The sequence below is a fragment of the Dipodomys merriami genome, unplaced genomic scaffold (genome assembly GCF_024711535.1).
Source record: "Dipodomys merriami isolate MVZ:Mamm:240054 unplaced genomic scaffold, mDipMer1.0.p SCAF_1194, whole genome shotgun sequence".
In the NCBI taxonomy this organism is placed as follows: Eukaryota; Metazoa; Chordata; class Mammalia; order Rodentia; family Heteromyidae; genus Dipodomys; species Dipodomys merriami.
Genome location: NW_027202487.1, coordinates 118,927 through 191,015, shown reverse-complemented (window position 1 = coordinate 191,015; position 72,089 = coordinate 118,927). Strand labels below are relative to the sequence as shown.

Genomic DNA, 72,089 nt, shown 5'->3' with positions numbered 1-72,089 from the left:
TTAAGGGAGTTCACAAAGGTAACACAGCCACACTCAGTTTGCTGAGGCTTATGCTTCTGGGGTTGAGAGATTAAGCAACTTTTGCTCATTTTCCTTGAACTGTTATTCAACAGTTCCCTCAGCTATAGACTGCTGTCCTCTGGACACTGCACATAATTGTGAGCTTAGTGTTCTGTGTTCTTCTAGGAATGTGTACAATGCAGTGACCAAACAATGATGTCTTTACAAGTTATGATGAGGGACTATTTCCCATCATGCTTTCCATCTGGGCTACTCCTTAGTGTTAGGACAAGTCTTAGACCCCAGGAATGCAAGCTCTGCAGTCTTAACCAACGGCCTTTTCTCTGCAAACCTGTTTTATCCAACAATCAGTATCAGTAGGACATCTTAGTTCAAGAGCTTCTGAACAGTAAGGTCACTTCTGCCTTTCATAGTTCAAGCATTCAGGAAATTAAGGAATACTTCAATGGCACTTTGCAAGTGAAACGATTCTTTCCCTTCACACAGAATTCAAGATGCTGACATGGTTACAAGATTGACAATGCAGCACATTACAGAATACATGCTTGATAATGTCCTGAAAATGCAACAGCCAGGCTGCTGCCAGCTAACATGAGCTGAGGTCATTAGACCCTGAAGAGCAGGTTCACCACCTGCATGGAATCAGGAAGCTGAAAAGATACTTCTGTTACCTTTCTTAAAATCCAAACAAAACAGACTGTCAACAGCCGCATCTTTGACTATAGAGAAATAGCAAGTTCTTTATGGAAACTGGATGTCTTCCCCCATGTAAGCATTTCACAGTGGTTATAGGGCCCTCAGAGTGCAGAAGGCACTTGTAATGCAGCTCATCATCATGAGGATTTGCTCACTGTAAGAGCATGAACAACTCTAGGGGACACTTCTCTGAAGAGACTCAGTTCCACCAACACGATACTCTTCATGAACCCAAGAAACCCATAAGCTGTTCACAATACTCCCTTTGTGCAACATCAGACAGAGATGCACAGTTTGTTCATTACAAGCAAAGGAAAAATGTGGTTAATTCTGTCCAGCACATGAATACTAGTCTGACCTTATTGCTAGTGAGAACCTGCTTGACCTTCCCATGGAAATCATCATAGGTAATTCAGCCCAAGTACATGAGGAAATTTCCAGATACTCAGCCTTACTGAAGTAACTGAAAAGGAACAACGACCTTTACAAAGCACCACATCCCAAAGTTCTCCTACCAGTCACTCAAGATCAGAGACATATCACAGAAAAGATTTCCTGTCCAAAACCACAGCATTGGGCAGACCCAAGAGCCAGTACTTGAACTCCCATCGCCACAGAGCCATGGCAATCAGCATGTCCATCTTTCCAATGGACAACTCCTAGACAGGACACAAAGCAGACATAAGCCCTCCTTCCAGCCAGCTTCAGGATGACAGGGACATCCTGTGACACCAAAGAATAGAGGTCAGGCCATGTGTGAGAGCCACTGGGGCTGCACATAGGGATGTCATCATGAGACAAGAGCCTATATGATTATTTCTTAACAGCAAGTGAAGCCCACAGATCTCTTTGGTGCTTGTGTAGACTGAGCTTTGATCATTTTAGGTGTGATAATGCTCCAATAATACCAGCAGTACCCCCAAAACATCCATATTTTTCTAGATCAAATGAGGGTCTAGATACTAAGACAATGTTATAGACATCTAGCCAGGCTGGCCTCTCCTGTTATTCCCAATGGTACTCATTGACCCATTCATAATCAGAACCTAGGATGGACATATAAAACCTGCACATCAGCTCAACATAAGGGGAATACCATATGACAGCTATCAAGAAAACAGATTTTTAAGGACAATGTCTGGAGTCATCTGTATCTACATAGAATCTACTTGATCCAATCTGAGATGAGTCTCGGGGTTCAGTCTCAACTCAAAGCCACTGAGCCTATCATAGAACAAGACATGCCACTTGCTCTAACACAAGGCAGATAGTTCCTGATAACCAGCTGCTATGGGTTTACTAGCTCTTTCAAGGCAAGTCAACACAGATTCATATTCTATGGCTAAAATAGGCAATTTATAGGCATTTTCTATAGAAATAAATGCAATTGACCCGTTATCCAATCACCTGCCTCTTTCTCTATCACATGAAGACAGTCCTTACAACAAATGTCCTGACATCCCTGGTCCTCTGGTAATATCCTAATGAAGAATTCCACCTATGTCTTCTCATACTTCAAGGAAATGATCAAACCATTTGGGCTGAAGAAAAATGTCTTGCTCCGAGTACTAGCTATTCAGGTGTGGCCTTTATAACTCCCACAGCTTCAGTATGCTTCAGGTAGACAACACTACTGAAGCTTAGATTCTGAACCCGCCAGTGCTTAGCCTTTGAGTGAGCTAGTCTGCTAGTTACTGGTGGAAGGACTAGTGAGTACACATTGTCTCTGTATGCAAAAAGTCCCCAGTAAGGACCACTAGCTTAGAGGATGAACCAAACTAAACTAACTCTCCAAGGAAGATCAGCAGCTCTGAGGAGGGAACCATCTTGCATGTGCTATTTGCCTCGAACTCAATCGTCATGAGTAAAAGAATCCAAAGTGCCAGTCATAAAATCCCAAAGGATAATGACTGAGACAAACAGGCCTCTGAAACACCACTCAAGTCCTGCAACTTCTGAAGCTCATTTTGCCATACCAGGGAGGTATAAACTGCTAGTCCTTAGGAAGTTTAGTCAATAGCTGCTGATAAATGCCCTACAGTGTGCACAGAGGACACCTACCATGATAAAGATCCAGCCCCAAAATGTCAGCATTAAAAAGGCTGAAGAATCCTACCAAATTGGTAGTTTGACCTTGTAGTTCAAACACTTTGCAATGTTAGAAGTATGGACACGGTTCAGTGTTGCCAGCTCATCCTCAGTGCCAACTTGGTGGATGATGTGGACTTTCCAAAAATTCTGGAGGTGGGTTCCACTTCCCTGCCCTCACCCCTGGGTGATTGGCACCTGAATTCCTCGAGGCAGATGGGGTGGGGGACTTGGACAATAGGTCCCGGAACCTGCCAGACCTGTGCCATGAACTTGCAAGACTCTGAACTCTCAACCTCCCTGGGAACCTGCCCCCTAACCGTGACCCTAGCTAAGCCTCTCTACCTCTGCTTCAACACTCCATTAGAGTTCATCTGGTCTGTGGAGATTGTTTTCTGCTCTTTCTTTAGTACCTTCATAGCTCAGTACCCTCATATCTCAGTTTCCCAAGAGTATTAAATGTACTGGAGGCTGCAAGTTCTTTGGAGGACACAGGTCCATTTGCATTACTGGCTTTCTAATAAAAACGCACAATTCAACCTCTCAAAACATGGGTTCTGTGTATCTCACAATCAGTTTCCCATATAACAGAAGGATGCATAGGAATACAGCTTAGGATTTCTAAGTTTCTTGATGTGGAAGAATCACAGCCCCCCTCCAAAAAAAGTATCTATGGAGAGAACAGCATACAACTGCAGAAGCAAGTTTCTTTCCCACTATTTGCTCTGAGCACTTTTTTCTTAGAATTATCACAAAGTGTCTCCTTTTTTCCCCAATATCACAGGTGTCTAGGACTACTGGATCTTAGATTCTGAACCCAGAAGTGCTTTGACTTTGGCCAAGATGATCTGCTACATATTGCTAAGAGGAATACAGAAGGGACATATGCACTTGTATCGAAAGCCTCTAGTCAGGATCACAAATATTTAGGAGAGATTCAATGACCCACCACATCTGGTCACTGACAGTGTCATGTCAACAACCTATACCCAGGAAGGTGTTCCTAAAAACGTTGTGACCCAGAATCATTCAACAACTCCTGGTGCCCAAGTGAAACTTCACTGATCAACGTGGGCCACCTAAGCAGAATCAGGTGGTAATGTTCCCTTCGCAATTAAAATTCAGGGATAATGTCTGCTATCAAGCCAAAAGGACAAGAGAGTTCAGAAAGGTCAACAGTTTGACCTAACCACAAAACTTCCTTCTAGACAAACAAGGAACTAGATCAAGACAGCCAGAGAATCTCTGCCCACTTCCTGTCTGCTTTTCCTTTAGATGCAATACAAGGCATTTCCCTGTGCAAATCAGGAAGACAGGTTAAAACAAGGATACAGACACACTCTGAAAATCCTGGAAAGAAGTGTGCTCAGTCCTCAAAGCAGTGGCATGCCTACACTTCTCACCAAATACTGGAAGACACAGCCAGAGAACTATCAAGCTTTCATCCATGGACACTGCACATTGTTTCCTCTGGAAAAAAAGATCCTTCTTTCCTGGTATCTGGATGAGTACTGCGATGATAGGCAGCTCTTCCAAGGATGGCCCATATTCTAATAGACCCCAAGCCAAGATGAGGCACCTTTTCAGTAGAAAATACGTGTAATCTCAATAGAATAAAAAGGCTTTGTCAATGACCTGCAATTCATTTGCTGTTGAAGCTATACCTAGCCCCATAAGGAACTGTGAGTTGTCCTTCAAGGCTACCTTAGTCTTCTGTTCTTATCCATAATGACAAGAAAATCTTTACCCCAATGCATAGTCAAGCACCCACTTGGAATGATATTTCAAGATCACTCAGGCAGTTTGTCTGGTATATTCCCAGAGTCTTGAGTGACAGAGAAACTAAGGATCTATGAAGTAATCCAGAAATCCACAGGAGAAAAGTCGACATCCTAGAATTCAAGACCCCAGCAGCATACCACTATGGAGCAACTAGTCCATATTCTGTTATGAGTGAAGCCCAGGTCAGTTTATTATACAGGTAGGAACCAGAGTCTAAGTCACTGACACAGCAGCTAATGTGCAATCTCCAACTCAATGTACTATACATCTGTTCTTAATAAAGTAGCTTTGGAAAGTACCAGCCCAGAAACCCACAAGGACACAGACAAGCCTAATTCTCTCACCTGTCTTTGTCTGGGGTGATTTTTACCATCTGGAGATGCTAGATGTGGGCAAATTCATGCAGCCATATGAGCAGAGGACTTCATAATGGTGGCTGAGAATTTGGTAGCTGCCCAAATGGTAGATAAGGGACCTGTCATTTCCACCATGTAGCTGCAGCTGACCAAACAAGGTCAGCTACCTTGAGGGGGTCCTCTTACCATTTATGGTTGTGACTGACCAAATGGCATGTCACTCCAAAGTGAGGAGGAGGGACCTGATTATTGGCTGTCTGTATCCGAAGTGCTCTTTGCCAGCTTCTCAGAAAGGAGCACCTCAGGCTGACAGCTCTGGTTTCCTACAGAATGACTTGTGTTATCAAAAACACTCACTTGTTATACAGAAGTCGGGTTGCAGTGTGTTTAATGTTACCAGGATTACTCAGAATTAAAATCTCCATAGCCATAGATACCAGATTCTGCCCCAGCTTAATACCAACCAGACTATTCAGAGAAAAGAAATTCCTCAAGTCTGCAAATGGCAGCATCAATAGCAGGTTATCGGTAGATCCTGCCAATTTGCCTCCCAGGCAATTTCTACAGCCTGCAAAAGATTAAAAATTTCCTGAAGAAAATGGAAGGCAGCTACCATGAAAACAGCATTGTAATCTACCGTTGACCTGGAGCTTCCAATGTCTGAAATTAGGTATAGGACATACCTGAAGAGGCACCAGTGTTCTGACTTGCTGCAGTTTGGTTTAGCCTCATCCCATGTGGCACTTTAGGTAATATCCACTCTGATTCTTGATAACATAGGAGTCAAAACTCCTGTGGAGATTGTGAGAACATCAGTGGAGATTGTGAGAACATCAGTAAAGTTAAAGGACTCAACCAAGTGTGGTACTTCCTGAACAAAACCAATGCTACACACAGGCATTCTTTCAATAGCACAGAAAGGAGTGGGAGGGAGAGATGGAGGAGAGTGATGAAGGGGACTAATTGTCCAAGAAGCATTTTACTCAAACTTACAAGTGGAATTGAAACCCCTTTGTACAACTACTTCAAGATAATTCTGTTCAAGTCTCAGGTAGTTCAAAATAGGCACAGGAAAATTAGAGCAGGGGCAATTTGACCCATGGTGAAGAAAGTTGCCCACCCAGAAGGGCATTCAAGATTCCTTCCTAAGGGGACACAGTTTATCTTCGTCAATTGAGAGATGCCTTTCTCACCTTGAGTCTGCCCTTCACCCAAACTAGTCATGAGCCACGGGATGACTGCAGGAAGTACCCAGTCTGCTTCGGGAAGTTTAAGAAGCTGATGTTAACTATAAGGTCACTCCTTCCATTGTGAGTGTAGGGACTGTAGTTGAAGAATTTCTCTCACATTCACAGTATGTGTCAGCTTGTACAATGCAAAATCCCCTCAGGAACAGGCTTAGTATATTCCATATATTTCAAGCCCAATTTAGTCCAGGAAACGCTTTGCACCAGATGAAATGTAGATCAAGCTTTCATTCTGAGGAGGTACAAGGTAATAAGCACAAGTGCAGTCAAGGGTGTCAGTGGCAATCTATATAAAGATATATAAATATACACACATATTTTCTTGATCCTTTTGCACCTGGGCTGCTTCTATAACTTGGCTATTGCGAGTACTGCAACGAACGTGTGGGCAGGTGCCTTTACTCTATCCTGATTTGCAATGGTTCTGTTCTTAATTTGGGGAATCTCATACTGTCTTCTATAGTGGTCATACTAATTTACATTCCCACTATTACCAAATTCCTCCCTACACACACACCCCAAATCATATTCAATTCTTGTCATTCTGACTGAAGCGAAAGGGAATTTTAATATTGTCTTGACTTGCATTTCCTTTATGGCCATCTAGAACGAGGAAGTTCATTCAAAAGGTGGTTCAAGGTAACTATTGGAAGAGATGCACAAAAAGAAGCTAAGTGCAGAAGGGAAGTCCCCCTTGGCATTTTACCAGGTTTTTTCCAGTTCAGAATTTGGAGTCTCTTGCTGAAAGGCAGATACTAGCCCATATTAAGCTTTCATAGCTGTCATGCCCAAGAAACCTTGAGCACTACCATCCTCCCTGCCTTTTACTACATATCAATAAATATGGACAATACCTTCTCTTATTCCTCAGTGACTGTTACTTTGGTGTTTTTATGGGAAGGCCAATAGGCCTTAGGTGAGGCCTCAGTTTCACCCAGCTCTCTTGTTCCCTGTCCCAACATGGTCAATAGAAAAATCACTGATCATTAGTATACCACAGAACATGTTACTGACACTGCAGCAGTTAGATTTTAGGATGAGGAAGTAGCAAGTGCTCTGAAAAGCACCTAGATGCTACATTATGGGAGATAGAGCTACAAGGAAAGCCTTGGAGCCCTATTATCTTTAGTGATGGTTTTAGATGCCTAAAGTACACAGAAATATCACTTCTGACTTCCACCTAAGTAACAAGGATGCATTTTCTTCCTTTACCACAAAGTCAAAGGACCCTCCAGTTTTGAAGATATTTATAGCACACATGACATTTTGGAATACTGCTCGAAGACATCTTCGAGTGAGCTCAGAAACTAGGGGTCAGTCTGAAGGAGCAAAAGATAACTGGTCTTTTACCTTTACTTTCTGCCCTAACTCTCATGGGGTTTGACAGAGTAAAGGGGACAATACTGGAAGGAGGTCCATGCAGGAATCAGTAGGAAAGGTATACCTGACAAACCATTCTCTCTTTTCCTGACTATTGGGAGCTCCAATGAATACAACTACTATAAGTAGCAAATCTGTCATTTAAATTTCAAGAACAGGCAGCTCAGATTCCCAATGACCCGGATATCAGATCTCAGTCTTCACCTTTGGACTCATGATGATATTTCTATGACAAGGAGGAAGAGTCCTGTTAAATAGATTGGCTCAGTGTAAAATAAAACCAAAAATGAGCTGCTATGATATTGTGGCTTCTTAGAAGGCACCCAAAACAGTTATTCAAAGTCCACCCAATGAGCAAAGATATACTTCATCTTTTGTTAAGAGAAACAGTCTAACATAAGGATAGTCAATCATGTATACTAATAGCCATTGGATTGGCTGGCTTGTCAGAGCCCAGAAGATGAAACACAAGTAAGTCTGAAGAGACAGAGGGAATTACGGGATTATCGTAACTTAAAGTAGGGTCTGCCAAGGCCAGAACCTGGGATGTACTTACTGTCAAGTAGACAGGGTGACTTGCCTAGCACTCAGACAGCTTTGCATTTGGGCACCCAATGAGTCCATACTCAGACTTCCCACTCTGGTTCTGTCAGCAAATGACACAGACTCCAAACTCTCCATAAGGTACCACACTGAGATCATTCAACTGCCTCTCACTGGAATGGCAATTGCATCTGACCTTTAAACCAGGAGAAGTGTTTTACAATGCTGTGGTAGATATTTATTCTTAGTAGACATCTCCTCCCTCATAGCTTATGGTGTACACTGTTTATGTATAATCTAGGCATTTAGAAGACTAAACCACCATACAAGTCACCCATTCCAGGGACAGAGTAGAGTATACCAACCATCCTGAGACACAAGAGATCTTCATTCTTTCAGAGAGATCTACAAGCACTTAAGACACAGATCCCACCCAGGCTATGTCACCCTAGCAGGCACTGGGCCTCCCCAGCCCTACCACTGAAAAGAAATGTATCAAATGGCCCACATTTTAACATCTACATGACCTATCCCTAGAAGCTGACATCACAGCCAGCTTAGGCATGCATCTACCCCCCCCCCCACGCACACACTTCCTCCAGCTACAGTGGTCTATTCTTCAGTCATAGGATAAGAATTTCATCTAGAAGGTATTTTTAGACAGAGAGAAGGTTCTATGATGCCGATAACAGCAAGACCACACCTTAAGTAAAATCAGATATGAGACCATCTATAGACACCACATATGTCTACAGACTGCCTGAATACAGACCGGCCTCTCTGGGCCTACTCCTGTCTTTTGATACCGAAGAGAAGGTCACTAGTCCATTCTTGGATAGTTCAAGTTGTTTCCTCTGCCTACTGGGAGCACAACAAATTGAACAGTATGCCCTAATAATCAGCAACATCAATCAGTACTTATCAAAGCTAGCCTGCAATTACTGCTTCATATTTTGCCAGGAAACTGCAATTCACCTTATAGACCTTCCTAAAAGGATAGGAAATAGATCCAGCAAGCCTCACTCTGTTTCTATCTCAGGAGTGGAACCAGCAGGACACAGAATGGCCATGGGTAAGATTACAAAAATACTTTTCAAGCCAACATTTCCTGGAGACACACAGAAGAATAGGATTCGCCCAGAAAGAAGTCCATGTCACCAAGGCCTAACACAGCTCACTTAGGTTTTGCACTGAGAATGACTAGCAGTATCTCCCAGAGGGAAATGACTAGAGAACTTCCCACTCTGGCAAGAGGTCAGGCACAGGTACAGGAGACCAGCAAGAAACCCCACATTAGTTGAGCAGAATGTTTAAACCCATTGCATTTCACCAGTACTCCAAAAATAATTGCAATGGGAAGGAAAGATTCATCCCTGGGCCAAGCTGGTGCTTGGATCTATCTTCACACATTCCAAGGGCTCACCCCTGGTCAGTCTTCATCTTTGAAGTGATGATTCCAGAACTCTTAATGGTCTGCCTACAGTCAACAGCTAACTTCTGTAGACCAGAGACATGTGCAAGGTACAGAAGACTGACTGAAGTATACAAACCAGATATGATCACTAGGGAGGCACAGAACTTACTTCCTTGGTTCTGAAATTACTCACATGGTAATTACCAAGGCCATATAACATTAACCACCTAAGAGCTAGACAACTACTAATCATATAAAAAAATAAAGATGCCCAACCGTATGCTAGATAAGTTAAATATCTACCACTGAAACTTTACTGTATCATCTATAGGTCTAGATCCATAGATGCCTCTAGAAATGGCATTGGCTATAGCAATACGGGATAATTCACAGGACAACTGGAAATACACTGTACACACACCTAGATACCAGAAGCTAGTTCATTCTGTGCAAGTATTCTGAGATGCTGCTCGAGAGGTCGGAGACCTACTGGGATTTTTAACTTCTGCTCTGGTCACAGTGTCCTGGTAACTAAGTAACTGGAGAGTTCGAAATGCAGCTATACAGAAGAGTCACACCGTAAAACAGATCTGTCTTCTCTTCAGAGACTAGGTTCTCCAGAAAACAGATCACTGTATTTCCATGATGACCAATTTTATTTGTTGGTTGTGGATACAGTTCCCAAACTCTAACCAAACACTGGTCTAAGGTGGATTAGTACCTGGAGAAGTGATCAGTGTCATCAATCAGTTGATTTTTTGGAAAGATCATTTTAGCATTGAGGGGCCCAATTCAATCAGTTGAGGGGCCTGAAAAGCAGAGACAAGTCTTCCTGAAGACCTGCCTGTAATGCTGGTGGAGAGATTCCACATTTACCTCCAAAGAGTCCCAGCCCATGCCTTCCCAAGTACCCCTGAAACCCCATCAAGAAATTTTGAATGAGCTCCCAGCCCAAATCCCCATGAGGATACTAGGGCCTATAATTTGGCCATGTGAGGCCTGTAGCAAGTCAATTTCCTTTGGTCACCCACCAAAGATTCAGACATAGATTCAGACATAGCAAGGTATCATGGGGATACACTTGTCTCACTCAGCATGCACCTGACAATACAAGCAGAATGAGAATTACCTAGATCATTTCCTGTGGGATACCATCTTTCCCCTTGCTGTAAGACATCCAGAATGTGTGACACATACAGTGGAGACATGAGTACATTTTCATCACATCAGCCATGAGCAATATTGGTCTGAAGGGGAACACAAAGTAAACTCCCAGTGCCCAAATTTAGGGGACATTTCCAAAAGTTACAGATCATGGGGGGAAAGTTGCACACGTTTCAAGCACCCATTTATTGAAGGCTCCATGAGATAAAAATACCAAACAGGTATTCCTTGGAAAAACTATAGGTAGTATTATCTGCCTGGCTATAATTTGCAAGCCAGTAAAAATGTAACCACGTGAGAAGAAAATTTCCCTCTTCATGCTGGGGAGGCGGGGGATTCCGACAAACACAGTGCCGTAGTGAAGGGGGACTTTGGAACTTCCCATCATGCCAGGGACATCTGTAACAATGAAGAATCTTCCAGCTCAAAGTCATTCAAGAACTTAAATACTTGTGAGCTAGTTTGCAGTTTTGACACAGATAAGCATGCTCACTTCAAGACTCTGGCATCATACAGGGGCAAAAGTTAGTGCTTGAATATTTCTAACAACTCTGCACAGTAAAGCAATTCACAAGAGAGCCCCTGTAGAAGCCTTCGTCTAGAGAGAAGCACCTGCTATTCACTGTTTCCTCTCTGCCATGGCCTATAACCTGGAGAATCTGGGTACAGACTGAGGTATACTAAACATGTTGTGTTTTCCATTTCCCGCTAGGCATGCTGATGATGGTGACCACAGAGTGGTATCTTATCTATGTCCATCATGCTCTCTTTCCCCCCAAGTTCAGGCCTGCAATGTTTTTATGCTAGATGAGGTCCCCAGGACCTCACTATGGGAACTGAGATACATATCTCCTGCAAGTATCTTCTACTCTGAAGGGCAGTCTCAATGCCTCCTTGGAGTTATATATAACTGATCTTTGTCCTGGGGTTCAGAATCACCTGCGTACACCTCAAGTCTACCCTACACACAAGCCCACCAAGAGCCACATAGCTGTTGGAAATAGAGCTCAAGCTATACTGGCCATGAAGATATAGAAAAGGAACCAGTGTCTGAAGCGCAAAACCAGTCATGATGCACATGTAAAAGCACAGAGGTCTCTCCTGGGGAGTACAGAGTCCAAGTCCATCACCCCTCACATTCAACAGGCCATTGTCTGGTTCACAAGACAAATCCCATCATAAACATGTGATCGCTAACTCACTGCAGAGCTCAGGTAAGGATTATTTGAATCCAGACTGCAGTCAGATGTACTTCAAGTGCATTAATACCCTACCTTCCCAAAGCCCAGGCATACTAACAAGGGGTCTGCCCAAAATATGCACTTACAGACACCACTACCACCTTCTGAAAGCTCCTGTCTTGAAAGCTCATGGTAGAAGTTACCTTTAAATGTCAGAATAAGTAATCCAAGTCCCCCACGGATCAGGGAAGATAAGAAGATCAGGTTTGAAGTCCTGACACCCCACTGCTTGCCCTAAAGCAAGCATTTTGAGCTGAAAATCTCCAGTCACATACCTGCCCCCTCCACTGTCAGAGTAAGCTGATTGCTTTCTATACCAGCTGCTTGGTGATAGGGGCCACTCCCGTGCTCTGCCATCATCACAGAATGATTCCATATCTCTGAATCCTTTGGTTCTAGATCCAGCTAAGTCTCTTAACAGAGGTCAAAACCTATGAGATGTCACCTAGGATTTTTAAAATAAAGTTAGTAGTCCTATATTCATGGAGGGACATGGTGTGAGGGAATAAAGGAAAACGCAGAGAGATGGCTGGATATTTGAATCCCAAGTATTCCACAAGCTGAAAACTATTCTCCATTTGTCAGGGAGTAGACATTGATCAACTGCAACAATCACAGAATTCATGTTTTGATCATGGTTCCTATTAGGTGTGAGAAACAAGTAGGCCCTTATTTTAACTGTGTGGCGGTTATCTACCTGAACATTATGCAATCTAGCACTAGAGTACTCTCAGATGGAGTGGTGACTGGTGACACTTGAGAGACAGAGAGAAAAGGGATGGGAAAGCAGAACATTTGTCACAGTTCCATTTAGAGCATTCTAGGACCACACCTGTGCTATGATCACCAACTTCTTTCCAACAATTTTATCTTATCATGAACTTGCCAACAATCATTCACGTTGCACTGAGCAATGATTCATCGGCTCATGTCAGGTCCAAGTGATCCAAAGGCTGCCACAGTAACATGTAATAAACAATGGCAAGTTGGATTATGAGTCCAGTTCAGGGTCAAGCTTCTCCACTTTGACGACTATCTCTGGGGCTGGAGCATCAGCAGAGGCGTGGTGGGCCTCTGTCTCTGACTCGGACAGCACTTCCTCCTTGATCTTCACAGGCTTACCACTGGCTTCCTTCTCTTCATCTGAGACTCATCCAGCTCCCATTCATCATCGATGTCCATTTCAAATACTCTTACATGATGGAGACTTGAACTTAACTAAAGAAAAGGCACATTAATGTGTGTGTGTGTGTGTGTGTGTGTGTGTGTGTGTGTGTGTGTGTGTGTGTGTGTGTGAAAGCGCACATGCACCTGGAACTGGGACTTGAACATGGGGCCTGAGCATCTTTTGCTCATAGCGTTCTAGTGGAGCCACAGCTCCTGAGCAGCTAGAATTATAGGTATGAGCCACTGGTGTCAGGAGTTACATTAACAATTTTCTAACTAATGGCTTTGCAAACAAATTTTATAAAACGAAGCAGAAATCAGAAGCTTTAAGCAAAGTATAGATTTATAGGAAAGTTATATTTTTAACAATTTACTATAAAATCACCCAATTCCACCTTCATTTTACATAAAAGGATCTCCACACAGCACATGGTGAATTTATGTAACTTAGAAGCCAAACTATTTTTGCCAGTCCTGGGGCTTGAATTCTGGGCCTGGGTGCTATCCTTTTGTTCAAGGTGAGCACTCTACCACTTGAGCCACAGAGCCACTTCTGGCTTTTTCTGTAATTCATTGGAGATAAGAGCCTCTTGAACTTTCCTGCCTGGGCTGGCTTCAAACTAAGATCCTCAGATCTCAACCTCCTCAGTAACTACGATTACAGGCGTGAGCCACCAGCACCTCGCTCTGAAATTGCTCTTAATTACTCAAAGTTTCTCCAAACAAGAAAACAAAATAACTAGCCTGCTGCTTGCTCAGTTAACTGAAACCAAGGGACAGAATGACAAGCAGAGAATGAGCCTTGGAGATGACATGCTTGAGTACTCATAGGATGCTGCATAGAAACAAAGCCATACTCACCACACAGGACACTTTGTGAAAAACATTCCCAGCAACGTACTGAGCTTTCATGCTCTCCAGTAACCGCCAGTGCTTCTCAAAGTGCAGGGTGCATGTGGGAATAACACTGCTTTGTTCATCTAGCCTGGAGGAAAAACCAGCCCAGGAATCAAACAGGACCTCCACCTCCCACATTCACTAGAGGAGGGGTTTGGGGCAACTGGGGTCCTACTCCCACCCACACTCCATTCCCAGGTGACAAGACAGTCTGTAAAAATACTACATTCCACAGAGCCTTGGCTTCATTTTAGTAAGGTCTTGGTGCCCTTTGTTTTTTGGGTGATGGGGAGGGAGGATACAGTACTAGAGATTAAATTCAAGCCTTGCACAACTGAGCTATGCACCCAGTCCTCAATTCCCTTTCAAGGAGAGCAGATGCTCATGTTTTTAAATTAGAGAAGGAATCTCATTACTTTAAATCCTCAAGCAACTAAAACTATCTCCTAGAACTGACTATAGACTCTGCAATGGAACTGGGGTCCCAATTCTGGAAAACACTAAAGGCAAGTTTATAATTATTAGTGACAACAAACTAAAGTTAATGCTATCCTTTAAAACATAACTCAAATGAAGTCCTCTTCTCCATTCCAAATAATTCCTCATCTTATTCTAGCAAAAAATCCTAGTTTAATATTAAAGCAAGGGACAAGACAATGATTAAAGTCGGCACATTTTTTCCCGTTTTTTAATTTTTGAGGTAACATACAATTGTAACATTAGGAAATTTGTAACATTTGGGAAGACTTTGTAGCATGAAGGAAGACTTACCTTCTGATTTTTTTCAGTTGTGGGGTAGATGATCCTCCTAAATTTAATAGCAATTAGTCTCCTCCTCATCTTTCCTAACAGTGTTTGGTGGGTTTCAGTGTGTTGTATGAAGTTCGGATTTTAAAAATACAAAGTAGGAAGCCAGGCAGGCACTGGTGGCTCATTCCTGTAATCCTAGCTACTCAGGAGGATCATGGTTCAAAGCCAGTCCATGCCGGAAAGACTGTGAAACTCTTCTCTCCAATAAACCACCACAAAACCCAAAGTGGCACTGTGGCTCAAGTGGCAGAGTGCTAGGCTTGACCTGAAGAACTGAGGGACAGCACTCAGGCCCAGAGTTCAAACCCCATGATGGACAAAGAAAAAAAAAACAAAGCAGGAGGTTTTCTGCTCAGCTGTCTGTATGGGTAGACCAGTAACTAAAAAAACATTGCCTAGCATATGTAAGAAACTGGAATTCTTGGCATATGGTAAATATAGCTAAATATAAGCTAAGCCTGGTACCATATGACTGACAACTCAACACCTTGGAGACCATGCAAGAACTTCATGAATTTGAGACAAGCCTGGTTATTTCAAGGCGAGGCAACCTGAGATACACAATGGGACACTTCTTTTTTAAATTTTTGGTGGTTCTGGGTTTTGAATTCAGCACCTGGTACTGTACCACTTGAGCCACACTTCAGCTCTTTTTGAGATCCTACCTTTAAAAAACTAAAGCTAACTTTAACCACACAGACCCTATACCACTAAGGTAGTTAGTTACCTTGTGGCATAAGTTCTAGTGAATTGATACTCTGCAGCATCTTCACTGTTATACACAAACGACAATGGCAACTGGACCAAGAGTCTGTCTCTTCCTTCACGTCCCATGGTGTCTTTAAGAATGACTGTTACAGTTTCATCATCATAAAACTGGGCATCTAAACAGCTGTAGTTGCTGGAAGTGAGATGCATTTTGTTATATCAGAAATGATCATAACCACATAACATGCTGACACTAAGCAAAAACAAAATAAAACCATAGGTGATATTCCCTGCAATGACAAAACACCTTATCAGTTTATACTTTTATATCAATTTTCACAAATATAACTAGTTATAACAAAATAAGTAATCATCAGATCAAACAAAATGATCTGTGACATTTTATCACTGTTCTAGAAAACTCTGAACATAAATGGCTAGGCCTTAAGCCTGTGAAAATTTCATGAGTTATACCTTATATATAACTGAGTGAACAGAGCTAACAAGAATCAAAGTAAAAGAAAATCTGCCCCCCTACAAATGACAGAGCCCCTTTATTGACAGCACATCTGACATAGCACTGACTACACATACATCACACATGCTTCTGTCCCAAATCAGGCTTGGGCGTTATTTTCTTCTGACTTTTTCAGTTGTAGCATAGGTGAAGCTCCCAAATTTCACAGCAATTAGTCCATTACTTACAGATCTTGAAGAAAGAAAGGAGAGAGGGGAATGAGACCCTATGGAACAACTACATAGCCAATAAATCTAAATGCCTGAACAAACATGACTGGCAATGTTAGCACACATATCTACTTCCCAAATCCCAGACCAACACTACCACTTCCACTCCAGAATACTATAATTTAAACACTTAGTCAGGCAAACCAGCTTGGTTTAAAATCTTAATCACTAAGCAGCTAAAGGCCATAACTAAGGAAAACTAACATCTTGAATTCAAAAATTCCCTTTAGTGAAGGTTCTCAAAAGGCACATAGAGCTCCCCTATGACCCAGCAATCACCTGCTGGGCATTTACCCTAATGACCACAAACAAGGCCATACTAAAGCTACCAGCACAACTAGGTTTATTGCCGCATTATTCACCATAGCTAACATATGGAACCAACCCACACGCCCTTCAGTAGATCAATAGATCAAGAAAATGTGGTAAAGCTGGGGGCCAGTGGCTCACGCGTGTAACCCAAGCTACTCACGAGGTTGAGATCTGAGGAATGCAGTTCAAAGCCAGTCCAGACAGGAAAGTCTGTGAGACTCTTATCCTCAATAAACCACCAGAAAACTGGAAGTGGCACTGTGGCTCAAGTGGTAGAGCACTTGCCTTGAGCTGAAGAGCTGAGGGACAGTGCCCAGGCACAGAGTTCAAGTCCCATGACCAACAAAAAAGAAAATGTGATACACATATGTATACATACATACACACATATGTATACATACATACACACATGTGTGTGTGTGTGTATATATATATATATATATATATATATATATATATATATATACATATATGGAATTCTATTCTTCCATCAGAAAGAATGACACTGCCCCATTTGTAAGGAAATGGAAAGACTGGGAAAAAATCCTATCAAGTGAAGCCAGACACCCCCCCAAAATAGGTCCCATTGTTTCCCTTATTTTCAATAATTAGTATACTTCTAGGATAATTTTAACAGATGAGAAAAATAGCTCAAGAGCTATGTACATATGACCATATAAGATGATGCTAAGTGAAATGAACTCCAAGACATGGAAACATGAGGTTTTTCTTTGTTATTGTTGTTTTTGTTTTGTTTTGTTTTTTGGTTCCGTTCATGGGGCCTGAACTCTAGGCTTGGGCGCTGTCCCTCACCTCTTCAGCTCAAGGCTAGTGCTCTACCACTTGAGGCACAACGCCACTTCTGGCTTTTTTCTTTTTGCTTATGTGGTGCTGAGGAATCGAACCCAGGGCCTCAGGCATGAAACGCAAGCACTCTACCACTGAGCCACCTTCCCAGCCCTGTTGTTTTTAATGTACTATGTACTTTTTGTTTCTTTGGTGTGTTCTTCCCCCTGCGGTTTATCCCCTATTGTCACTGTATTTGATTTTGGTACCCTGGTATTATACATACATTTATCTGAATTAGGGAAGGGAAAGGAGAACAGAATCGTGAGACAAAGGACAAGGGGGATCCAATACAATAGCCATATTCACAAGTCAATATGTTGGAAATGATCTGTACAATTTGGCAAGTGGGAGGATTAGGGAGGGGAGGGAAAGGACAAAAATGAGGCAGGGGGTAACAAGTTAGACAAGAAATGTACCTATTATCTTACTTATTAACTGTAACCCCTCTTGACAATGAAAAAAGAAATCCCTTTAGCTATGTGCTGGTGGCTCATGTCAGTAATCCCAGCTACTCAGCGCTGAGATCTGAAGATCATCATTTGAAGCTAGCCTGGGCAGGGATCCAGGAGACTCCTATCTTCAATTAACCACCAAAAAGTCAAAAGTGGAATTGTGGTTCAAGTGGGAAAACAATAGCCTTGAGCACAAAAGCTGAGGGACAATGCCCAGAGCCTAAATTCATACCCCAGAGTGGCACACAAAAATAAACTAGTACCTTCATAGTGAGACTTAAAACGATTTAAAATGCTAATGGAACCCTGAATATCATTTGATTTTCAGAATGTTTACTTTGGAATCTCAAAAAGTCTCTGTGGGCAAGAGCTCTTATTTGATGAAAGATAATTAACCTAAAATTTAAAAAAGCCTTTCTATAAAGTACTTACTAACACAGTTTTGAATCACTAAGTGTTCTTAGATATAACACAGGTCTGCTGTCATTTTCCTAAACCTATTTTTAAAAAAAAACTTATATACGAGGCTATATACTAATATAAAAGTTAAAACTCTAGAACAAGAAGGGATCAAATAGCTTCTCAATTCAGCATTACCATCTCCCAGATGTGAGAACTGAGAATACTGAATGCAAACCTAAAGTCATGAGGCAGCTTCGCTGAAACCCGAAATGCTGGAGGGAAGCTGAATGGCTTATTATTATTACAAATATTAAGCTCTCATCTCTTCGGTTCAAACTTCAAAGGAATACTCACTGGGAAATATCAGTATGCCTTAATCTTAAGATACACATTTTATACAGTGAGTCTTCTAAAATAGTAAAAAGAAGGTACTGTAGATTTGAACTTTTATTATTCCACCTAAGGAAAGAAAAGTAATGTATTTAGCTATTTAAGTTTAGAACAAAAACTACTGTTTACACAAGACGAGGAGACACACACAGAAAAGGAAATGTGAACAATCTGCGCGCAGAGTCCTCACTAAAACAAAAGCAAAAAAAAAAAAAAAAGAGAAAAATTCAAACTTGCTGCTAAATTATACTACCTAACAGGTAAAGAAGATAACCTTCTAGCATCTCTATATAATGGAATACAGATGGCTTGATTCATTGATTTTCCAATTTCATCCTACAGAAAAGCAAGATTTGGAAACATCATTAGAGAGAAGGGGAGCAGCTAGTGGTGAGGAGCCTGCTTGGCCTGTGCTAAAAGACCACTCCCTCCCTCTGGTCTCATGACATCAGTCACTGACAAGACACACCAGCTCTGGGACTAAGACTGTATTGAGATTGATCTGGGGGGGCAAATAAAACACTAAAGATACTTTACTAAGACGATAATTTTTAAATTTATGTGAGCAGAAAATGAGGGAGGGGGTTACATTGTTGAAAAAGAAATGTACAGTATTCAGTACCTGACCTATGTAATTGTAACCTCTCTGTACATCACCTTTACAATAATTTTTTTTTTTTTTTTGTCGGTGGAGGGGCTTGAACTCTGGGCCTGGGCACTCTGTCCCTCAGCTCTTCAGCTCAAGACTGGGCACTCTGTCCCTCAACTCTTCAGCTCAAGACTAGTGCTCTACCACTTGAGCCACAGTGCCACTTCTGGTTTTCTAAGTGGTTTATTGGAGATAAGCCTCATGGCCTTTCCTGCCCTAGCTGGCTTTGAACTCGATCCTCAGATCTCAGTCTCCTGAGAAGCTAGGATTACAGGCATGAGCCATAAGTGCCTACCTTATAATAATTTTAAAAATACATAAAGTAAAATAAATTTATATAAGGAATTAACTATGGATATAACCAAGCCATAAGAAACTGCCAATTTTGACAATCAAAACGAGTTGAATATCAGCATTTTTACAATTTATCCTAATATATATGTTCATTTACATAGACGAGACATACTATACTCTTGTTCCCACACGAAGACATGCATTTCTTCCCAACTTACTGCTGTCATTTGCAAACACTGATCAATAATGGTTTCCATTTGCCTTTTCACAAAATGCAATGATTTTCGAGCATAATAAGGAAACAGCAAAGGGCTTTCTGGTTTCAGACAAAAACAGAAACAAAACAAAAACTATAGCAAACCAATGATTAGGAGAAAATAATCCATTGTCAGAGGCAGTCCATACTTTTTCTTTTTTTATTTTTTTTTATTTTTTATTTTTAAATTTAAAATTTTATTTTATTTTATTTGAGAACATACTGTACAGAAGGTTTACAATTACATGGGCAGGATAATGCATACATTTCTTACCAAGCATTGCAGCCTCCTCCTTTGTTTACCCTTCACCTCCCTTCCCAGCCACCCCCTCCCCCCGACCCAATCATACCCCCTCCCCCCCCACACCGACATTGTAAAGCTGGTTTTGACATGACATTTTGTACTTCTCATTGTTGCAACAGGTCCACCTGAATCCTTAAACGACTTGTTTGTCCCCATCTCCTCCACATGTTATACTGACATCAAATATAGTGAAAGCGGGGGTTACACTGTGGGGGAGGAACATACAAAGCAACAAAGAAATAATCTTATAAATGCATTAGAAACACATGCATGAAAGAAACGAAAACATTAAAATACATATTTAAGGGTTCATTTTCCTAACATCATATTATCTGACCTTTTCCGCTTGACTCATACCTATACTAGATATTGCAAATAAGGGAAACCATGGGACCTATGTTTCTTTGGGCCTGGCTTACTTCACTTAATATAATTTTTTCCAAACCTTTCCATTTCCTAACAAATGGGGAAATGTCATTCTTTCTGATGGAGGCATAGAATTCCATTGTGTATATATACCACATTTTCTTGATCCATTCATCTACTGAGGGGCATCTGGGTTGGTTCCATATCTTAGCTATGGTAAATAATGCTGCAATAAACATAGTTGTGCTGGTAGCTTTAGTGTGGTCTTGTTTGTAAACATTTGGGTAAATGCCCAAAAGTGGGATTGCTGGATTATAGGGGAGATCTATGTGAAGTCTTTTGAGGAACCTCCATACTGCTTTCCAAAGTGGTTGAACAAGTTTACATTTCCACCAACAATGAAGTAAGGTTCCTTTCTGTCCCCATCCCCTCCAGCATCTGTTGTTGTTAGAGTTCTTGATTTTTGCTGTTCTAACTGGAGTGAGGTGATATCTCAATGTTGTTTTGATTTGCATTTCTTTTATGGCTAGGGATGTTGAACATTTCTTCATGTGTCTATTGGCCATCCTTCTTTCTTCTTCAGAGAAGCTTCTCTTTAAGTCTTTCGCCCACTTATTTATTGGGCAGTTGTTTCTTTGAGGAATTTGTTGTTGGGTGGTTTAATTTTTTGAGTTCCAAGTATATTTTAGATATGAGACCCTTGTCCGTTGTATGGCTAGTAAAGATCTTCTCCCAATCCGTGGGCTTTCTATTGATCTTGCTAGCTATGTCATTTGCCCTGCAGAAGCTCTGCAACCTTATGCAATCCCATTTGTCCAACCTTTCTTTGATTTGTTGTGCTTCCGGGTCTCTATTCAGAAAATTTCGGCCTGAGCCAAGGAGACCTAGGGTTTCTCCTATTCCATCCTGTAATGTTTTCAGAGTGTCTGCTTTGAGTTCAAGGTCTTTGATCCATTTGGAGTTGATTCTGGTGCAGGGTGATATATAAGGATCTAGCTTTAGTTTTCTGCATGTAGTTAACCAATTTTGCCAGCACCATTTACTGAAGAGGCTGTCTTTCTTCCATTCTATTGTTTTAGCTCCCTTATTGAAGATTAGATGGCTATAGGTCTGTAGGTTCATTTCTGGGTTTTCAATTCTATTCCATTGGTCCTGAGGTCTGTTCTTATGCCAATACCAAGCTGTTTTGATTACTATAGTCCATACTTTTTCATGGTGGAATTCTCATTATACTTTCGACATACCTTGTTAAAATAAATGACCAGAATCTCCCTTCAATCCAGTCCACTTAATACAACTACATTCGCTTGGTCCTTCTCATGCTTAGTCCTACACCAAAGCCCAACAGTAAAATGCTATTGGCTATTAGAAAAATGGAAGGCATTGGAAACCATAAGCTATGTACTGAAACCTGTTCTTTCTTCTCAACTCTGCCACAATGTGATAGCAGCAGCAGTCCAGGATACTCTGCCACTGCTAGCTTTGTTTCTTTTTTGCTGTTGTATTCAGTATGCTTTTTATTTTAAAATGGCTTTTTTATACAGTATTACAATATCCATAAGAACTCATCTTATTCTCCAACTTAAAAGGAAAAAAAACAAAGAGGCCTACTGGGCCTCTGGAACTGCCTGGGATGAAAAGAGCTGTGAATCAAGCTGTGACTCAGGCCCACCAGCTCAAATGGCTCTGAGACTGTCTCTCCCACACTCAGCACTTCCCTTACCAGCTGTGTTAGGTAAAAAAAAATAATCATTTCAGCACTTTAAGGTTCAAGAGGTGACATACTAGGTAATTACAGAAAAACATGTTGCCTTTGTCGCCAGTTCCCAAAACTCAGCTCCTGAAACCCAGATATCCTGAGTAGTAAATGTGATGGCCAATTTTAATTTTTTTGGGGGGGGTCCGGTTGTGGGGCCTGAACTCTGGGCCTGAGCGCTGTCCCTCAGCTCTTCAGCTCAAGGCTAGAGCTCTACCACTTGAGTCACAGCTCCACTTCCGGCTTTTTTCATTTTGCTTATGTGGTACTGAGGAATCGAACCCAGGGCCTCAGGCATGCAAGGCAAGCGCTCTACCACTGAGCCATCTTCCCAGCCCATGATGGCCAATTTTAATGTGGCCACTCTGGCAGGTTCCTGCAAAGCCTCAGGGTTGGGTGGCGTGGAAAGTCTATGCCTTAACCAGAAGCTTATAAGTTTCAGCTCCATCTGCCAGACTGCAGGAAAGGAATCGGGGCTTGGGGTTGAATTCTACCCCAGTGACTAAATCATTATAATGAAGCCTCCATCAAAAACCCAAGACAAACTGGGAGAGAGCAAGGGAAAGGGTGACATTGTCAAAAAAATAAATGTAATCTTTACCTGCCTTACGTAACCATAACTTTTCTTTTCTTTTTCTTTTTCTTTTTTTCTGGTCCTGGGGCCTGAACTCTGTGCCTAGGAGCTGTCCCTCAGCTCTTCAGCTCAAGGCTAGCACCCTACCACTTGAGCCACAGAGCCACTTCCAGCTTTTTCTGCTTATGTGGTCCTGAGGAATGAAACCCAGGACTTGATGCATGCAAGGCAAGCCCTCTACCACTGAGCCAACTTCCCAGCCCACCATAACCCTTCTTTACTAACCTTCTTAATAATTAAAAAAAAAGACACTGGGGAGGTTTGGATGGCTCCCTGGTTGATGAACATGTTGAGTGCTGGGAGGATCTAAAAGCTGTGGCCTCTTCCTCCATATCAAACCCTGAATGATGTTTTCCACTGGGCTATGCCCAAGTTAAATTTTTATTACAAACAGTCTGGAAAGGAAAGCTGAATGTGTTCCTGAGCATTGTACACCAGTCTGGAAGCTATGCCAACTTAAGGGAGAAAGTTGGGACATATGTCCCATAGTCAAGTCCCACAGAGGTGTGGGTAAGGGAACCTAGCTCTTGGGACTGATGTGATGTGAGGAGTCTAGCAGACTGAGCCTTCCTCCCTCTGGAGGCTAATGATCATTGTGGGTGCTCAGTGTCATAATTGCAATGAATTGCATTGCAGGACCTTCAGCTGGTATCATAACTGGCTGGTGTCAGGAGGGAAAAAATAATTTTAGTGTCAGCATAGTTAATGTACCACAGCACAGTTAATTTCAGGGTGTTTTCTATCTATCATGGTGACATCATACTCTACTTGTTAAAATGCTGTTCTCTAATCAAATAAAATGGACATGCCAAGTAAGCCTGAAGAAATTAGACAAATTTTGAGGTTACTCTTTAATCTCAAATATGTATAAACATGGCCAACATCTGCTTGGTTCATAAAGTACCTTTAAGATGGCTGCTGTTTTGGAGGAAGTCATACCACTGGTTTCCTTCCGTGTTAGGGGGTGACACAAGGCCATCATCTTCATCTTTCAAATACTAAAAATAGTTTAAATTTTTTTCAGTTAAGCAATGATTCAGGCTCTAATCTGTATTTAACATTATTCTAGTTACTAAGTTATCTTGTTGTACTGCCAGGTTCTCTGAAGGTACATTATTTTTCTAAGTGAGGTGACAAATTCTAGACAACATGAAAATGACTTAAATGGTCAGAGTATAGTAAATGTAGAAACCAGAGTTTACATTTTGTGGTTCATTTTCAAGATATATTTTAACCTTACCTATCAGGGCTATATTTTAGTTTTACAAGTACCAACTGACAGTATGCTCCACAAGGGCAGTTCTCACAGTGTAGCCCCATCCCTGAGAGTGCTCAGCATGCTTCCATTGACTACAAGGTTAATGCCAGCTTTAGTGCCAAGGTGTCACTTGCCCTTTCACGGTGTCAACATTTGCACTGAAGGTGTGGAAGAAAGAACAGCCAGTACCTGCACCCCTCACCTAGTAGACCAAATTCTTGTGTTCTTTGTCACATATTCAGTTTCATTTATCCTGATAGAACTATTAAATTGTTAATTCTCAAGTCTTGATGGCAGATCTTTTAACGTTTTTTGAGTCAGAGTTAGGAGGCACACGGGTGATTTTACAACACATCAAAGCATGCAAAGTTGTCTTGAAGAAAAACTGAAACTGTCTTGTTTCAGTTGTAAAGGCAGACATTTTATAAAAAATGACATTCCAAGGGGGAGGATGGGAAGGGATGGGAAGGGGAAACTAAGGAGGAGGCTACAATGCTTGATAAGAAACGTACTCATTATCTTGCCCATGTAATTGTAACCCCTCTGTACAGTATTTTCACAATAATAAATAAATAAATATTTTAAAAATGACATTCCATTTTTACTTAGAAACAAAAGACTAGGGGACAAACTGGTTCTTCATACTTAGATGTTTGTGAGGTATTTTTTAATTTTAAAATTTTTATTTATTTTATTAAATAGATGTACAAGGAGTTGCCATGGTTCAGCTTATGGACAAATATGTCTTGGTCAATGTTACCCCTTTGAACATGCATACTCATCCATCCCTCTACCCCCTCAAACTCTTACTTTTGGCAGGTATTTTTTTGAAAATAAAGTGACTTTGAACAAAACAACCTAAAATATTTATTGCAAATAACATTTCAGCTAAACTTGGTTCTAAAGGCCTGTAATTCCAGCACTTAGAAGAGGATGAGGCAGGAATATCACAAGTTTAAGGCCTATAGAGCAAGACCCTGTCTCAAAAAAAAAAAGCAACTTTTAAGCAAAACTCAAAATGTTGGCACCTGCATCTGTTACTGAGTGCCTGACAGCTTCACAGTAACTAAAGACTGATTAGAGTAGACTGAAGTCACATATTTATAATGTATAATGGAAGGCGTCAGTACTTAAAAAGATCTGTAAAAGCCACAGAACCAATATTTCTAAAAAGACCAAGTTATGATGCTATGAAAACAAGCATGAGTAAAAGTGCCTTTCAAAGTGCAAGGAAGATGGAGAGATTTTTAATGAAACTGAGTATGAAGTGTCTACTAAACACAATTTTAGATTCCACATTAAAAACTTCCAAGAGACCAACACTTGGAAGGATTTTGTATAATATTAAAGAATATCCTCAGTTAAAGGACAAAACTAGTTCAGTACTTTCTCCTTTCCAAGGACACACACCTGCTTGAAGTTAGATTTTCCTTATATACATTAAGCAAATTAGCATATTAAAACAGAATAAACACATAGGTAGACATTAAAATTAGCTGTCTTCTATTAAGCTGTACATCAAAGACAGCTGAGAAAATAAACAACAATGCCAGTTATACTGGCATTGTATTATTTTCCATAAAATTTAGATAATATGAATTAACAGTACAAAGTCTTAAAATTCGTTCTTAAAAATCAAACCAAGTTCAATAGAAAGCCCATACCTGACCAACTTTTTCAACATTAAAGTATTTTCTTTTTCGATTAGAAAAGTCTGGAGCCTAGAAAGAACAAACATAGTTTATTTCTAAAAGCTCAAAATATTAAGAAAATAATCTTAAAATTAACAAACTCAATATGTATTTTATAAAACAGCTATCCATTGCATTTAGTTTTTTGCAGATTGTAAGATACATACAGACAGAAGTCTACTTATAGACTTTATGTTTAGTCTTTTTAAAATTAGTCTTTTTATAAAAGTAATTGCTCATTACTTTTTAACCATGAACCATCTTTGCTGTGATTATTTTCAAAGTGACTTAATTGTAAAAATAGCTATTTCTTTCCTCATTGAAATGTTCAGTAAGAAATTCAGTAACAAATGTGATATCTTTCTGAGTTATCTATTAACAAAAAGGGGCAAAAAGAAAACAAATCACGGTAAAAAGAAAGCTTCCCAATAATTTGCCTGAATCCACAGTTTGGGCCTGGGTGCAGGTGAGTGGGCTGTGGAGAGCAAGGAGGAGGCTGGCTGTTCTCTAAGCTCGCTTTCAGGGAATGCTTCTTTCCACATCCTCACAGAAAGAAACTGCTCATTTCCAGGCTTCAACTTAGGTACAACATTTAAGTACTTATATTTCAAGGAAAATAAAAATGCATTTAAGACTTAAGGCATAAGATATAGAACCAACCCAAATGCCCCTTAGTAGATGGAGTGGATCAAGAAAATGTGGTATATATACACAATGGAATTCTATGCCTCCATCAGAAAGAATGACATTTCCCCATTTGTTAGGAAATGGAAAGGTTTGGAAAAAATTATATTAAGTGAAGGAAGCCAGGCCCAAAGAAACATAGGTCCCATGGTTTCCCTTGTTTTCAATACTTAGTATATGTCTGAGTCAAGCCAAAAAGGTCAGATAAGTTGATGTTAGGGAAATGAACCCTAAGATATGTATTCAAATGTTTTTTTTTTCTTTCATGCGATTGTTCCTATCACATTTATAAGATTATTTCTTTGTTCATTTGTATGTCCCCCCCCCCCACGGAATAACCCCTGCTATCACTGTATTTGATGTTGTTATAATTTGTGGAGGGGAAGGGAAAAAAACAAATCATTTAAGTAGGGATACAGGTGGACCCATTGCTACAATGAGATGTACAAGGGCTGGGAAAGTGGCTCAGTGGTAGAGCGCTTGCCTTGCATGCATGAGGCCCTGGGTTCGATTCCTCAGCACCACATAAGCAAAAAAAAAAGCTGGAAGTGGCGCTGTGGCTCAAGTGGTAGAGCGCTAGCCGTGAGCTGAAGAGCTGAGTGACAGCGCCCAGGCCCAGAGTTCAGGCCCCACGACTGGACTAAAAAAAATGAGATGTACAAGTCATATGTCGAAAACGAACTTTACAACTTTGGTGGGGGGGGGAGGAGGGTTAAGTGGGGGAGCGGGGATGGGAAGGGGAAACAAAGGAGGAGGCTACAATGCTTGATAAGAAGTGTACTCATTATCTTGCCCATGTAATTGTAACCCCCTCTGTACAATATTTTCACAATAATAAAAAGACTTAAGGCAGTTAAAGAGTATAAGGATGCTATGTTGTAAGAATTATACAACCTCATTCAAACATGAAAATTGTAAATTCAAATATCCGTAACAGTATTCCGCGAGATGAAAATATTATGCAACCACTCAAATTTATTTAGATAACAAGACCAACGTCCTGTTATCTAACTCTGTAAGAGTACCAAAACCATGAGCAAGGCTGAGCTCAATCAGGACAATAGGTAAGGAAATTACACAGGTGTCCCCTGTTATCTGAGAGATTGGTTCTAAGACCCCCACAGATAACACAATCCTCAGGTGCTCAAGATCTTTATATAAGAAAACACATCCTCCTGTACACTTTAAATCCCATTTAGAGTGCTTGTAACACCTAATACGATGTAAATAACTATTGTTGTATTGTGTAAGGAATAGTAAAGAGAAAAACAAGTACATATGTTTGGAACAGATGCATTATTTTCAGAATATTTTTCATTGGTGGTTGGTTGAATCTACTGAGATGGAACCTGCTGACACACAGGGCTGGCCATAAGTACTTCTGTGCATACCTTATTCAGCTCAGGAAGCACATGGTCTTCGGTCATTCTCAACATGGCTGGAAATACAAAGTTAAAAATTATCTTGAAATGTAATTTTTATTACAGATATACCTCAAAGACCAAATGAGGTTTACTGAACTAAATTTTCCATTTGAACAGTTTCTTTTTACTACAAAAAACTTTCTCTTTGAACAATTTAGTATGAACTAAAATCTGACTTAATCAGGATCTAAAATATATTCAGGATTGTTGGTCCTCACCCCAAACAAAACCTTATTGATTATGCTGCTGGGGACAGAGCAGTAAAAATGCCTTCATGGAAATTACATTTTACAAAAAAAAAGACAACAAAGTTATAACCTTGTGTCAGTGACAAAGCCAGGGTGACAACAGTGTCACATTCTGGAGATAAGAACTGAGCCGTTACTCACTGCTCTTCTACTGCTGATGCTTAGTTAGAGCACGCAATAATTATAAGTAAAACTAAACCACTAATCCCATCAGAGAAAGGATTTCTAAAGTCCTACTTTTAATATTGCAATTTATTCTAATTAAAACTCAGATCTGCAACAAGCTAGCCTGAAAAAACTCCAGTTCCCTATTCCAACTATCAATCATATAGTTTAAAAAAAGGAAACAAACAAAAATATCCAACCAAGAATTCAAGTAACTTAAGATCACATTCAGGTTTTAAACAAAAGTAACTATAGTAGAGTGATAAGCATAAAGTCTGCTTTTGTAATATTAGAACTGAACATTTGGACACTTTGCAGTATTAGCATATCAAAAGGAATTTATCTTGTATTTCACTCTAAATTTTAACAAATATGAGACATAAAACTAAATGTTGCATATGTTGGAGAGAAATGTTTGTTTCATTATTTAAAGAATATACTTCACAAAAATAGCAGTATAAATGGGCCTAAAAAAATGCAAGTACCTCAGAGTGGTGATCAAACCATCTCATGTGAAGTCAACAGGTATTTGTTAATTAAACTGCCTACCCAATGGCAAAGACGTAGTGGCATTACAAAGAAAGTCCTAAAGAAGTCTGTGTACCACTTAGCAAGGGCACCACTGCCCATGAAAATGTAATAGCAAGATCCCAGTTCTGTGCTGTCAGTGATCATCTGTGAGTCCTAGGAACTTCAAAGAGGCTAGCCTGACTACATAACTAAATGTGTAATTTTAGATGATTTCCATCAATTCAACAGCCACAGGCTAGTTAGTGGTTACCACCATGGACCACACAGCTCTAGAGACTGAAGAACAGAGTGTAAAATGTAACACAAGCTACTGAAGGGCTTTTTGAAAATCTTATACCCGTGCCCAATATATAGCAAGGGCTCAAACATTAAATTTTAACCTAAGGAAATGCAGTTGTCCCTCGCTGTATTGTAGCTTCATTGCATCCCAGGGTTAAAAAACAAAACGAAACAAACCAGAAATAGTGATCCCTCACCTATCAGGTAGTTACTTTCCAGAGCAATAAATGAACCACAATAGAGCATGGGATTTTCACTTATCACGGGGTTGTCTGGAACTTAACTCCCAAGATAGGTAAGGGATCACTGTACTAGTGAGTGTAAGGGGCACAGGTGTTACAAATTAGCTTTAATACTTCTATGGGGGAATCATGGAGTAGGTGAAATAGGACTGCCATAGATGGACAACAGTTGAAGCTGGGTGAAAGAAGGAAACAAGGAGGCTCATTATACTATTTTATAAGTATTTGAAATTTTAACAGACTAATTCAAATCTAAGATGTATTTCCACAGTTTTCAAAAGTGTTAAAACAACAATGTTAAAGTTAACTTACCCACAGAAAGCCACTGGAAAAATGCCTTGAAATTCTTTATACTAATGTCTATAACTCTGAAAAGATAAACAAATCAGAAAAAAAAAGTCATGTGCAGTTCATGTAGTACTGTTCAACTGTCACAGAGTAAAATAAACCTTACTGTTCTTCTTTGTCTTGTCAGGATTTAAGCCCTTAGAAGAGCAGATTTTACAAGCCAAACATTATTACATTCCTAAAATTAAGGCAATCAAAAACAAAACACATCTCGATTCTTTCAAAAATTAAGCAAATAAATGATACTATCTGGTTGTAACTGTGTTTCCAAAAAACTGAATCTTTCCCAGCATTCTGTGACATATGAATTCTTTTCCTAACTCTGCAAGTAAGTGAGGAAAAAATTTTCCCACATTTTTTGTTAAAAAATTACTAATCAGTAAAAAAAAAAAAAAAAAACTGACTCCAAGAGGAAGTTACTACTATAAACTTATGTTATGTCACAATGTCTGATACCACTGGACATCATTTTATGAAACTAATCTTTTAGTCCAACAAATAAATGAGGTCTCAAAAATTGAACTCTCTTGGATTTGACACAAATGAAAAAACGTTAAGTATTATAAATCAAACTCATTTTCATTTTGGTGAACTTTCTGAATACAGAGATGAGTTCAATTTTTATAAACTCTTTAAGTTTACTTCTATGTGATAATTACAGTAAGCAAATAATACCTGTACTGATTTTCCTTGAGGTCCTAAGACCTGAACCGGGAGCCTGTGCATACTAGACAACAGTGTGCCAGTGAGCTACATTCCCAACAGTACAAGTATTTTTTTTTATGTTTCATAATATCACTGAGAGGTGGATCAGTATCAATCACCCTACTAGGAAATCAAAGATTGCAGCACTCCTATGTTATCAAGTAAGGTAACTAACATTCTCTTGCAGCACCAGTGAAAAACAAAGTTTTCTGTGTTCTACCTAACTAATACCTTCACCCCTACCTAACACAACCAGACCACACTAAAGCCCTCCCCCACTGCTCTGTTCCTCCATCTGTAACCCTTCGTAGTGACATTTTTTCTACTTAAGAGGATCAAGAAGTTAAATACTTTCTATTCATCGTGAGAGGTAATCCTAGAAAACTTAGTATATCATATTTGCTCTCAGCAAATGTAAATTCCAAAAATATTCCAAAACACAGGAAAAGCAATGTCATTTCTCCTCTCACTTTGTCTTCTGAGCAAGTGCTGGGGTTTTCACTTTCTAGAGCCCAATCATAATGACAGTGAACAGGAGGAAGCATATGTATTATAAACTTAGAAAAATAAAGAGTAAAGAACAACTTAAAACTAGTTTCAGAAGTACTGAATACTGGTGAGTGACAAAGTTCTCCAGGAGAAGCCAAGTGCAGAAAGCTCAAAGAGCCAACAGCCAGGAATGACAAGAGAGTCTGAGAAGCTTGGTGCTGTGGCGGTTCACGCCTCATCCTAGACACTCAGGTGGCTGAGATCTGAGGCCTGCAGTTCAAAGACAGCCCACACAGGAAAATCCAGGAGATTCATAAACTCCAACTAATCACCAAAAGCCAGAAATGGAGCAAATGGTAGAATGCTAGCCTTGAGAAAAAAAGCTCAGGGACAGCACTCAGGAATTGAGTTTAAGTTCTGAGACTGGCACCAAAAAAAAAAAGAAAGAAAGAAAAGAAAAGAAAAACAGCTCAACAGAAAGAGAAAGTAAAATGTATTCCTAAACTGTATCTTACTGTACTGGACATACTAGCCAAATATAAATAGATTAAAAACTGAATCAAAGTTAAATTTCATAGACTTGAAACTCTTTGTATGATTAAATAAACTTACAATCCTTTTGCCTTAGCATACAAAGCACTGGGATTACAGGTATGTGTGTAAGGTTCTTATTAATTTCAAATGTAAATATTCACAATCAATAGCATCTAAAAGGAAATAAAAAATATAAAGAAATAGTCCTTGTTAAATAAGTAAACTATACCTAATATATTCTGTTGAGAAATTAAATCACTACCTTCAATTCCCATAGCATCCAGTCCAAGGGGTTTGTATTTTTGCTTCCATGAAGCCATTCCTTTCAGTTCACTCAAATAATACAATAAAGACTCTGAGCCACTAGCACAACAGGAGACATAGTATCATTACTTAGTCACAGGAGACATAGTATCATTACTTAGTCAGGGTGGTAGGCAGTGGTAGACAGTTCCAATTTTTCAGAAATAAAAATTTAAGGTAACTATTTAATTTTCTTGCCATTAAAAAAATTGTATCTCTAGTTCTATAAACATAAGCACAATCATCTGGCTATCATCTACTGAAATGAATATACATGACAATACGATTAAATTTTATATGAACAAATTGTGTTTCACAGTCCTGGCACTATCTGAGGGGAGGCGCAATGCTAGGGATGAAGCTAGGGCCTTGCATAAGCTAGCAAGTGCTCAACCACTAAGCTACCCCTTAGCCCCAATCTTGGCACTTTAAAGAGAGCCAGTAGGCAATCTTGTTCACCCATATCTATCCGATACTAAACAAATAGTTTTTGAGATCCAACTTTGTGTCAGACATTGTGCTAGATGCTAGGGACAGAAAGCTGACAAGAATCAGGTCCTTGTGACCACAGAAATTACAGCATAACAGGGGAGACAGGTCTCAACCACACAATCATACAGTGTAATCTTCCCAATGGCCATAAATACCTTGAGGGGAATGCATAGGACAAGGGTATAAGTGTAATATGAGTTAATATGGGGACTGGTGAAAAAATATGGGGACTGATCAAAAAGAAGGGAACAGGAGCATCTGTGAGAGGTATTCTATTGGATTTACTGAGGAATACACATTCTACAGGGATGAGGATATAGCTCACTAGTAGAATCCTTGCCCAGCATATACAAGACCCTGGTTTTGACCCAGAGCATTGCAAGAAAAGGAAAAAGAAGAGTAAAAAGACCAGACATTTGTGGAACAAAGTATAGAAAGACCAGTGCAGAAGGCATTACATAACGGGCTGTATACAAATTTAAACTGAACATTCAGCATCCGCTTGTAAAACTGTCACTCAAGCAGCTACGGATAGGAACAACACGAGACCTGGAACACTAAAAGGAATTGTGGCTCTGCCATGTACTATCTTTGGGCCATCCATATAACTAATTCAGTTTCATCCTGGTAAAATGAGACTCAGAACAAAATTCTAGGGTGTTGAATGAAAAATACACAATATGTTTTACAAGATAAAATATACAACATACTCAATTTTCTCTGTGGAACAAAAAAAGGAATATATGCCCTATTTCAAAATATACCTTATAGTATAGTGGGGGGATCCAGATGGGAGACTTGCTTGGTGAAAAGATAGTGAAAAATTATTTCATGAAGCAGAAATAATCTTTACCCTTGAGTGTGCCAAGATTCCCCTTCAAATGCCAATGCAAAAATTTCAGCTAGGCACTATTCACAATCAATAGCCAAGATATAGAAACAACCCAGATGCAGAGAAATGGATGGAACTAAAATGAATCAGTGTGAGTGAGGTAAGACAAGAGCAGAAAGACAAATAGCACATGTTCTTCCTGATATGAGGATGTTAAAATCCAAAACGCAAGGAAATACGACAAAGTAAACAGGACTCAAGAAACAAAGGACATCTACTTAATCTGCCATATAATTTCTAAATGACTCCATGTTCTTGACCTCATATGGGGTATATATGTGCACACATCTAAGGGAAGCTAGGAGGAGGGCATGGAATCAGAGGGAAACAGGTGAAAAAATACAACAGAGGAACCCATCAGCTACACTGGGCATTGATGAAAATGAACTAAAGAACTCAAGGGAGGGAGGGATGAGAGGGAAAGAGGGAACAGCTAACACTAAGCAAAAGGAAAGAAATATATTTATCACCCAAAGCAGAAGAAATATTGTCAAAGCTCATAGAATTCACAAACTTTATAGACCAAGATAATGACAATTTGCCTTGCAAAGGTTAAAATGTGTTTGTGATTTTAACAAAATATCACTATCCTACAGTACTATGAAATTTGTGACATTTATATAATCACTTAATCTCACTAAAAATTATTATTAAAAAATTTTCAGGGTAGTGGCACTGTAGCTCAAGTGGTAGAAAACTCTCCTTGAGCTGAAGAGCTGAGGGACAGTGCCCAGGCCCAAAGTTCAAGCCCCATGACTGACAAAAAAAAAAAAAATTCAGCTAGGAAAGATTCCAGAAGAAAATGCCAGACAATAAAGGTAAATTTTCAGAAAGACCAAAGCAATGTCCATCATCTTTATACCTCTGCAAATGACTTATAACCAACTTCTGAATACTGGAATATGATGACTTTAACAGCACCTTTACAGTTAGCTGGTTCACCAAAAGGGGCTGAAGTTCAGCACTACAATGTAAAAGGATGTTTTAGTCATTTCTCCATCTAAAATCTGTACACATTGCTTAAAATCATAGATTTCAAAGAAAAAAACAAGATTTTGGAACAAAGTAAAACTACTCCCAACAAAAATAAAACTTTCTTAAAAAAATACAACTTTCTTTTGTATACAAAAAGAAACAAAAAAATAACCCTAACACACTTAAGTACACATGAGGATACACTGCATATTAAAAAGGACTTGGCTTAGTAAGGCAAAGGGCAATGCTCACTAAGCCATATTGTACCAATGTAAGCATTTAGGAAAAGGATGGCAGAGGTTTCCACAAAGCACCATGGAAATCACATCTGAAACACGGGAGGGAATAAATGAAAACCATAAAAAATAATTCCAGAAGTAAATACAGATTAACCTTTTCATGCGCTTAAGATGGGGAAAGTTCTAAGATACCAAAAAGAAAAAGTTTAGTTTGGCAACATAAAAACTAAAATTTCTGTACAAAATGATCACATTAACCCAAAAGGGTGTATCAAAAAACCTGGAGATCTATACTCCTAATACTCTTTTTATACCAGAATTTTCTATTTCATTTGGACAAATGAATTATTCATTTTTATTTACTTTTAAAATCAATTGATTTAAAAAGGGGAGAGAGAGGTGAAACAGGGCATCAGTGGCTCATGCCTATAATCCTAGCTACTCAGGAGGTTGATATCTAAGGATTGTGATTCAAAGACAGCCCAGACAGGGCTGGGCTCAGTGGTAGAGTGCTTGCCTTGCATGCATGAGGCCCTGGGTTGGATTCCTCAGCATTACATAAGCAGAAAAGGCCTGAAGTGTCGCTGTGGCTCAAGTGGTAGAGTGCTAGCCTTGAGCTGAAGAGCTCAGGGACAGAGCCTAGGCCCAGAGTTCAGGCTCCAGTACAGAAAAAAAAAGACAGCCCAAACAGAGAAGTCTCTGTGAGAGTCTTATTTCCAGTTAACCACTCAAAAAACTGGAAGCAGGGATGTGGCTCAAAGTGGTAGAGCGAAAAGATCTTAAGGACAGCACATAGGCCCTGAGTTCAAGCCCTACAACCAATCGGGGGAGAAGGGAGGAAAAGGAAGAGTTTATTACCTTGCCTTCCCCCACAACAGCAAGTGCATAAATTCATCCTGTACTGATGTGGTTATGTTCTTTTCCTAGATAAAATAAAAAGAAATATGTGGTACATGTTTTGCAGCTTATAAAGTACATCTACTCACTGTTCTTTCCTCTGTCTTCTCTCAAGCCCTTATATACAGGAAATATCTGAGGTTCAGTGACTGGAGACAACCAGTCAGCTGTTTCAATAGCTTCCTCATTCCCAAAGCACACCCACTGCATTAAGTTGTTCCAATGGTGGAAGAGTCAGCTATGGATCTGATATGGTTTGTCCCCCAACGGTTCATGTATTATGATGCTGCTGAGGTAGTGGAATCTTTAAGAGGTAAGGCATACTGGGAGGTGGTTAGGTCACTGAGGGTGCTGCTATGTGAAGAAAATGTAGTTCTCATAGGAACCTGGTTAGATCCTGCAGAGTGAGTTATTCTAAAAGAGCAAGACCACCCTTCTCCACTTTCTGGTTCCTGCGTCACAAAGTGATCCCTCTGCCAAGATGCCATCTCCCAGAGGAAGAAAATAACAGAGCCACACAATCTGGGACTTCTAGTCTACAAAACTGGAAGATACATAAACCTCTTTTCTGTATACATTACCCAAGTTCAGGTACTTTGTTATAGTAACAAAACCTAATATAGACTCCTTTTTGCAAATATTTTCTGTGAAAATAGTCATTAGGCCAAGCTGTCTGAAGAAATTATGGTCTTAATATTTCATAAATTAAACTGACCTTTCTCATATAGCATATAAAGCAAATAGACTTTTAAACTCTTTCCACAGGAAATATCAGTTACATTACCTGCACAAACTTAGTGAGACGAGAATCCATCTGCATCAGTATTTCTTCCCATACTTCACACATACATGTCAGTGACAAATTTATATACTATTAGCAAAAAGAAAAAAATATTTTAAACCCACATTCTACCTAATATGTGCTATTTAAGGTCACAAAAAATCCAGAACTTACTTTCAACCACCCTAATTAACTTAGTTAAGCCAAAGGAAAAGAGAAGACCATAGCTAACCTTTGGTAACTTCTTTTTTTTTTTTTTCCAATTGTGGGGCTTGAACTTGTGGTCTGGGGACTGTCCCTGAGCTCTTTTGCTCAAGGCTAGCTCCTTACCACCTTGAACCACAGTGCTACCTCCTATTTTCTGGTGGTTAAATGGAGCTAAAAGTCTCATAGACTTTACTGCCTGGGCTGGCCTTGAACCATGATCCTAAGATCTGAGCCTCTTAAGTAGCTAGGATTACAGGTGTAAGCCACCAGGGTCTAACTGTTTGGTAACAACTATTTTTACCAAAGAATCAATGATTCTTAGAACTTTAGAAAGGAACTTTTTTTATACTTAAATTTTATTGTAAAGGTAATATACAGAGGGGTTACAGTTACATAAGAAAGGTAATGAGTACATTTCTTTTTTGCACAGTGTTACCCCTTCCTTCATTTCAAAAGAACATTTCTATACCTAGTAAAACAAACATCTTTTACATTTTATTATTTAAGCTGTGTTTTATTACACTGTCAAAATGTTAATTTGTTCAACTATTAAACTGTCAGAGGACCCTTAAAAGATTTCGACACCTAGTTACATTTGCCATCAAGTAAATTAATGGCTGTGGTAGAACAATAATGAAAAAAATGGCCTGAATTCTTTACAGTTCTTCTATCCTGACTTATTCTCCTCACCTTGCACCTGGCTGCCCTATAACTTGCTCTAACTGAACATAGCAGAAAAAACACTGCTGAGGCCAGGGCTTTCAAGTTGTTTATACATCTTGACTTGCACTTTTTTTTGAGGGGACGGAGAGGGAGACAGGATCTTGTTATATAGCCCAAGCTTGCTATATAACTCAAGTTGATATTATAATACTCTTGCCTGAGCCTCCCAATTGCTGGATTATAGAAGTGTCCCACCAACCACAGTTCAACTTACACTCTTATTTATTTAATTTTTTGCTAGTCCTGAGCTTGAACTTGGCCTGGGCAACTGTCCCTGAGCTTCTTTTGTTCAAGACTATCACTCTGCCACTTAAGCCACTGCTCCAGTTCTAGCCTTTTTTGTGTACATGGTACTGAGGAATCGAACCCAGGGTTTCATGCATGTGAGGCAAGCATTCTACCACTGAGACACATTCCCATCCCTCAATGTGTACTCTTGAAACCTTTGCTGCCACTACCCTAGAAACAGCACAGGACTAGCTGGCTAGAAGATGAGGGATGCAGGGCAGAGGCAAAGCCACTTCAGCCAGGGACACATATCAGCTTGCATGATCAAGCTGGGTGATATGAGCCATACCAGGTACAGATCACCACAACTTTCTGGCTGAGTTTAGTCCAAACTGCTAACCTACAAAATTATCTACTAATTTGGGGTATCTTTGTTATGATCAAAACCTAAAATCATAAAAAGACTATTTTATTTGCAATAAAGTATAAGTAACATTAACAGGAACATTTAAAAGATTGACTATTTTTTCCCTTTCATTTGGAGGTGATAGGATTGGATGAGTAGATTAATTAAATTACTTTTTCTGGCTTTAATAAATATTGTAAGATTAGCAGAATAGACATCCAACTGACGTCAGTTTTAAAAAATAAAATTACAAATGTTACAGTAGATACTACTAGAAAGCAAGTGATGAATAAATACCTGCAACAGAGCTGAAATGTGAATAAACTTCCTGGCCATCTGAGTTACTTCATGTAAGAAGGAGTAGAGCAGATTGGTTTCAAGCTGAAAAACAAGAATAAATTGAGTCATAATCAGATGTATTTACTTTTTTAAAGATAAATTGTTCCTGTAAAACACACACACACACACACACACATACACACACATGTGCATGCGCACACGTGTGCATCCTCTAACTTAAAGAGGAGCAAAGATGTAACTAAGTATCAGGAAGACCAAATCATAATTCTGTCCCCTTTGAAACATAACCAAGTTGGAGGCATCAGAACCAAGGGAAGGCATCAAAAGGCATTAAAATACTACTGGTAAAAACAAAGAAAATATCCCTTACCAGTTGTATCGCACAGAAGTTGTCATTAAAAAAAAATCTATTACTAGCTGGGAATGTTGCTTAGTTGTAGAGTGCTTGCTTAGCATGCATGAAGCCCTAGATTTGATTCCTCAGTACCACATAAACAGAAAAAGCCAAAAATGGCACTGTAGCTCAAGTAGTAGAATGTCAGCCTTGAGCAAAAGAAGCTCAGGGACAGTGCCCAAGCCCTGAGTTCAAGCCCCAGGACAAAAAAAAAAAAAACAAAAAAAACAAAAAAAAAAACTTTTACAAATTTCACAGAAAAAAAAGAGCTGCTCTATTATAGCACAAATACAGCCTGGTGATCACAGTTGCTCAGCCTTAAGACACAAATGTGTACTACCATTGTTGTGAATTCTATGTCTAGGGTGCTCTGGAACACTGAACAGCATGCTATTGAAGACACTAAGCAGTCCTCACATCTTCTATCCTTTTGTTCTACTTTGTTTGAAAATTCACACATACTTAGGATAAACATATAGGATTTTCAGAGGAAACACTGGGGAAGTTTTCTTGGCAAAGCAAAGGTACAATCTAAATAACAGGAGCCCAAACAGTTTCCTAATCTTATTATGTATGCTACACACAATAAAAGAGCCCTCACCAATACTTAAATGTTTTACACAAAAAGCATGTTTAGAGCCTAATGGTGCACACCTGTAATCCCAACACTTGGGAGGCTAAAGCAGGAGAACCTGAAGTTCTAGGCCAGTCTGGATTACAAAGCAAGCCTTCCTCTCATTAGAAGGAGAAAAAAGGCACAGAACCTGAATGCAGACTGCCTAGTATCACTTTCCAATTATGAGCTTTTGTATGTGTCCAGTACTTTCTTCAGGTATAATAACAGTGCCTATCCATATGTTGTTGTGTTTAAGGCACTAAGGGTTTGGCATATAATAAATGATGAATATCAGCCCTTATTATTACTAATAACTGAGTCCCAAGAAAATGCTCAAAACCAAGTAATTCTGTTATAGGAACCAATTTGTAGATCATCAAAACATTGTTTTTATGTGGAAAATAATAGTACTACAACAGCATTCAATATGTACAATTTAGAAACTCCACGGAGATGTTTTATTTTGCTGCCCATTAGAATACAGTGAGATATAGATACAAACCCACAGAGGTGGGGACCCAGCTCAGTGGTGGACAGCATGCTCGTACGTCCTGTCAACTCTCAGCACCAACCACCCTAAAAAACAACTGAAAAACTAAAACATATTCTTAATCTCTACAATTACATAGCTGAAAGTATGAAACCTTTGAAGCATCACCAGTGGAAACCTCTGCGACCACTGATAATGATTTCAAATCACTTGATAGACACAATGCAAGACAAGTGCCAGCAATCTGCAAAATAATCACACACCCTCATACATGTGGTATCACTGCTAGGGTGCACTTTGTAATACTGGAAGCAACAATTTATACACAACTTTAGAAAGCTGTGACACACACTTCTGGTTTCAGCTATACTCATGTAGCAGGTAAAGGTAGGTAAAGCAGGTAAAGGGCTCCTCCTAGTCACAAAGACCTATAAACATTAAAACTTCTGATCCCAATCCCATCAACAGTTGCACATCAAAGGTTGATGAACAAATTCCCTGAAGGCTATGATATTTTCTACACCTTGGGGAATTGTGAGAGCGAGATGAAAAAGGCTCTGGAGAAGACTGATTTAGCAGTAGTAGGAGACTCAGTACTCAACAAAGAGTGGCTTCCGATAGCTTTCATTAGGCTCCAGTTAAATCACAGTCAAGTGGATCAGATCAATCTTTTCATTAAAGGAAAAAGCATGAGTAATTCCACCAAAAGTTTCTCATCTCTATAGTAATATCATTATTTTAGCTTAAAAAATCCTCTAATTATTTAAAAACAAATTGAAACTGAAAAAATAAAAATAAAACTTACTATGTTATTCTTATTCCATAAGTAAACTAGCCACTATATTTTAAGAGAAATAATACAGGAAACCTAAAAGAAAAACTCACTCCTGTGACTCGAGCAATTTTGAACATCCCATAAGCATAAAGCTCAATAAATCCAGAGCTTCCTCCAAGGACAAGAATATTTAATCTAATAAAAAAATGTAACAAGCAGAGAACCAGTGAACAACACAGATGATTGTGGGTGTTTTTTATATTTGTGGATTTTATTTCTACACTATCTTTAAAAAATAATTAGCATGAACTTATAGTACAAAAGTGTTACACTGTGATATTTACAACATGAATATAATACACTTTGATCAAATTTACTCCTAATCTATATTACTCTTTCTTAACTATCCTTCCTCCCTATCTATTCCTTCCTAAGTTTCTGTAGGGCTTCATGCTGGTATTGTCATACATATATATTCACCTTCCCTCACCATCTCTTTTTCCTTTCTCCCTCCTGCTGGTTCCTCTTCTCTCTTTTAGATGACTGTGGTTTTTTTAGCCAAAATATCAATTGTTACTGCTTTAATCTAATCTGAGTGCTAAAATTCCTCTGTGGGGAAAACTGATACACTAAGCAAACACAGCAACTCTCAATATTCAATCACAGCAGGCCATTTCTTTTGTTTCCAAAGAACAATATATATTTCTTATAGCTAACATTAAGCATTTATAGTAACATAACATACTAATAATTGTATTCACATACAGCCAATAACAAAACAGTTTTATTATGGATATGACACAATGAAGAACTTGGATAATTAAAATTGAAATTTTAAAAATTCTAGTACTATCCCCTTTTACTTATTAAAAACAAGTATACTGCATTACTGCTAACACACGAAACAAAGAACGAGCACACAGTAAAAACAGCAAGACGGTGACATCTATTATTTGAAGACACAGCGTGTCTACAATGAGATAACATAACAAAAGATTTGCTCCTGAAAATTTGGAAATGTTCCTCCAATATGAAAAGTGACTTATTTAAATTAGATTTACCTGACATCTCCCAAGCGTTTAATAATTTCATCAGAATTCTCCTCACTACAATATAAAAATAAATTGAGTCATCTTTCAACCATGTTCTTTCAACTAAAAAAAAACATTATTTTATTTGAAAACAACAAAAAAGTATATTTTACCTAAATATTTTTGAGGTGCTGCTATAATGAGAGAAAGGAGAGACAAAGGTAAAATGATACTCATGAGAGAAGTATGTACCAATATTTAAAGCAGATTAACCTGCAAGATTAAGTCCAAAGAAATACAACTCTGATACTTACTTTTTTGGTAATGTGGGCAGCTTGGGTAAGAGAATGTTTGACTCATCTTCAGCATTATAGAACGATATTAGAACACTAAAAGGAAGGGAAACAGGCATTACACAAACAGTAATAAGTTACTTCTCTTTCTATTAAAAATATATTTTTTAAAGACTCATTCCATAACTTTAAGAAGTAAAGATATACAAGACACCCTGGCTCATGGCTCATGCCTATAATCCTAGCTACTCAGGAGGCTGAAACATGAGTGTCACCGTTCAAAGCAAGCCGGGGCAGGAAACTCAGTGAGACTCTTATCTCCAATAAACCACCAGAAAATGAGAAGTGGTGCTGTGGCTCAAGTGGTAGAGGGCTATCCTTGAGCTAAAGAGCTCAGGAACAGAGCCCAGGCCCAGAGTTGAAGCCCCACAACCAACAACAACAAAAAGTAAAGATATGGCACAGATAGTTTACCTGTCTAATAATCACAAATAAGAAATGATAAAAGCAGAAATTTCTTTTGTTTGTAAAAACAAATGGACCTACTGTTATTCAACAGTTTTCTTGGGCTGGGAAGGTGGCTCAGTGGTAGAGCGCTTGCCTTGCATACATGAGGCCCTGTGTTCGCTTCCTCAGCACCACATAAGCAGAAAAAAAAAGGTCAGAAGTGGCGCAGTGGCTGGAGTGGTAGAGCACTTGCCTTGAGCTGAAGAGCTGAGGGACAGTGCCCAGGCCCAGAGTTCAGGCCCCACAACCAGACCCAAAGCAAAAACAAAAACAGCTTTCTTAGCATAAAATACCTTCGGCCAGGTGCCTGTAATCCTAGCTGCTCAAGAGGCTGAGATCTGAGGACCATGGTTCAAAGCCAGCCTCGGCAGGAAAGTCTGTGGGACTCTTATCTCCCATTAACCACAAGAAAACAGGAAGTGGAGCTGTGCCTCAAAGTAATAGAGCACTAGCCTTCAGCATGAAAGCTTAGGAACAGCACTTAGGCCCTGAGTTCAAGCTCTTATGCCAGATAAAAACAAAAACAAAAACACACACACAAAATCCACCTTTCATATATACTCAGTATTGGGATACTGAAAATATATGATTTTTTAACTCAAATCTAAGAAATTTTGCTACTAAAAGTAACTTTACAGAACAGTGCAATTAATATATCATTTAATTACTGGTTCTATGGCTTACATACATTTGCCATCTGACAAAACAGCAGGTACAAGAGACTATATCATAAACTTTGCAACAGTCTCAGTAGCTGGGATAACAGCATGTGGGTTTATAGGCATGTACTACTGCACTTGGCTTATAAATAGGTTTATTTCCCCTTGTCATTTTCAGATAAGACTGGAAACAGATAAGCTAGCAAATGAAAGAATGGGAATTTAGAAGTATTTTTCACACTTTTACACAAAGTAGCTATCCTGAGTTTCTAGACTTAACAGGAAACAATTCTAAACCATGAGTACCAAGTATTGAGAACACAGTTAGCAAGTAAGTGAGCTGGGATAGGAAGTACAAATATGGTCTGCTTCTCTCACTTTCTAGAAGATTCACTGATTATCTGATAACGGATTAATCACTGTGGATTCATGTATATTTCAAATGCCAGGCTACCACCTTGTTATCTATTTCTTTCAGGCCCTTCATCAAGTTGTCAGTTAACATTCAGGATTTACAAATTTATTTGATATCAAGTTAGTAAAATTTAATCAGTGAGGAGGAGGTGAGGGAAAAAATTATTTTTTTAGGGGGGGGTGGTTGGTAGTGGGGTTTGAACTCTGGGCCTTGAACTCTAGCCGGGGTGCTGTCCCTCAGCTCTTCACCTCAAGGTGAGTGCTCTACCACTTGAGCCACAGGGCCAATTCTGGTTTTGTGGTAGTGAATTGGAGATAAGAGTCTCATGGACTTTCCTGCTCAGGCTGGCTTTGATCTTAGCCTCTTGAATAGCTAGGATTACAGGCGTGAGCCACAGGCTCCCTGCAGAAAAGTAAATTTTTTAATCCTCCCTTCCCCAAATTCAACATCACCCAGATTCACTAGCCCCTCAGTCTACCTTTACTGCAAGCTTTACTTGTCTATACTATTTTGAAAGCATTTTTGGAAATTTTACTTCTAGTAATTAATCTAAGGAGTAATTACACAGAGTTATTTCAAGTACTCAGAATGTTTATACAACATTGCTTATAAAAACCCAAAACTGACAATTACCTAAAACCACCATAGGAGTCATATTTAGTAAATTAGAATATATGAAAGAGTGAATTGCTATGCAGGCATTTAACATTAATGTGATAAATCTATCTCTATTGAGCCAAAAAGAAAAAAATTATGTATGAAAATAGGAAGCATCATTAACTTTAAAAAATTGTATTGTTATTATAAAGGTGATGTACAGAGGGTTTACAGCTCACTGACTTAATAAAAGTACACACATAGATCTCTATTTGAACATATCAAGCAACGTGGAAAACTGTTCACCAAAATAAAAGCAGTTGCTACTTTTCAGTGATAAGCTTTCAAAGAATATTATTTATTTGTTTGTTTATTTATTTATTTATTTTGGGTTCAGTAGTGGGGCCTGAACTCTAGGCCTGGGCGCTGTCCCTTAGCTCTTCAGCTCAAGGCTAGCACTCTACCACTTGAGCCACAGCACCACTTCGGGCTTTTTTCTTTTTGCTTATGTGGTGCTGAGGAATCGAACCCAGGGCCTCATGCTTGCAAGGCAAGTGCTCTGCCACTGAGCCACCTTCCCAGCCCGTCAAAGAATTTTAAGTCCTTACATTTACCTAGATAAAAATTAAGCAATGAAGAATATATATTCACTTTACAAAAGCAATTTGCTTTTTTCTTAGAGTACTAATGATGCAGACAAAGTTGACACTAGGATTTAGTAGTTTACAGAGCTGACTGGATGTGTACCACAGCTCAGAAAAGGACTGTCACTGTGAAACACCTGGCAGAGAAGTTCAGTCATCATAGCCCTACCAGCCACGATAGAAGAGGTAGCAAGAGGCAAAAGACCACACAGAAATGAAAGAACTGGAGTCAAAGCAGGGGGTCCTCATGTGTGACCTACTTATTTACATTATGCATATCTTATTCACACTTATTCATACATATTCATAAGAATGCTTCCGAGCCTGTACAACTACTGCTGAAATATTTTCTGGGTAAAAGGCCATGATGGCATTGATTAGACTGGCAAACGGCAGCTGGTGCTTGACCAAAGGGTAGAGGACAGGAGTATAGAAAGAACAAAGTTAGAGTTTACTGCACTTATCTTTGCCAAGAAGCCACATTTTTCCAAAGAGGTATCTCCAACAGATAGAATTCGAGCTATGAAAAATGTTTAACCATTTAAAAAAATTCCAAAGGACGGGGCTGGGAAGGTGGCTCGGTGGTAGAGTGCTTGCCTTGCATGCCTGAGGCCCTGGGTTCGATTCCTCAGCACCACATAAGCAAAAAAGAAAAAAAGCCAGAAGTGGCACTGTGGCTCAAGTGGTAGAGTGCTAGCCTTGAGCTGAAGAGCTGAGGGACAGCACCCAGGCCCAGAGTTCAGGCCTCACAATTGGAACCCTCCCCCCAAAAAAAGAAATCTAATTTTGCCCAATATTGGATTATGTGACACTTGTTTACAACCAGAATATACACTGATAATCTTTGGTTTTTGTTTGTTTGTTTTTTGGGTCCAGTCAAGGGGCCTGTGACCCAAAGGGGTAGAGTACCACCACAAAAGCTCAGGGACAGTGCCAAGGCCCTGAGTTCAAGCCCCAAGACTGGTGCATATGTGTGTACACACGCATGCGTGCACGCACACACACACACACACATACACACACATACACCATGCTTCCTCTAACACCAGTATTTCTTATTATCATTTTCTATGACCTTAGGAGCATTAACACCTTGGGACTAGCTAGGTAGTGAAATTCTAGGTAAATGAGAGACACCCTCTTCTTTTGACATGTAAGAAAAAGCCACAAAGGGGAGAGGGGAGGGCTGGCACTGTCTCTGGCAATGGAAGACAGGCAGGCGGGAAGGAAAGATCTGGAAACTAGAACCTTCCGATCACCCACACCTTCACACTCCTTGCAGAGCTGGGGGTCCCTGCATGTCCTCTGCTCTCTACACTGGAGGCGGCGGCAGTGGCTGCAGACGGCTCTTTGCCATTCCCTGAGCAAGGAGAGGCTGTGGTGCCCTATGCGAACCTCGCCCCGGGGTGATGCCAATGTGGGCCGCACGACTTTCCTCTCCTCTTTATCTCCCAATAGGAGGGAGCTGACAGCTTGGCCCAGCCAGCAGAAAACCTGTGAGCCAGGCTCCACTAGACAAGCAGGCCTTCACCTCCCTGAGGACTGGGGACCTGAGAGAGCAGACACAGGCAGACATTTCCCCCACCGCAGCCAGGGCAAAGCTGCCCATAGCCTGGGCAGATGGCACCATCCCCATGGCCCTGCTCTAGCTTGTCTTCCCAACGGTCTCTCCCATCCTCTCCTTTTCCACACTGGTAGCTCACGCCTGTCTTCCTACCTACTCAGGAGGCTGAGATCTGAGGATTGTGGCTCGAAACCAGCCCAGGCAGGGAAGTCCGTGAGACTCTTATCCCCAATGAACCACAAAAAGCTAGAAGTAGAGCTGTGGCTCAAATGGTAGAGCATTACTCTTGAGCAAATCAGAGCTCAAGGGCAGCACCCAGGCCCTGAGTTCAAGCCCCATGACCTACATAAAAATAAAAATTGGAAAACAAATTGAAAAATCAAGAGAGTCTTCCCCCAGTCAGAGATTTTTACCCAATTTGAGGACCCCACCCCAGCTTCTATCTTCTCATGGGATAAAGTCCAACACAACCCACATTTTGGTCTCATCCAAAGTCCCAGCTGGGACCTCTGCTCCATCCCCTTCTCCTGCTGCTCTCCCAACACTAAGCAGGCAAAGGTGGGCATTAAATGTCCTTTGAATACCAGCTAGCTTGCAACACATAAACACATAAGTGATGTTAAACAAAATCCCTATGAACAAGGACACAGCATTAGACCATGCCTGTGGAGAATGTACACCTTGGCAGAGAAGCAGAGAGAACACTGAAATAAAAGGTGGGGTTCTGAGGCAGGCTCCAGTGGCTCATACCTATCAATTCTAGCCATTCAGAAGATTGAGATCTGAGGACCGTGGTTCAAAGCCAGCCTGGGCAGGAAAGTCTGATGGGAGTCTTTAGTTCCAATGAACCAGCAAAAAGTCAGAAGTGGAGCAGTGGTTCAAGTGGTAGAGCACTAGTCTTTAGTAAAAAAGCTCAGAAAAGCACCTAGGCTCTGAGTTCAAGCCCCAGGACCAGCACACACACAGACACACACACACCGAGACACACACACAGACACACAGACACACACACAGACACAGACACAGACACACACACACACACACACACACACACACACACACACACACACACACACACTTCAGCCCAGGCCAAATCCTCTGTTCAGGACTTGACACAAGATAACATGAGTTTTACCCCCAGGAAGTACGGCATTTATTTAGGCACGAGAAAGCCGACTCTACTTCAGCTCCCGATGGACACGCTGACACTAGTCAGAGGGGTCCTGGGGCCTCGTCTGCATATGACTCATGGCTGACCTCCCTGAAGAGCACTAGGCCAGCGATTGCAAAGATACCAGAGTAACACGTGTAGCCACAGAGGCGATACTCAGGAGTGGGGAGCCTCACGGGAGGGTGGCTGAACCAGTCAGACACTAGGGAGAGAGCTCCAACCAAGAGCCAGCCCAAAGGTCACCTCCATGGAGAACCAGCAGACAAACTTCCTTGGAGGAAGTCTGAGGACATGGAGAACGTTCCAGATGAGCATCTGCGACTCCCTGACTTACATGTTCTGCCAAGATCTCAGAATAGATTACCCCCCCCCATTAAAATGGAGGCACCTGGCAGCTCACACCTGTCATTCCAGCTACTCAGGAGGCTGAGAGCTGAGGATCGAGGTTTGAAACCAGCCTGGGCAGGAAAGTCCATGAGACTCTGATCTCCAGTGAACCACCAAAGGCCAGAAGTAGAATTGTGGCTCAAGTGGTAGAGCACCAGCCTTCAGCAAAAATAGCGCAGGGAAAGCGCCCAGACCCTGAGTTCAAAGCCCAGGACAAGCACAATAAATTTAAAAATGCGACAATGAACTTGATACATGGCTCAAATGGTAGAGTACCTTTACTCCACTTAATTAATTACTAATTTATTAAAGTATCACTTTAATAAACTGACTTTTTAGAGACAGGAAGCATAGCTCAAGTAGTAGAGTGTCAGCCAGGAGAGAAAAATCTGAGCATGAGCAAAGGAGGTCCTGAGTTCAAGCCCCAGTACTATCACACACACACACACACACACTCACACTCACACACACACACACACACACACACACACACACACACACACACACACACACACACACCAATTGACTTTTGGTTGTTAAAATTATTATTAGAGAAGGATAAGATGACATCTAATACTAGTACCCAGACAATCATGCAAAATGTCAAACTGTGTTGAATGCAAAGGAATAAAGAATGATATTCTGGGGCAAATACAGGCACACTGTCTCCAAGGAAGGAAAAGAAGAAGGGGAGGGAAGAGAGGAGAGAGGGAGAGGGGGAAGGGGAGAGGGAAGGGGAACAGAAGGGGAGGGAAAAGGAGGGAAAGGAAGGGAAGGGGAAGAGGGGAGAGGAAAAGGAAGGGGAGGGGAGCGGAGGGGAGGGGATGATGACATACTATCAGGGACCCATCTGCCCCTTCCTCTAGGTTGAAATTCAAAAATGTTCCCAGCAAAAGAACAGAGTCTTGTTCAGTCTGGATGGGGGGCAGGCTGGGGGGGAGGGGTTGCTACACGGCGCCCAGGCTGATTGTGCTCTGCATTTGCAGGGCAGTCCCAGTCCCCCACCACACCCAAATAGCACTGCCCCACACGCATGACCCCGTAGATCCTGCTCTCTTTGGATGCCAGCCACTGACCCCCCAACCCGGCTGGCAGGGGAGGCTGCGGACGGAGGGGCCACATCCTCTAAATAAACAGACACCCAGGGGTCCCACAGGTTCTCAAGAAGTATTGAGCTCATCCACTGGCCAAAGAACCCACATGCTTCTAAGAGACATCGGGAGAGACAAGACATGAAATGTATCCAAGATGCCGCCAAAGCTGCTGGCTGCATCGGAGAAATCTCAAAACAAAATACATTCATAATACAGCAGGTGTATTATATACACCAGGTATAATACATCAGGTACTAGTGGCTCACACCTGTCATCCCAGTGACTCAGGAGGCTGAGATCTGAGGATCATGGCTCAAAGCCAGCCTGGGAAGGAAAGTCTGTGCAACTCTGATCTCCAATGAACCACTAGAAAACCAGAAGTGGTGCTGTGGCTCAAGTGGTACAGCACCAGCCTTGAACTCACCACACAATTCTGTACTGCCACCTACACACTTGGGAGACCTCAGCCTATTATGATCATGGGTGAGCAAGGAAGCCATTCCATCCCATGGATTTTCAGACAATGATCATAAACCTGTCCCTTAGCTCTTTTGCTAGAGACCTAGTGCTGTACCACTTGAGCCCAGCTCCATTTCTGATTTTCTAGTGGTTCATTGGAAATAAGAGTCTCGAGGATTTTTATGCCTCTGCTGGTTTTGAACCTCAATCCTCAAATTTCAGAGAAACTGGGGTTCCAGGCATGAGCAATAGGCACCTGGATTCTCCTGAATTTTTTACCCTAGCTGATCTAGAAACTCCATCCTCCCAATCTCTGCCTCAGGTGTAGCTAGAATGATAGGAGAAAGTGACAACACCTGGCTTCACATCCTTTCTGGAAAGCTCCTTTAAAAACAACAATGATTAAAAAACCCATCACTGAAACAGCACTCCCGCCGGCCATTCTTGAGTAGGGAGAATCACAGTCAATCTCCACATAGAGTCCGAATACACAGACAGAATGCAGGCAGAGACAGGCGCAGGAGAGTAGACGGTCTCCCAGATGCACAGGGGGGCGCTGGGGACATATGTACAGCAGGAAAGGGGAAGGTGGAGAGGACAGCGGCCAGAACTCAGCCTTGTGGGAAACAGGATCACCACGTGCGGGGCAATTTCCCGCCCTCTTGTCCTCCACAAAGTACATCAAAACCTGGAAATGGGCTATTTTGCAGGAATTCTAGTCATTCATTCGAACCAAATCAGCCTTGTGTGATGTGCGAAGAGACAAGGCTCTAGAAGGGCACTTTGGGGGACGTCCCAAAGCCAGTGCGGATAAGGAGTTCCTTCACTTACAATGTAAACCGTGCCTTACACCCCCAGCAGGCCACACACCAGGAGCTCAACTCTCAGGAGACCTACTCGGAAACCTGGCTGGTATCAGTGCCACCCCAAGTTCTGCAGCCCCTGTCTCTGTGCCTCTGAAGGGCAGCGAGAATCACACAAGGCCAGTCTCCTGAGGCCTCCACGTATGAACCTGACACAGAATGCCAAGGGCCAGCCACGAGCCTCCAAGGACATCTATCCCATCAGCACCGTAGCTGCCGGAAGTCACCACCAGCAGAGACCAGTCACAAGTACCAATGGGAGACTATCCTAGTCAGATTCACACCAAAGGCCTGTAGAGCTTTCACCCCACCCTTTATTTTTTTATTTTTTCAAAAACATTAATGATCTCAAGTTCCCTATGTCTAGAAACCTACTTGTGTTTTCCCTTAAGTGCTCTCATCTTGCTTTCTGTAAATAAATGTGGATTCACCAGCAAAACAGACTCCAGGAGAAGGTTCTTGAAAGGATCGTGTGTATTTCAGAAGTAACCTTCTTGGGTTTTTCTTCTTGAAACCAAAGCACCTTTGTAAATAGGCACAGAATAAATTTTAAAAGAAAACAGCTGGGCGCCAATGGCTCATGCCTGTGATCCTAGCTACTCAGAAGGCTGAGGTCTGAGGATCATCGTTCGAAGCCAGCATGAGCAAGAAAGTCCCTGTGAGACTCTTATCTCCAATGAACCACTCGAAAACCAGAAGTGGCGCTGTGGCTCAAGTGGTAGAGTGCTAGCCTTGAGCACAAGGAGGCTCAGGGACAGCGCCCAGGCCCTGAGTTCAAGTCCCATGACCAACTAAATAAATAAGAGGTCGGGAAGATTAAGGAAGTAAGATCGTGTTTGTTCCAGAAAACGGAAGGACAGAGAGAGGACCTGGGATGACGAAGGGGTGAAAAACCCTCATAAGACCTGACCCCAAAACCACTTAGGAAAAATGCTAGGAACAGAGATGAGGACAGGAGTTCGAGGACAGACATGCTCAGAGCTTATTTCTAGCTGAGGAGAACAATCAAGAATTGCAGCGGACACCCCCTTTGGGATGCAACTAGAGGAGAGAAGAGCTTTGAAATGGAGTTGGAGGAATTTGGGGAAACAGCATCCACACAGAAGGATGAAGCTAGATGAAGACCGAATGACCAACACAGGTGCAATTGGTTCAGCCCTCCTCCTACATGACTACAGCTAGACCGGCAAGGCCTTCCCTCCCTTCAAGTCTAGTCTCCGTCTCACTCCAGTAGATTCTACGTGCCCCTCCCTATGATAGGGCACCTGCGGCCCAGAACCCTAGGTAGGCCAAAGTGGAATTGTTCTCAAGTCATTTCCAGCAGAGGTGGGTGCAAATCAAACAAATAATGACCCTTGAGTTTCATCAACAATTCCTGGAGTTTCTAACAAGGAGAAACACACACACACAAGCAAGGCTCCCATTCTGACACTCCAGAGGCACACCTGGCCTGCCTGGTAGGAACTCCCAGCCATGGTCACTCAGTCTGTCTGTGATCACTGCCCCTGCCTAGGTGGAGCCCACCAGCCAAGGTCTGAAAACACAGATCCATGAGGCGTGACTTGATTTCCCTGAATATTGTAGAACCTACCACACACACCCGAAAACCCAGATTACACTCACTACCACTCCTCCCCAACCCACCTCCACCAACAGGCATCCAGAAGAAAAATAGCAGAAAAGAAATAGGTAAATAAATGAATGCACTGGGCTTTGTTCAGGAACACAGATCCATAAATCTTGATCTTGATTGGCTTTTTTTTCTTTTTCCTACCTCTGTACATCTGGGTTCCCATTTATTTTAAAACACAGAAAGGAGGAAGCCAAAAAAGGTGGTTGTGCAAAAACGACGAAGCCAGCCAGGCTAACCATCAGTGATTATAGCCACAGTCAGGTGAGCAAAGGTGTCTCTTAAGGCTTCCTCCTCCTCCTCCTTGCTCTTCCTCCTCCTCATTCCTCCTTCTCTTTTTCTTTTTCTCCTCCTCTTCCTCTCCTGCTCCTTATTCTTCCTCCTCACTCTTCCTCCTTCCCCTCTTTACTCTTCCACCAACCTCTATTTTGACATCCGCATGACCTGATGGGGCCCCAGAAGACGGGAGGAGGGAAGTGCTTTTATCTCCAATGAGCCGGCAGAGAGGTGGGAAGTAGAGCTGTGGCTCTAGTTCAAGGCCAAGGAAGCTCTCACCTACAACTCTCTCCCACCCCCCTACAACACCCGGAAGTCCAGTGAAGGATTCTGACCACCATGTCCACCTCCCACCCCCAGCCAGGCCTGACATCTATAGATCCACCTTGGCCTCTCCTCAGTTCCCCTCTTGCTCTGGCCTCAAAGGCATAGTCTTGTGCCTCTACCTCCAGGCGCTGCCCTTCAGAGACCCCTAAAAATTCATCCCCAACAGTTCCAGCCCCAGAGTACCACATCTGGCCTTCAGGCTAAAGGCCAGGTATGAGAGCTTGCACCTGTAATCCCAGCTATGCCAAAGGTATGCATGGGAAGATCACCATCTGAGGTCCCCTACCTGAATAAAAGCAGCTAAAGTGAAAAGGGCTGGGTGCCCAGCTAGTGGAGGAAAGCACCCACCCATTGAGTGAGTGAGAGAAAGAGAGAGCTAGAGAGGGGGGGGAGAGCAAGTGAGCACATCTTCAGCTGAGCCTCGCTTCGTGTTTGTGAATTGTCTTTCCGAATGCAAACCACAGCGTGGAGATTCGAAGGTGAAAAATCAATTTGGGGGCGGCATCTGTCCAAACCACAACCCCAGGGGCTGGGTGCTTCCGTGCGTGGGGTCTGCCCCCGCCCCTTCCTCTGTCCACATTGAGGAAGGAAGTGCTACAGGATTGGGACACGCCCAGAGGTTGTCCTGGGCACCCCCCTTCTGTCCAATCCCCCCCACACCCCTCACCCGGCCTGCTCTGCACCCCCAGTGAAAGTGGCCAGTGTGTGCACGGCACGGCCTTCACCACTCCAGAAACACAGGGGCCCAGGCCAGCCCCTCGCTGTGAACAGCCAGGCCTGGGCCCCCATCCAACTCTGTCTTGGCCGAGAGTCAACCAGCAGCTTCCCTTTCTTCCTCCTGGCCAGCAAGAAAGCCAGTGGCCAGGGAGGAAGCTTGCTTCGTGTGTCCTTCACTAGCCCCTCAGCTGGACAGCTCTGGTGCGGCTAGATCAGGGAGCCGGCCCCCTTCCCGCTGGCCAGAGAATGCATGCACGTGCCCCTCGTTATGTGTCTCCCTGAGTGGGGGTGCAGAACACGGAGGGCTGGGCCCTCCACCAGCTCCTTCTCCCTGTGTCCTTCCTCCTCCTCCTGAAACCACTCTCTCCTCCTTTCCTGCAATTCATCCTTCAGGGGGAAACTGAAATATGGGTGGGGAACATGTGGCTCTGGCCTGTCACCTGAGGAGCTCAGAAGGCTGAGACAGGAGGATCGTGGGTCAAAGCCAGCCTAGATAGAAAAACTCTGTGAGACTCTTATCTCCAAGGCACCAGCAAAAAGCCAGAAGTGAGGCTGTGGCTCAAATGATAAAGCACTAGCCTTGAGCAAAAGACAGTATCCAGGTCCTGAGTTCAAGCCCCAGGATCTGCATCAGAAAACAACCAACAACAACAAAGGAAGGGGAGGCACAGAAATGAGGCGACAGAGGGTGAACAAAGGCAGCCGTGGTCCTCAGTGGACACCACGTGGAGAATGAACTCTACCACTCCTGGATGGGGACGGGAGGAAGAAACTGGGGGAGAGAGCGAGGGAAGAGAAGACATGGTCCACAGAAAAACGAGCTCACAACCCAACTGATGTAACTGTCACCCTTCTGCACGTCATCTTTATCATCACAATAAAAAATCAATTGTGGGCTGGGAAGGAGGCTCAGTGGTAGAGTTCTTGCCTTGCATGCCTGAGGCCCTAGGTTCAATTCCTCAGCACCACATAAGCAAAAAAGCTGGAAGTGGCGCTGTGGCTCAAGTGGTAGAGTGCTAACCTTGAGCTGAAGAACTGAGGGACAGTGCCCAGGCCCAGAATTCAGGCCCCAACCAGCAAAAAAAAAAAAAAATTAATTGTAATATGGACTATCCCTCTCTCCCCACACACTCTTCCTGAGATATCTCACCCGGCCCTGAGATGGTCTCCAAGCACTCTGTTCCCACAGTGCTAGAAGGCAGAGAACAGAGTCCAGCCCCAGTGGTCACCCCATGTTTGGCAAATCTGTCTGTAGCAGGTATTTATTGAATAGTTGAATAGAGAAATCACACACACACACACACACACACACACACACACACTTAGAAAAGACAGAAGTTGGGCACCAGTGGCTCACACCTGCAATACCAGCCACTCAGGAGGCTGAGATCTGAGGGTCAATATTCAAAGCCAGCCTAGGCCAGGAAGGTCTGTGAGACCAAAAAGCAAGAGGTGGAGGTGTGACTCAAGAGGCAGAGCCGCCAGCATTGAGCAAAATCAAAATTAATTAATTAATTAAAAATTAAAAAAAACTCAGGGGCAGCGCTCAAGCCCCACAACTGGCACCAAAAAAAAAAAATCTAATTAACTAAAAGAAGACAATGTGAAAGAGAAGAGATGCCAAGATATCAGATAAGATCAATTACAAAGGGGGGGACCCAAAGAAAGAATAAGAAAGCAAATCACCCATTAAAAGAAGACCCACTGGACATGGGTACTGAGGAGCCGCCAGCCCTGAGGCAAATCAACCTGGAGACCCTGGGCCTCACTTTCCCCCATCTCTTAAATGAGAAGCCGGCAGTGGACATCTTTCTAGCAGGTCAGAGCTGGACGTTTCCGGTTTCCTCTAATCCACCAGACCAGACAACCCCTGCCCCCAGCTTCATTAACTCATTCATTCCTTCACTTAGTCCACACGTGTGTATTTCATTAGGTGCTACTAGTCACTCAACAATGTTAAATACAAGTGCTGAATTGAAATCTCTCTCCGCGCCCTGGAGAAGTTCACATACTTCCCGTTCTCCAGCAGGGTGCGTGAAGAGAATTTCGGGGCACCAAGTACACCCAAAATCCTGAGCAGGTGCCGGTAGCTTCGAGAAGGCCCAGAGAAAGGCCACAAGGCCACTAACCTGGGAGGAGCATGGACATCCAACCACGAGCACGCCCTTCCAGCTCATACCACCACTCTCCCATTCCTGCCCCCAGGGGCTGAGGCACCCAATGGGTTTTGTGCCACCGCCAGGGCCTGGGCAGGCCCTGAAGCCCACCCCTCTCTGGACTGCCTGCTGCTGGCCCAGCCCCGGCATCCTGGAAGAGGACATCAATCCCACCACTAATCTCCTGTCTCTGGAGAATCCCTTGTGGTTGAAAGAGGAGATCCACTCTAATAAAATGTGAACAACTCATTAGACCCATAACTCCCCTTTTGATCTCTATTTACAGAGAGGGTAGGGGAGGGGGGTGGAGGGACTCCACGAGGATGGGGCTGTGCACACCCAATGGCAGAGAAGGGAAAATGGGAGTCAACTGTGAGGAAGAGCTTTCTAGAATTGTCAGGGAAGCTTGGAGGATGGGGCTGAAAAACAAAACAAAACAGAAGAGCCTTGCCTGGCCAAGACCATCCACACCCCACCCCCTTGGGTCAACCTTTATCTTTGTAGTTCAAAAGAGGAACTGCAGGGGGGGGAAGGAGGCATGTCTCCGTTGATAGAGTGCCAGCCAATAGGGTCAGGGACCAAGTTCAAATTCAAAATGGAAAAAGGAAAGAGAAGCACACTAGCTTGGAACCACCAACCCAACACACAGCCACAGAGGCGTGATAGATTGCCAGCCAATAGGGGTCAGGGACCAAGTTCAGGCCAAGTTCAAAACGGTAAAGGAAGAAAGCACACTAGCTTGGAACCACCATGCCCAACCACACATAGCCACAGAGGGTGCCTTGGGAGCTTGGCTACGTGCCACTAGAGGGTTGTCTCCGTTGATAGAGTGCCAGCCAATAGGGTCAGGGACCAAGTTCAAGTTCAAAACGGAAAAAGGAAAGAGAAGCACACTAGCTTGGAACCACCACGCCCAACCACACACAGTCAAACGGCCAGTTCTCCCTGCCCCTTCCTCACACCCTGCCTCAGACAACTGAAGGGACGTCAGCCCACAGAGGGGAGCACAGATGTCATTGTCAGTTGATTCTTGAACAGCGAAACATAAAATGCCATCATCATCTTCCCTGTCCTCTCCCGCCCCATCCTCAAATCCAGCAGAGATGAGAAGGATCTGGAAAGATGTCTTATGATGTAAAAAACATGCTGAGAGCCAGATCCACTCAGCCTGCTTCTCCCTGCTGAAGATCACTTCCTCCATCTGCTGATTTCAGCCCCGGTGCTGTTCCCTACCTGGCCTCCCCTGCACCAGGCCCTACCCATGGGGGCCATGAGGCCAAAAGCCAAGAGGACAGGGAAGAATCTGCTGCCATCTTTCTAGATGCAAGGTCCTACAGTTCCCTCCGCCTCCAGTAGGAGCCGCTCTTCTCAACCAGACTAAATAAAAGAAGGAGGAGAAAGAAGCCAGGCACCAGCAGCTCACACCTGTCATCCAAGCTACTGAGATCTGAGGATAGAGGTTCAAAGCCAGCCCGGGTGGGAAAGTCTGTGAGTCTCTTGTCTCCAGTAAATTACTGGGAAAAGGTTGGAGGTAGTGGTGCTGTGGTTCAAGTGGTAGAGCACTCACCTTGAGCTCAAGCCCGCAGTGACAGCACCCAGGCACAGAGCTCAAGCCCCACAACAGCCAAAAAAAGCAACTGGTGTGCAGAGGGGGTGATTTTTCGAGAGGGATTTTTCTCCTCCCTTCCCTATCCTGCCATTTATCCTCACTTACTCCTCTGCCTGCTGCATCACCCCTAAGAAAAAAATCACCCAGTAGCAGAGGCAGACTTTCAGACAAGACAGGCTTCCTAGAGCCAAGGCCAATGAGTGAGAAGAGGAGGCAGGCCGGAGCCCATGGGCCACCATCTCCATGCAGGGACCCCAGCCCGGCAACCCAGAAACACGGCCCCCAGGGGGGCTGGGACTCCTCGCTTCACAGCACCACTGACCCTTCCTGGGAAGTCTTGGTTTCCTATTAATTTCTTGTCTTAATTGCATACCATGCGTGCTCCTCATTGCTGTTGCTATTAAAACTACTTTTGCTCCCACCAGCAACCTCGTCATGCATGACAGGGGGGAGGGGGCAGGAGGAGACAAAAAGCCAACCCAACTGGCAATTCATGCAGCCAGGAGGAGAGGAGAACAAAGGCTCCCCCCTCACCCCGACCCCTCGTCTTGGGGGTCCCCCCCACCCCACAAAGGCCCACCTGTGGCCACTCCCCCAAAGGCCTTGGCCAGTCGGAACCCCTCACCCCCACTCGGGTCCTGCCCCTCCACATTCTCCTCATGCCCTTTCTCTTCTCTTCCTCTGCACCCACCTTCTGTCACCCCTCCCTCCCCATTGCTGGTGGGTCCTGGGGTCCACACATGACAGCTGGAAACCTGGCTTTGTCCTACTGGGTGAGTGGGGAGGGACGGGGGCTGAGACCCTGCCATCGCCCCAACCCACTCCACGCCAATCACTGGGAGACCCAAAGGTACTCACCTGCGAACTCTACCTGCAATCATGGCCCACCCCACCCCTGCCTCTGAGCTATTCTGAAGAAAGATGAAGAGTTCTCCCAGCCCACCTCCTTCCTGGAGCAAGCAGGTGGAGAAGCCAGCTGAGGGACCTCCAAAGTGAGCAAGCACCTCGAGGATGTGTGGAGGCGGTGGGACTCGAACCTCTCACTCTGAGACACCTCGGGCACAGACTGGAGTCTCACACACACTCTGAAACAAGAGGAGATGACTGGGCATCTGGCTGACATCCATCCGCCCTTTCTGGCCAATTCTTTTTTTTTTTTTTTAATAATCATCTACTACAGGGCAGAGGGACGAGCGCCTTCCGTTGACTCTCCATCTCAATGGTTCCAAAGCATTGCTGATTCGCTTTTTTAAGACCAGAGATGGGAAAATAAGTAACACACATAAAGAAAGGGATGAGATATCGGGAAAGCATTATTGATGATTCTGCTCTAGATTCCTTCCAGACCTTGATCCCAAGCTCAGGCTGGTGTGTACCTGTTCCCTGAGTTTGCAGCTGTCTGTTGAGTGAGGCAGGAAGGTGGGCCCTGGAAGATCAGAAGCTCCAGCTGTTGCCACCCCTAGCTGGGTCGTGATCCCATCTTGTTTTTCCCTCAAGAGTTACCTTGGCTTGCCCAAGTGGCTCATAGAAGAATCATTTCACTAAGTCTTTCTTCAGCTCTCCTCCCCCGCCCCCACACACACATGCACACACACATTAAGATGCTGCCTAACCGACATTTTGCCATATTGTGAAAATGGATGAAAGGGGAAGGTGGGGGAAATGGAAGTATCCATGCGATTTTCAGGGCTGGTAAGACACACACACACACACACACACCACACACGCACGTACGTGCGGGGTCAGTACCATCCCTTTGTTCAGCACAAAAGCTCTCTCACGTGTGGACTCCCTTCCCACACACCCTGCATTTTGAACTCAGGGAGAGAGCCATTTGCAACTGAGGAGCTCCAGCAGTTTGCCCCCAAAAAATAGGGAGGGAAGGGGGAGGTGGGAGGAATGTGTGGGTATAAATAGATGTGTAGACACAGGAGAAATTTACAGCTCAGAGAGAGAACACATGGTGTGGAGGATGATTGAAAAACATAAAGAAATAAAGAAATCTCCCCCCCCCCACACACACAAATCCAAATGAAAAAGCAGATTACAGACACAGTCCCTCCTTGCCCAGCTCAGGATTTTAAGGTCTCCCTCAGCGACCCCCTAGGGGGGGTGGAACCTGGCAATCCTGCCTCTCCAGCCAGCCTGGACCCCTGGGCGACCTGGCCTCCAGGGATGGGAGGCAGCACGGGACCAGCAGTCTGCCCTCGAGATGGCCGCAGTGACCCTTGCTGTAATCCTCTCTCCTGATTTTTAATGTAAGGGTGCAGATCATTAGGATGGGGTGGAAAGATGGAGCCAGGAGATAGGGGGGTGGGGGTGGGGGTGGAGACATTAGGCAGAAGGGGAGAAGTGGGGGGGGTTGGAATCTAGATAGCTGGAGCACATGGGCTGGGGAGGAGGCTCAGTCGTAGAGCGCTTGCCTTGCATGCATGAGGCCCTGGGTTCGATTCCCCAGCACCACATAAGCAAAAAGAAAAAAGCCGGAAGTGGCGCTGTGGATCAAGTGGTAGAGCGCTAGCCTTGAGCTTAAAAAGCTGAGGGACAGTGCCCAGGCCCAGAGTTCAGGCCCCACGACCGGACCCCCCCCCCAAAAAAAGAAAAAAGAATAGATAGCTGGAGCTCTTGGCGAAGACAATGGCATTTAACTAGAAAATCATCATTCACCCAGACGCCTACCCACCCTCCCACCTGCCCCCTGCCAGGATCCCCCAATAAAACCTGTTTGATGATGGAGGGGAAAGAGGCCGCCTTCTTTGTTAGAAGTCTTCCCCCCCCCCAAAAAAAAGCATTATTTTTCAGATCCGTTTTTTGGGGTGAGAGACCCAAAAATAAATGAATAAAGAATCACTTGAAGGGAATGAATAGTAGAGACCCCTTTTGTGTGTGTGTGTGTGGTCCGGGAAGGGGACAGGGGTGCGGGGAGCCCCTTGAGCCCTGTGAGGAGTGGGGGGGGGCACGGCCGGCGCGGGGCTCACCTGTATGGGTAAGAGCCGAACCTGTAGCCCGGCCGGTCAGGGCAGCGGCCAGCATTGGTGGGTGGCTCAGGCCTGGGGTGCTGCCTGTCATATCCACTTGGGAGGGAGCCAGGGAGCTTGCATGGAAATCTGGCCCTGGGGTCCGAGGGCACGGTGGGGCGGCCCCAGCATGGGTGGCGGGGTGGCGGGCCGGTGGGCTGGCGGGCAGTCCAGTGGGTCGGTCGGTGGGTGGCCCCGGTTCCCCCCTCCAGTGGCCCGAGGGTGGGGCTCCTACTGTCGGTGGGGCTCCGCGCCTGGCTCTTCTTCCTGACCCTCCTCTTCCTCACAGAGGCTCAGCAGTGGAAGCTTGGGGTGGAGCAGCAGGGAGCCAGCTGTGTCCCCCTGGCGGCGGTGGAGCATGGCGCCGCCGCCCCTTCCTAGGGGGGGGGAAGAGAGAGAGAAAGAGGGTCAGTGTGGAGGGGGGCGTGCTCCAGGAGACATCCCAAGTGGGTAGCAGTGGAGGGGGAGAACCGCACCCCGAGTGCGTGTGTGTGTGTAAGGGGGGGCGCAGGGCAGCGCCGGGACGGGCGACCCGAGGGGGTCGGGGGGCGGGGGGGGGGGGAGGCGCGCACACGGGCACGCGCGGGCCAGCACCGGCAGTCACTCACACTGGCTTCGGCTGATGCGGCCGAAGCCCCGGGCTGTGGGGGCTGACAGGTAGGGGGCACCCGGATCATGGCTGCGCTGGCGGCTGCGGCGGTGGCGGCGGCGGGGCCTCCTCCTCCTCCTCTCATTCCTCCTTTATCTCCTTCCTCCTCTCCTTCCTCCTTTTCCTCCTTCCTCCTCTTCTTCCTCCTCTCCTTCCTCCTCCTCCTACCCTGGCTTGTGCAGACAGCTCTGCAGGTGCCCGTGCCACAACCGGGGCTCCGCTCGCAGGCCTGTGCTGGCTCACACACGCTCAGCCCCGCAGGCCCCCGCCGTGCTCCCGCCCCCCCCCCCCCGCGCGCGCTGCCGCTGCCATTCCCCCCGCCCTTACGCATATGCGCACTGCCCGCTGTCCCCTGCGCACGCCCCCACCACCATCCCCCTTGCGCACTGTCCCGCCCCTTCTGCACGCACGCGTCCTCAGGGGCTTCACCTGCCATGCCAGCCCCGTGCAGGACCCGGGAGAAGGGAGGGATCCCCAGGGCCCAGGGGGATCCCCAGGGCCCAGCCCCGGCCCCGCCCCCGAAACCCGCAGAGAACCACAACAAGCCCCCCGGGATCCCCTCGACCCCCAAAACCCGCAGAGATCGACAGCGAGGTCCCCGCAGCCCAGCCCCGCCCCCCGCAGGCCCGACCCTGGGCGCTCACCGCGGCTCCGTGCGCGCGGGCGGGGGTTGGGGTCAAGGGTCGGGCCGCCTCCCTCCCGTGGCAGGTTTACCTCAGTTGGTTGATTGGCGTCTGGAGCACTCTGGGAGGAACCGGGCGGCGCGGCAGCACCCCAGGACCGCACAGGAGGCCGGGCCATGGCTGGATTTGGGGTTCACACCCCCGAGGCTGCACACACAGCACACGCAGGCGCGTGCCCCACCAGCGGGCCTGCACCCCCGCCTCTGCCCTGCGGGATCGCGAGCACCCTAGCTGGGGGCGGCGGCCCACATCAAGCGCCAGGCACTGGGTCGAACTGGGGGATACCCGAGGCCAAACCCCAGTTGGCGGAGCCTCCTGCTGGCCGCTGAGGCGATGAAGGGGCCCAGGCCGTGGGCGGGGCTGCCCCTGGGTGCCTCTGATTGGCTAAACTCCTCCGTGGGGGCCTCTGATAGGTTGAGAGGTATGATTGACAGGCGGTAATTTGCATACGGTGGCCTTGGCCAGGTGGCCAGGCGCATGCTAGGCTTGGTTCCAGCCTTTTAGGAGCCTAGGCGCAGCCGAGGGCCACCGCCATCTCCCCTGGAACCCGTATCAGAGCCCAGGCTGGGAAGTCTGCGGGGTTCTCCAGAGTTCCAGCTAACCAGCACAAAACCCGGAGTGGAGCTGTGGTTCAAGCGGTGCAGCGCCAGCCTCAAGGGGAAAGTGCAGCCTGCAGGCCCAAAATTCAAGGCCCGGAGTTTGATCCCTGGGAAGGTGCAGACTGAGATAAGTGCAAGCAGGATGGGGGGTCCAGGGCACCCCGCAGTCCCCAGCCTCCCCGACACTCGAGCTGGAATCACACCTGTCACGCCTGTTCACACGGTTCACAGTTCACACCCGCTCGTTCGCGTGCAGACCGTCTGTCTCGGGTGGGTGCTCTGTCGCCAAGCCAGGCCCCGGCCCACTTTGCACCGGCTTCCTGTGCAGGACCTAGCAGGACTGCGGCCCGCTGGTTCTAGACTTCTCCTTAAAATCGGAATGGCAACCCGGCTTTGTCCACAGGGGACTATGTCCAGCCGATTTTGCTGCCCCTTGCTGGGCCTCCAGACTCCGGCCTCCAGATCTCAGCGAGGACTCCAGACATGATCCTCCAGATCTCAGCCTCCTGTGTAACTAGGATGACAGGTGTGAGCCACTGACACCCGGCTACTTTTACACATTTTTACAAACAACTTGGCCTCTGTGAACCACAGACCTTTCATTAAAACTATATCAGGAGCCAGGCAGCTTTTTCAAATCTGAAACGCCATTCCTTGATGTGACAAATTATGATGTCCTGGCACACCTCCTCACCACCCCAAAGGAAAGTGCGTTCTAATGAGACAAGGGGTCTGACTGTATTCCCCAGCAATGCTTATTGAGAAAAACAAATTCTCACCGAGGACTGAGAGAGAGGCAATGCCAGATACATACATACATACATACATACATACATACATACATACATACATACATACATACATACATACATACATGCATGCATGCATGCATGCAATACAGAGTGCCTCTTTCTGTATGTCTATAATGTATATGCATATACGTTAGCTTGTATTAGTATTACAGGTGTTTCATTGTACATTTCCACACAGATTATCAATATATTGCAGTCCCACCCCTTCTAGCACTCTTTCTCCCCTTCCCAGAACAATTTCAACAGGTTTTTTCCTTCCACTTTCACAGTTGCCAGCAATCTACTTTAATCCATTTATCTATCCCACAGCTTCACATCCAGAAAGAGCAAGGAGATGAACAGGGCAATTGTGACTTGTTCTTGTACCAGAAAGTCTTTCTCTCTCTGGGGCAAGCTACCAACAACCTAAGTCTCTAAGGAGCTGATTCGAGCTTCATAAATAACATCTCACTAAACCCGTTTCCAGTTCAACTTGCGCTTGCATTCAGCTTCATCTCCAGAGTGCTCAGCATCACTTTCAAAATACCCAGCCAAAGGGGCTGGGGGTAGGGTGGGGGTGGAGAAGGGGACAGGGAAAACTAGGTTGAGATCACCAAGGATCATGATTAAAATATCCTTGGGCCAGGCACTGGTGTCTCATGCCTGTCATCTCAACTACTCAGGAGGCTGAGATCTGAGGATTGGCTGTTCAAAGCCAGCCCGGGCAGGAAAGTCCATGAGATTCTGATCTCCAATGAACCACCAGAAACCAGAAGTGGAGTTGTGGTTCAAGTGGTAGAGCACCAGCCTTGGGTGAAAAAGCTCAAAGACAGTACCCAGGCCCTGAGTTCAAGCCTCAGGACCAGCATATACACCAAATATACATAAATGTATAAGCAAAAATCAATAATGACCATTATTGACCATGATTCATTATATAAATCATTACTCCCTTGGGATGCCCCACATAGTGAACAATGGAAACAAAAGGTTTTTCATGCAAGTCATAAATGCTGAAGGAATGACAGGAGAAAATTGCTAATTTCCAACCTCACGTGTAATAATTATCAGTGAATGCTAGTAAATGCTTTTCCGATGATAGCCGTAGGCAAGGCACAGTTACTTGTGTCTGAGTCGCTTTCTTTTGTTCCTTCTGGATTAGCATAAATTAATTGCACATAGGGATTTTATTGTCATATTTACATCTATGTGTCTAGTGTACTAACATCAAATTGCCTGAGCTTTTTTCATTCAAGGTTGCCACTCTACCACTTGAGCCACAGCTCCACTTTGGGTTTTGTTGGTAGTTCCTTGGAGATAAGAGTCTCCCGGACTTTTCCTGCCCAGGCTGGCTTTCAACTGTGATCCTCAGATCTCAGCTTCCTGAGTCTCTGGGATGACAGGTATGTAACTTTTTTAAAATTCAATCATAATAAAAGGCTAAAAGGACCCGAGTTCAATTCCCTGTACAAGCACAAAAAAATTAAAAATTTTAATTTTCCCAGTGTATAAGAATGTGGGGCTTTCTGACAGTGGATATTTCTGTGTGTCTTTAGAGATTTTTTTCATTGTGGTTTTCATTTCACTTTCTGGAACGTTTTTGGTTTTAGAGGATGCTGCTACACTCCTGGGAAGAGATTTTCCTTGGCTCCTTGTCCTGTGCCCCCTTTATCTGGGTTTGAGTCTGCACTAGCACTGTCAAGCTGAACGTAGCCCATCCTTCCTCCTGAACATGTTTATTTAGCATGGTGTTATTGAAATTTTCTGAAGGCCTGGTAAAATTTGCTATTGACACCAGCTGGCACTGGGGTGGCACTGTAGGAAGATTTTTAATTACTAATTCAACCTCTATATATTTCAGACCTATTTAGACTTCTATTTCTTCTTGGGAATTTTTTTTTGAGAATTTGTATCCTTCTGGAATATTAACTATTTCACCTAACTTGCCTAATTTGTTGCATTAAATAAAAATAGCTCTGAATAGTGCCAGATGCTGGTGGCTCACACCTGTCATCCTAGCTACTCAGGACACTGAGATCTGAGGATCGTGGTTGGAAGCCAGCTCAGGCAGGAAAGTCCGTGAAACTCTGATCTCCAATGAACCACCAAGAAAAGTTGGAACTGGAGGTGTGGCTCAAGTGATAGAGCACCAGCCTTGAACCAAAGAACTTCAAGGACAGCACCCAGGCCCTGAGTTCAAGCCCCAGGACTGGCATCAAAGAGAAAGGGGTGAGAGGGAACAGAGAGAGAGAAAAGGAAGGAAGGGAAAAAAAAGACAGACATGGGAAATCCACTTGGGTCTTTGTGAGAATGATAGACAAAGTTTTGACCTAACTAAGCATTGTTCAATTGTGCCAAGATGTGGAGCACAATTTAGTGGCCCTCCTGTGGTCATTCAAGGCCTGTGGCTTTTGTGTCTCAAGTACTAGGATGTTCCCTGATGCAGTGCAGTTCAAACAGCCACAAACCAGCCAATAAGCCCCAATGCAAGGCAAGACAAGGCCTCTTAGAATCCTTCCCTGGGCTGATGGAACCCACTAGTAAAGGGCTGCTTGTCCTTCACAGGGCTGGGGGGGGGTCTGTCTGTCCCCTGTCCTCTTGTCTCTGAGGGTGGGGCCAGCTCATGTCGATCCTGAAAAGGCCCAGTTAAGTCCTGCTGTCTGAGACTGGCCAGGTGCTGAGCCGCCTTTGTGGAGGCCTTCTGCTGGAATGTTTGCAGAGAATGGAAGGCAGCAGGGTGTGCCCAAGCTATTGTGTCAGAAAAGTCACCAGCCAAGAAAGCAAGGACACATGCCCTCGACAAACACGTCCAAGCCCTGCGCCCAGAAAGGGGGCCTAGAGCTAGGAACAGCTGGGGACAGCTGGCAGCCTCAGTACACCAGCATGGAGAACATGAAGAAAACCCACAGGGGACACGATGGACAGCAAGGTGGTCCGGGCCGGCCCCAGGGATGGATTTGCTAACCTGTGCTCTTCTTCAGTCCAGGCTGGCCCAGTGAGAACAAGAACTGCCCCGTAGTCTGTATCTTCATCCCAGCCACTCAAGAGGCTGAGATTGGAGGATCGTGGTGAGAAGCTCAGCAGGAAAGTCCTTATCTCCAATGAACCTTCAAAAGGCCAGAAGTGGAGCTGTGGCTCAAGTGATAGAGCACCAGCCTTGAGCACAAAAGTGGAGAACGGTGCCCAGACCCTGAGTTCAAGACAGAGGATTGGCACTCACTCACACACACACACACACACACACACACACACACACACACACACACACACACACACACACACTCACCCCAAAATGTTAAAATATCAAATTTGAGAAACCAAGTTAAACAGCACCCAAGACTAGATACTTCGTTTGGCCTGAGGAAGTTCACTGTGAATCTCTGAGGACACATGGGCAGCTTTTGTGATGATTTTGACCCCTGACCCCAGGAGACCATCAGGATCTCATGAAATGGTAATGTTCTTCCCAGACTCAGAGTGAGGCCCAGTGTATGATCTTTTTTCTTTTTTTTCTTTGTCGATTGTGGGGCTTGAACTCAGGGCCTGGGCACTTCCCTGAGCTCTTCTGCCCAAGGCTGGCGCTCTACCACTTGAGCCACAACTCTCTATCTGCCCTTATTTATTTATTTAATTTGGTGGTTCCTTGCAGATAAGAGTCTCATGATCTTCCCTGGCTCAGGCTGGCCTCAAACCTTGATCCACAGATCTGAGCCTCCAGAGTAGCTAGGATGACAGGCGGGAGCCACCAGCAATAGGCTGTGATGATTTCTTAAAGCAACAATAGAAAACGGATAACCGAAACTGCAGGTATCTTCCCTCTGCCCCTGCCCATCTGCCTTTTTGACACTTGTATCAACATAGAACGATTTGGAATCAACCCTGAGAGTAGCTGAGCTATGTATTCTGTCCACAGCTCCTGTCCACGGTTCCTGTCCACAGCTCCTGTCTACCTTTTGAAGCCTTGTATGAATCTGAGACAGAATAATGTTAAATAACATGTTGGGTGGCCCAGAAAGAGACCCATGCCATTAGTTAATGAGAAGAAGAGATAGTAACTAATGAAGACAACTAATTGAGTTTTTGGATCCCTGTGGAGTGGGAGGAATCCAGGAGAGCTGACCTACACTACACAGATTCACCAGAGACTTAATATGAATCAAAATGGCAATTCATCATGTTAAATGTAGGGCATATCTTCCCAGTGGTTAAAGTGTCTATGTCCATAAGAAAGGAAACCTTCCTGTGATCAGATCAACTGGTAGATTTAATTAAATAGGCCTACAGCGACTGATTGGTTGAGGATGGGAGCAAAGATGGGTGATCGCTGCGGGTGTCATTGGCTGTGCTGATCAGACCCTGCCAGCTGCCCGGCTCTTCACTGCCCTTGCAAGAATTCTACAAGCCAGGCGCCTGTCATCCCAGCTACTCAGGAGGCTGAAATCTGAGGATCACAGTTCAAAGCCAGCCAGGGCAGGAAAGTCCATAAGAGTCTTGACTCCAATAAACTACCAAAAAACCAGAAGTTGCACTGTGGCTTAAGTTGGTAGAGGGCCTGCTTTGAGCAAAAGAGCTCAGAGATAGTGCCCAGGCCCTGAGTTCAAGACCCATGACCACCAAAAAAACAGAGAGAATAGCTGTCTTACAGTATTGACATGCTTGTGGGACCAAGTGACAAGACGTGTTCCGACCCTACACTCCTGTGTGAACTTAGAGCTCTAGAGACTTGAGCCATTCCACTCTGTGAGTGTGTGTGTGTGTGTGTGTGCGCCAGTCATAGATCTTGAACTCAGGGCCTAGGCACTGTCCCTGAGCTCTTCAGCTCAAGGCTGGCACTCTACCACTTGAGCCACAGTGCCACTTCTGGTTTTCTGGTGGCTCATTGGCAGTAAAGTCTCACGGACTTTCCTGCTCAGGCAGGCTTTGAACCCTGATCCTCAGATCTCAGCATCAGGCCCTCAGATCTCCCCAGATCCACACCAGGAGCCCAAGCCAGCACTGTGCAATATCCCAGTGCTGTCCGCATCAACCTCGCTCAACCTTGAGGAAGACTGGTCGCCCCTTGAGCTGAGGAAGATGCTGAAATCAGGGGCCTGGGGCAGGGTGGTAGCCGTCGTGTGCTTTCACCCATGTTTTGACTCCTATCACCTTCCACTGGCCGAGACACTTATCACAAGCACTCAGGCAAACAGAGTCCTCCTCCCTCTCCAACAAGGTACTGATTCTCAGTCCTGGGAAGCCAAGCCCCACTGCCTTCGGTAGGATCGCTGTAGGAAAGGGAAGCAGGGAGGACAAGGGGTGGGGTGGGGGGGGGACTCAGCTGACCCACAATGGCTCCTGACGGAGAGCAGAGCTGAGTGGGGCCTCCCAGGCTGTCTCCCCCTCATCTAGTAACTGAACAGAAGCCAGCACAGAAATCTTTCTTTGGGAAAACTTTAAATAAAGAAGAGCTCCATCTCCTAGGAAACCACTCCCCTCCTCGTTGTGTCTCTGCTCAGAAAAGATGTCCAGCATTCTCTCTTCCCCTCCCCCACTTGTTCTAACACCCCATGCCATGCCTTCTCCAAAAAATCACACACACACACACACACACACACACACAAATCACCCAGTCACACAAGGCACCACAAGCGCTCAGTGTCAACCACGACTGTGGCCAACCCAGACCCCAACGCACCAGCAAGGCCCAGCACCCACTTGGAAAAGATGATGGGGGATTTCAGACATGCTGTACCTAGAAGCATCGAGATCCACGGGGAACAGATGGCACAGGAAAGAGACTGCAACTCCACCTTCCCACCCGGCCATGACCTTCAGAATTCAGCAAAGGCCTCATCATTATTCTCAGAGCAGGCGAAGCTGAGACTCATGTCTCCCAGATTTGGGGAGGGAGGTTGTACCCACTCGCATGTTCTGGTGGAATGGTGAGGCAGGGGATGAAAGGCCTACAAGGAATGGCCAGCACCCCAGGTTTAAGCGAGGAAACTGCAGAAGAGGGGACTGTGGTGTTGGAGGGGAGGAGTCTCAAGAAAAGTTGAAGGTGGCTGGTGCTTGGTAGCTCATGCCTGTCATCCCAGCTACTCAGGAAGCTGAGATCTGAGGATCACAGTCCAAAGCCAGACCTGGCAAGGAAAGTCTGTGAGATTCTCATCTCCAGTTAGCTGCCCAAAAGACTGTGACTTAATATGCTAGGGTGCTAGCCTTGAGGGGAAAAAAAAAAGCTTAGGGACAGTGTCCAGGCCCTGAGTTCAAGCCCCACAATGAGCAAGTAATAATAATAATAGTGATAAGAACCTTGTTTTCTTCACTTGGTTTAACACAAGGGCTAGTCCAGGTGACGTGGCTACAAGGTAAAATACATTTCTTTTCATCTAAATGCTCTTTGGGTGCTTTGCTTGCGAATTCAGTGCAGTCTCCAAGTATACAAAAAAGAAAAAGGAAAAAAAATGTGAAATTAAAAGACCAAAGAGGAGAGTAATTGGATGGCTCCATTTGGGAGGGACAAGAAAGCATGTGCAAAAGAAAATGTGCTTAAAAGCCAAAGCAAGCCAGGGTCTTTTATTTCGCCCATGGCACAAGCAATTGGACGAGCTGCCTCCTCTGTGTGGTCAGTGCAAAGAGGAAATGGTTTTGAAACAGTGGAAATGTGCCAGGTTCACAGCCACCTTGGAAGAAATAAAACTCAGGGCCTGGGACACTGTCCCTTGGCTTTTTGTTTTATGCTCAAGGCTGGCGCTCTACCACTTGAACCACAACCCTGCATCCAGCATTTTGCAGTCCAGTGGAGCTAAGAGTCTCATGGACTTTCCCAACCTGGGCTAGCCTCAAACTGTGATCCTCAGATCTCACCCTCTTGAGTAGCTGGGAAGACAGACATGAGCCACTGACGCTCATATGATATATATTTCCTGTTGCTTCACTCTGTTCTGGTTAGCTATAGCCAGAGAATGCCACCCGTAGAGGTAGCTGGATAAGAGAAAGCCACCGGTGGCTGGGCCTTAGCATTCTGCGTGCATGGTTGGTGCCTCATGAAACCTCAAGTGGAGACCCAGGACTGAGAACCCGGAGGACCTGCTTCATCTGTTGTCATGTTACCCCACTTCACAGCCCAAGGCCTGGATGGAGATCTCACCCAGCCACGGGCAGGCAGAGTCAGAACCACAGGGCTCTACCTGGATCACACATGACACAGACAAGACACCAGGAGCAGCCACAGGAGCATGCCTGGGTGTGGTTCAGTAAGCTTCTCTGCTACTTCTTTGCTCCTGTCCCAACTGTCTGCTCCCTACTCCTTCCTCCCCACTGCCTCCCCTACCTCCCACACCATCTGGGCAGCCTGGCTTCCATGCTCCAGGCTTCCAGGTGGCCCTTGCAGATCCCGGACCACAGAGAGCTGCGTGGACTGGAGTGGGCAGCCGTGGACTGGCTGGCTTATTCAGTGTTTGCCTGCCTGCTTGGTTGGTTGATGGTTGGCTTTTTGGCTGGTTAATTCATTGGTTGGTTGGCAGTTGGTTCATTCATTCACGCATTCATTGGTGATTGGTTTGTTGGTGATTGGATGTTTGGTGAGTTGGTTAGCTGGTTAGTAATTGGTTTATTCACTCATTTGTTGGCAGTGGGTAAGTAGCTTGATGGTTAGATGTTTTTGGTTAGTTTTAGCTAGTTGGCTGGTTGGTTAGTAGTTCATGGCTCATTCATTTGTTGTTGGTTGGTTGGTAGTTGGATGTTTATTCTTTCATTGGTTATTGGTTAGTTGGTTGGATGTTTTTTGGGTTAGTTTTGGCTGGTCAGTTGGTTGGTTAGTAGTTGATGCTCATTTATTTGTTGATGGTTGGTTAGTTGGATGTTTATTCTTTCATTGGTTATTGGTTAGCTGGTTGGATGTTTATCTAGTCAGTTGGTTGCTTAGTAGTTGATGGCTCATTCATTAGTGATTGTTTGGTTTGTTGGCTGGTTAGTAGTTGATAGTTCATTCATTCACTCACTGGTGATTGTTTAGTTGGTTAGTTAGTACTTGATGGCTCATTCATTCATTCATTGGTGATTGGTTAGTTGGTTAGTAGTTGCTGGTCATTCATTCATTCATTGGTAATTGGCAGGTTCATTCATTCAACTGTTCTCTTCCTCTTCCTTGAGGGACAAAGCTTCTAAACTCAGCAAAATGGAGGTTCTGCTCACCCTCATCTTTATGTTTCTTTCCTGCATGGGAACTGTCCACTGAGTTCTCCTGGGCAGTGATCCTTAGATCTCAGCCTCTTGAGTAGCTGGGAAGACAGGCATGAGCCACTGATGCTCATATGACATATGAGCAAGGCAGTGGCACCAGCTCCGTACTGCTGGGCTAAGCTTCCCGGCTGCGAACCGAGTGAATTAAAACCATGGTGGGGGGGGGGGTGCAAGGACAAAAAAAAAAGTCCAAAAAATGAGAATCAGCCCTATTTCCAGTGCTAGCTTTCTGATGACAATCGTGCTTGAGGAAACCGTAGTTCAACAGTGGAAATGCACAGCTCACTTGCGGTCTGCAATGCAATGTGGGATGGGACGACTTGGGGTACAGGGAGCCAGTTAGAGGCTGATGTGGGAAAGAGGATTGGAGAGAAATAGAACACCAAAAGATTTTTCTGGGGCTCGCACCAAGATTTGAATCTAGAGCCTCATTCTTCCAAGGCAGAAGCACTACCATTTGAAACATAAGCTCAAATACTTTTTTCCTTAGGTTCTATTTTTTTTCCAGAAAGGGCATCATGCTTTTGCCTGGGCCTGCCTCAAACCTTGATCCTCCTACCTACACCTCCCATATAGCTGAGATTATAGACATGTGCCACCATGCTCTTTCTATTGAGGTGGGGGGTGGGGCAGGCAGTCTCACTAACTTTTTGCAAAAGCTGGCCTGGAACCATGAGCCTCCTTGCATAGCTGGGATTACAGGCATGAGTCACTGGTGGCCGGTGATGCAGAGATTTTCTGTCTACCATTGGTTGGACCCATAGATGTGGCCCAGGTGAATATGGAAGGCTGGCTGTCTTTGGTTTGGGGAAGTCATGTAAGGTTTATCAGTGAAGTCTGACCTCATGACTCTTCTGTGTGTGTGGGACTGGACCACAAGCAATGTTTAAAGCCCCTGAGAGTCATGGCAGTGACCCCCTCAGGGAAAACATGACCCCTGCTGTGACAGAACGAAGAAATCCTGGACCCAGATGCATCAGATATGTGGTGATATGATGTCCTTTTCCTGACATTGATGTCCGGCTTGCTTGCTTCTCATAAGAACCATTCTTCGAGGGTAAATGGGTTGAATTCTTGCAGCAATCAGGAACGGAACACTTACAGTAATTGACATAATTAAGGTACCAAATGAGGAAGAGAGAAAGGTCCATGAAAGATCTCCAAGGGGAAGACTTACTTATTTATACAGTCTTTATTGAGTGTTTACTGGGTTGTATGTGGGTTTTTTTTTTAAATTTCACCAGGCAACTGATGGACCAAAATAACTCAAGAATGATCTCAGCTTCTAAGGTGGTCAGATTTGTGAAAAGGAAAAATAGTGAGAGCCGTGCAAACAGACGGTCACAATCAGTTATAACAACTTGCAAAGGAGAGGTTTTGAGGAAGACAGTTTTTTTAAGGGAGTCTTTAGGAATTTGTATTTCAGCTTACTCACAAATGAGAAGCCTGAGTTATCAAGGAGAGGGGAGGAAAAAGGAGAGGAAATA

General features: G+C 43.9%; 1 protein-coding gene across 1 annotated transcript; it reads right to left on the bottom strand.

Annotated features, from left to right (window-relative positions):
- Nucleotides 1-12,923: 12,923 nt before the first annotated feature.
- LOC138822955 (anaphase-promoting complex subunit 4-like) lies at nt 12,924-60,391 on the bottom strand. Its single transcript, XM_070015912.1, is given in 27 exon segments — nt 12,924-13,081; nt 13,084-13,150; nt 13,961-14,084; nt 15,534-15,709; nt 16,151-16,223; nt 18,631-18,735; nt 18,817-18,855; nt 18,941-19,002; nt 19,828-19,925; nt 23,830-23,923; nt 25,848-25,904; nt 26,163-26,246; nt 27,950-27,996; nt 29,760-29,815; nt 30,200-30,224; nt 31,753-31,886; nt 34,073-34,174; nt 35,283-35,347; nt 36,106-36,192; nt 37,964-38,047; nt 39,579-39,710; nt 40,352-40,436; nt 41,303-41,347; nt 41,446-41,473; nt 41,588-41,661; nt 59,619-59,935; nt 60,266-60,391. Coding segments are annotated over 27 exon segments (2,544 nt in total).
- Nucleotides 60,392-72,089: the final 11,698 nt, after the last annotated feature.